This window comes from Blastocystis hominis (assembly GCF_000151665.1).
Source record: "Blastocystis hominis, Singapore isolate B (sub-type 7) whole genome shotgun sequence assembly, scaffold_4".
NCBI lineage: Eukaryota > Bigyra > Opalinata > Blastocystidae > Blastocystis > Blastocystis hominis.
In genome coordinates this window covers 499,034-557,586 of record NW_013171849.1, presented here as the reverse complement: position 1 = coordinate 557,586, position 58,553 = coordinate 499,034, and the positions used below count along the sequence as shown (strand labels likewise).

Sequence of the window (58,553 nt, the reverse complement as noted above, 5' to 3'; positions counted from 1 at the left end):
GGACATTAGGGTCAATTGGGTCATTAGGGCCCCTTCGCTCGGCCGGGTCCAAGGGACTGAGCATCCCGCAGAGTTCCGTGCCCAGCGCGGCGGCAGCGTCCGCTCGCTCGCAGCCGGACGGCGGCTCGCGTCCCTTCCAGGGCGTCGATGCGTCGCATCCCTCCGCCAGTGCGCCGGTTTCCGCGGTTGTGAGCGAGATCGCGTCGATGTTTCTGCAGAAGGACGGCGTGGTGAACAATCTCCTCGCCGAGGTGCTCGACTCGCAGCCCTCCTCGGAGCCCTCCAGTCCGCAGCCCATGGGCAAGGGCGCGTTCTATTCTCCCAGCCAGGTCGAGGCTCTGACCAAAGAAGTCTCCGCTGCTGGCTTCGAAACCTCCGAGTCGGCCGCGCCGATGGGCTTTCTGCGCACCTGCTCGACGCCCTCGCTGATCGCCGCCAAGAAAATGATTTCGCACGCTCGATCGACCTCAACGCGCCCAGCAGCCTCTCGTGGACGAGGCCGGGCGCGCACTCGGGGGCGTCCCCGCGGTTCTCGCGGCGGCGTGCGGTCGCGGCGGCGCGGGAAGGGCGGCGTGCTGCTGTCTCCGATCGGGAGCGAGGAGGAAGCGCCCGCTGGGGGGCCGGAGAAGGCGGTGCCGTCGGAGGAAACGGTGAAGAAAACGCGGGAGGAGCTGCTGCTGTCGCTGCGCGTGCTGTCGGGAACGCAGGATATGTCGACGCCGCCGAGCGTAACGCGGATGTTGAACGATTATAACAGCATGCTGACGCAGGAGATGAACCAGCTGATGATCATTAATCGGCTGGAGTCGCGGGGATTGAAGCGAAGCGCGCCGGGACCGTACCCGAACAATCTGAACGACGAGGACGTGCTGGAGCTGCGGCAGTTCGTGAGTGAGAACGGAGGAAACATCAAGAAGCTGCAGCAGATCATGTCGTTTCTGGAGGAGATCGATAAGCTGGGAAAGAAAGCGGTGGATCGGATTTTCCCGGAGGGCGAAAAGGGCGGCTGCGCGTCGCAGGGGATCCAAATCACGAAGGAATCGCTGCGGCAGTCCATCTACGCGGTGTTGTAGGCGATGTTCTCGCGCTGGAGAGTAGTTATGTGCGTCGCGATCAGGCCGAAGCGCGTCCCTCGTCCTCACCAATCCATCTGGATTTCTGCAAAGTGCTCGGAGAGCAGGAAGTCGATTCCATCCAAACCGACTTCTCCTTCAGGTCTCCGCTCGCTTCCGTTCTTTTAGAGCTTCGAGACTCGCTGCAAAGTCGACTCACTGCATCGCACGTACTTCCATTCTCCCTTCTTCCCTTCGCAGAAAATCCTCGCCGCTGCTTCTTCGCTCGCCCCCGTTCATTTCATTCCCACACAGCAACTCAAGCTTTTTCTCAGCGGATCCGATCTCATTCGCGCTTCTCTCAACACCATTCAGGCCCACTCGCTTCTGGGCAATGCCTACACGCAGGCCGTCGCCAGTCCTCAGCCCTCCGCCAAGGACGCCTCGCTCGATGTCCTAATCATCCGCCACTTGATGAAGATTCTGGTGGAGCCTGGCGAAGAAGGCGGCAACACCTGCTCCCACGGCTATTTTGAACCGATCTGTACCAATTAGCGGAAATTGGGACATAGATTTTCGACGCAATTTTAAAGCGCTTCCGATCGATATTATCCAGGCGATGCAGAAAGCCGCGCCGAATATTCCCTTTCGTGTTCAATCCAAAGAAAGCGTGTATTGCAGAGAATGCGTCGAAATGTGGAATTCCAGAAATCGGTTCATTTTTAGATATCGCTATTCGATCTTATCGGCGCTTCACAACTTCGAACCGAATTGTTTAGTGCATAAAAAAATCGTTCATTACCTGAACGGAACCAGCTCGGCCTCCGATTACCGTACGTCGCAAATGCCTCGTTTTTTGTAGGTTATCAGCGCAAATATTTCGTTTCGCTTACATTCATCCGCTTGTTGCAGAATTTGGTGAAGTGCCAATACGTTTTACAGAAATACCCCGCAATGTTGGAATTCCAGAAATCGTCCCTATTTTAGGATGACCTTCGGAATGCTGAAGCAGTGTCTTCACCAGGCCCTCAACGCTTCCGGCTCCTTGCTCTGCGTATTGGAAAGAATCGATTGCAATCGTAGGAACATCGAAACCTTCGACTCGATCTTTCGGAGCAAGAAAAAGTCCTTCTCCCCGCGGAAATATGGGAGGAAGTCCACATGCTTTTCCCCGACTCGATCCCCGTTCCCCAGTTTCCCCTTTTCGTATGGAGTTCCTTGTAGAGAAACTCCCCTGTGTTCGGAGTGCCGCAAAGCGGACTTCTATTCGAACTTCTCCTCCATGGGCAACGAATCGATCAGCGAAACTTCCGCTCCCAACGCCGCCGATTCCTTTTCTCCCGCCAACGAAGACGCCACTCCCTCCAAGTTCCTCCAGAACCGCGGGAATCTCAGCGACTCCGCTTATCTTCTCTCCAAAGTCAACATGAGTGCGCTCGACGGCGACGGTTTCATCGTCTCTACCCCGGTCAATCCGGTCAACCCAGTCAACCCGGTCAATCTAGTCAACCCAGTCAACCCAGTGTCCTTCCCACCCACGTCCTCGAAAGTGTGGGATCCCACACGAGTGCAGATGACGGCGGAGGAGCTGTGGAGGCGGATTCACAGCGGATCCTTCGCGCCGAGCGAGCTGCTGACCAGCGGATTGCGCGCCTGCCAACGCCGCGAGCGTCTGCTGCTCGATCCGGAGATCCGGGATTTATGGACGCGGCCGCAGGCGTAGGAACCGCGGGGAAAGGGTCGAAAGTAGGGCGTCGATTCGGTATTTTTCGGGGGAAAGCGTGATCCGAGACGGGTGTTATTTCTTCATTCCGTCGGATTGGCTTCGGCAATGGCGGTATTGGATGCAGATTAGTCCGACAGAAGATCTGAACGAGGTGATGCGGAGCTCGGTGTATAACGAGATTCGAATCGTCCCGCGGTTACAGCTGTGTCCGCATCGCGGCTTCGTGATGCCCGGGTTTATGTACCGGTTTTTGCTGCTGTACACGTCGGTTCCGCTGCAGGTGAGCATGTCGTCGCGCAGTAATCGATAGGATTTGTGTATGGAGATGGAGCAGAAGGTGGAGCTGATCAACGAGAAGGAAATGCTGGCGTTGGTGCGCGATTTCGAGTTCGAAACGCCTCTGTTCGGGTTTTTCTTTAAGGATGGAGAAGGACATCGCATTGATATGTTCCCGGGGTATTGCAGACACTGCCAGGAAAGCGAGGTAGTGTCTTGGAGGTGGAGCCGATTGCGTGTAGTACAACGGATATCTGAGTTATGTGAGCGGGATTCCGCTGCAGCACGTGGCGATGAGTCTGAGCGACCACGTGCCTTCGATTAGCGGGGAGCGGCGATTGATGCTGACCGTCGAAGAGCAGAAAAGTGGGAGTTGGAGCTCACCATGAGGCGTAGATTGCTGGGTGGAACGATTGGATCCGTGGCTGCCGGTGTATCAGCTGAAGATGGCGATCCAGGCGAAGAAACACTGGAGAATGGAGGAGTTTCGGCTGGTGACGCGGGAACGGGAGTTGGATGAGAAGCGATCGCTGCATGAAAACGGAGTGGATGGTGAATCGATTGTGTATGTGCTGTGGAGAAAGAGTTAGAGAAGGAGTGTTTTGTACTATATTACTTTTTGTTTTTATGGACACGTGGTGAGAGTGTTTGTTACAAACAGAACACACGGCGAAATCGGCTTCATTGATGGGCTCGATGTCCATTTCGTTAGAAGTGGAGGCTTGAATGCTGTCAACTTGAAGGAGACGCGTGATGCTGGGAGGAAGAACGTAGGGCTGAAGGGATTGGTCGCCCAGAATGAGGATTTGCTGATGGAGCGGAACGAGCTGCGAGTGAATAACAGATGAAACAAAGTACTTCGTGCAAAAGAAGCAGACAAAGCTCCATTAAGCGGCTCGTACTGGCTAAGAACATGGAACAGAGGGAAACAAAGAAGCTCATGCCGATTTGATTATAATTATTCCTAAATGTGAGTCAGATCAACAGAGTCCACTGGCAACACTTCTTTCCTTGGGTTTCCACCTAAATATTCAAAAAATATGCAATACTCTACTTTATATATAAGGCAACAACACTGCAGCAACCCATCTGCCCTAGAAATTACACACTTCTCAAAACTGAACAATTTAATATATTCATAGGTATTTATATTGTCCAAAATATCCTTTGCATAGATCGATACTTTCCTGCAGTATCGGACCACCTAGTTTGTTAGACAATGGGAGAACAACGATACATTTGACATAGATTTATAGTAAACACATCCACGATGCTGATTTCGACTTACATATAGAATTCTTTCAACGATTCCAATCTCCTCCTCCAACATCTTCAAAATCTCATATCCATGCCTTGTATCGAAGTTGCAAACACGTTTTGCATTTCCTGTCCCATTTAGATGGGAGCTCCGTTTCTTATTCATTTTTAGTGATATTTCTGTAGATGGAAACGGAGTCAACTACCCCGACGAAGAGTAATAACACATCGATTTATTGATATTCCTCTAGATTCCGTCTTTCTCCAGTATTTGGATCCACAGACAATTTATCAATACCAATATGGACCCGAAGATATAGAGATGCCGTACACGGAAATATTGGTTTGTTCTGTTGTAGTCCTCGCGAATTCCTCAAGGAGGTGCAGAATTCGGCTATCGATATGGAAAAGTGGGAGAAGGAACGGAAAGGTACAGTTCTGAAATATGCATAATGCCAAGAGGAGCTTGAGAGTCGAAATCACAGCCACCACCCTTTTTTGGAGGTCCAACGCCCTCTCTCTATTCCAAAAGAAGCAGATCCAGTTCCTTTTTTAATAAGCGAAGTTGTGAAAGCACGAAGTGAAATTCGCCTCTTCCAGGACTTACTCAACAGCGTTTATTCTTCAGGCATGAATGCTTCAAATTATATGTCGCGCCTTCGCTTCTCTAGCAAAGAGCTCTCGGTAGACGAAATGAAAAAGAAGAATCGAACGCTGATCGCCAATTTGGAGTCCAGTTTTCTTCTCTTCCAAGAAGCGAGCTCCGTCTTTACGAGCGAAATCGAAGTCGTCAAGGACCTCATTCTATCGTATGCCTGCTTTCTCTTGTCTCCTGTCCAGAGAGCGGAACTTTTTCGATGATCTTTTGTTCTATCGAAGCCTCGTAAACATCGTGGTTCATCATGGAACCGACCTTTCCTACATCCGAAACGTCGATCCCATTATCGCTTTTTGTGGCTTTGAAAACAAACAAGATCTCAACGCATGTCTTCGAATCTTCCCTGGCGTTCAGGGACACGTTCAAATGAAACCACACGACGCCTCCTATTATTCCTATCTTCAGATCACCACCACACTCATCGATGATTCGCGATCCTACGACTCTGTCTTCGAGTAGACATCCACACCGAGTCTCATCTCCTCTAGTTTCCACGCAAAAAGCGTGAGCGCCTCTCCGTTCGCTTCGAAGCTTCCTTCCGAAGAAGAAGCCCAATCCAATCCACACAAACGATTGAATCTCCACATCATCAACTGCACATACCACTCCGTTCTCTGCAGACAGCTCTTCCGAATGCTCCACGACGGCTGTTTGTTGTTGTTGAAACAGGGATCGATGCCCTGCACCATCACCATGGGAAATGAAAGCGTTCTGCTCACCGTCGATAAGGTTTTTAGCATCAAAATCGAATTGAAAAACGCCGATGACGTGCTCACGAGCGAAGAAAAGCTCGAAGAGTTGCTGCGGGCGGAGTGGAATTCCAGAAAGCAGGCTGATTTTTAGAGATGAGCGAACGAGCACGTTGCTGAAAGTGTTGGAGGCGTTTAACACGCTGTTTTTGACCTCACTCCTCGAGCAATTTCACTCCGATTTGTACATCAACAAGCACCACGAGCACATTCTTCGCGTGGGCGATTACTCGTTCGATAAAAAGCGGTTGCTTCGATTGGCGACTTACGCGTGTCGCCAGTTCGTGTTCTTGTATCGCAAATTGTTTTTGAAATACTTCGTGTTCGTGCTGAGTTTGCAGTTCGAGTAGGCGATTCGTTGCGATTTCCATGGAGTTTACTGGTGTACGGGAACATCGAGCTCACGAACTCGCGTCTGGCCGTGAAGTACTCGCGTCGCAAGGATATTTTCACGATCACGGTGACGTTCAGCACGCTGGGAATCGCGAATTTCGTGTGCGTGTCGCAGGACGGCGTGACGGTGAACGGAAAGGCGTATTCGTCTCTGTTTGACTCGTTCACTGGCGTGCTCTGCTTCTTCATGCAGCATATTCGGCTTCTCTATTTGTGAGACAGGAAGGGGCGTGTGAGGCGTAGGAACTCCTGTCTGCAGCAGAAGCTGGCGATTAATATGGATGTGGGGAATGGACTGACCGTGATGAACGGGAACGGCGTGCTGACGGTGATTTCCTTCGATTACGTGGTGCCTTCGCCCATTGCTTTCTTCCATGCTTTCGTGATGTACTGCAACCAAGGCACGGTGATCAACAAGGATTCGGAATGGATCGGCATTGGGCGAACCGATAAGACATAGCCGTTCTCTTTCTAATGAAAGAAAGATCATTCTATTTTCCCTGTTTGTTCACTCAATCTCCACACATTTCTCAAACAAACAATCCATGCGTAGCAATTAAAAGCCAAATCCGGCGAAGGGATCAATCGTAGAGCTAGGAGCTCCAAAGCCGAAGTTCTGCTGCGCGGGCTGCTGCTGGGCAGGAGCTCCGAATCCAAAGTTTTGCTGGGCGGGCTGCTGAGCCGGAGCGCCGAAGCCAAAGTTCTGTTGAGCGGGCTGCTGGGGAGCTCCGAATCCAAAGTTCTGCTGCATGGGCTGCTGCTGAGCAGGGGCTCCGAATCCGAAGTTTTGATGGGCGGGCTGCTGCGCAGGGGCGCCGAAGCCAAAGTCGAACGGATTGGCCTGCGCCGGCTGCTGTTTAGGCTGCTGCATGGGCTGGGCGGGGGCGCCGAAGCCGAAATCGAAGGGATTCGCAGCGGCAGCGGGCTGCTGCTTGGGCTGCTGGACGGGCTGCGCAGGCGCGCCGAAGCCGAAATCGAAGGGATTGGCGGCGGCAGCGGGAGCGGGCTCTTGGACAGGCTCGGGCTCGGGCGTGTTGCCGAAGAACATGTTGCCGTTGCTGGACGAGAACACGTCGTACGCGTTGCTGTTGCTGCTGGGCGTCGTGGGCTGCGGCGTGCGGATGTGCGGCGACTTCGCGGGCGTGGTGACCGTCGCAGGGCCGAAGAATCCGCTCGTCGATCCGAACAGGTCCGCGGCCTTGTTGGTGCCGAACAGATCCGCCGCGCTCGGCTGTTGTTGTTGCTGCTGCTGGACGGGCTGCGCTGCGGGCTGCGCAGGCTGGGCGCCGAAGAAGCCGGTGGAGGCGGGCTGGGCCTGCTGGGCGGGAGCGGCGTCGTAGGCGGCGTAGTCGGGCTTGGCCACCTCGGGAGCGGCGTAGGCGTCGGTCTTGAGCGTGTTGGCCTCTTCCTCGCGCTCCTCCTCGGAGTCCTCGGGAGGATTGTACTCCGGAGCGCCGTTGATGCGCATCTCGTCGACGTAGGTCTGCAGGAAGGAGAGCGACTCGTCCGCGTCGAAGACGGCGTCCTCGGCGGCGGAGGGGAAGGCGACGGAGAGCAGACCCATGCCCTCCATCATGACCTTGAACATGTGGCCGCGCTGCTGGAGGTCCACGAAGCGGGACAGGCAGCACTCCTTCATCACGGCGTCCGCCTCCTCGGTCAGCGAGCCCATGCGGCCGCAGTTCTTCATGATGGCGTTGATGCAGTAGCCCTTGGTCTCCACGTCGCTCAGACGCTCGAACAGAATGCAGAGGCGGCGCACGACCTCCTCCATTCCCACCTCCGCGGTGTCTCCGTACTGGCCCAGCACGAACGCCAGCACCTGCACGAACACGGCGGGCAGCTTGGGCTCGTCCATCAGCTCCAAGTACATGGCCACGGCCTCGCCGCGCAGCTGGTAGTCGATATCGGGGTCGCCCTGGCCCTCCTCGAGCAGCTTCATGACGGTGGACGCCACGTTGTTGGGCACCATGTCGCCAGCGGCCAGGAAGAGCTGCGTGATGGTCTTGATGTACCAGGACGGGTTGGGGGCGAAGCGCTCCGCGAGGTCGTTCACGCGGTTGATCAGGAGCACCTGGAAGTACTCATCGTTGGTGGTCTTCAGGAAGTCCAGCATCTTGTCGATCACCACCTGCACGTTGTTCTCGTTGCTGATCGCGAACAGCAGGTCGATCGCCTTGCGGCGCAGCGCCTCATCGTCGCTCTGCAGGCAGTTCATCACGGCCATCTGGTGCTTGGCCGCCACCGTGGGGTTCTCCTTCACCATCTCGCCCAGAGCCATCAGACCCAGATACTTCAGGTTCGGCAGCGGGTTGTTGATGAAGAACGCAGTGGCCTTGCTCGCCGAGTCCAGCAGTTCCTGGTTCGGGTAGATGTGCACCACGCAGCGAATGCACTCGTACGTGATGGCGTGGCCGATCGCCGTGCCCGCGTCTGCAGCGGACATCGTCGACGCGATCACCTGGTACATCTTCTCCGAGTTCGTCTGGTCTCCGTAGCCCAGGTGCGACAGCAGATGCACGATCTTGATCTGCACCCACGGCGCGGGCACGTTGTGGTAGTCGTAATCGCGCGGGAGACGGTGCTCCACGATCTGCTTCAGGATGCTCACCAGCGAGGGCACCAGGTTCTTGCCGATATTGGGATCGTCCTTGCACATGTCGTCGAGCAGGACAACCGAAGCGGTCATCACCGCGGGATCCGAATCGCACAGAAGCTTGCAGATGTCGTCCGTCAGATGCGAAATGCTGTCCTTGTCCAGCTGGTAGAAGCGGTGCAGGGCAAGCAGCGCTCGCTTACGAACGAACTCTCGCTTGTGGTGGAGAAGGTTCGCCACAGGACTGATCACAGCGGGAATCATCTCCTTGGTGATGAGCATCGAGGTGGCGATCAGAGCGTTCGCGACCTCCACGTGGTCGTTCGAGGACATATCCTATCGCTCAGACGGTACGATTCCAATGGCTACCTTCTGGAGCATGTTAATGACCATGAAACGGAACTCATGCTCGGGTCCAATGCAGCAAGAAGCAGTCAGGTATCCAACCTTCTTCAGGTAGACGTTAGGATTTGCAGACAGCTACACATCGACCCCTTCTACAGAAACTACCTCAATGCACTTGATATATCCGAAGGAGCAGTCATGACCAAGCATTTCACAGTAGATCATATACAACATATTCTCCTTGGTTGTACGCTATCCATAAGTCAAATCCATTCAATCCTACGTTATCGCACTTTGTATCCATGATTCTCTTCTTCAGCTTAGACATTTCATTCACCACAATTCCATCTTCCTCTTGTTTGGACTTGCTATCTCCGATAGCTTTTACGAAATCCACAAACTCTTTTGACAAGTTGGATGGTACAGACATCGCCTATGTATAGATTTTTTGGAATAAAACATCCAAATCTGAATGGTGGTAATTTGACCCGAATGTAATATTACTATGATTGTATCTAGTATTTTTCGGTCGATTTGGGGTCATCTTTTAATTGGGTCATCTCCCGATTTCTGCATAGTGGGGCACAATGAGCGACCAAGTTCGAAACAGAAATGTTCTGTTCAGCAAGCTCGATCGAGACGAAGAGCTGAATTTGGATGGTACTATCGGTATTCCTTTTTGATCGTAGAGCAGGAAAAATTGTTAGAATATATGCGAGATGATTTAATAAAGCAAAGAACGATATGGAGAGTACGCCTTGGTTGTTTTCACTTCTTTCTTAGTATCTTTATTCTGCAATCGTTGGATTTGTCGGCATTGCATGTCTCTATGGGATTACGCAGGAGCCTTGGGGTATCATGCCGAATGTCGTACGAATCATGACGATTGGAAGATATGACCCTATGATTGCGTCTCCCCATCTCGCTCTGTGCTTTGTTGTTTGTACCCTTACTGTAAACGAGTCGTTCTTCTTGAATGTAGGTAATGTATACGCTATGGCCATGGCTTCGAATCTGTTTCTACAGCTCCGTGCTGCTTCCAGTCGCTTTCCACATATTCTGGATCTTTTTGTGCCAGTTGAGGTGGAGACAAGAGAACTTCGGCTACTCCCTGCTTCCCCATGTGTGCATTTTGTTCCCCGTCGTTGCAGACTTCATGGAGCGACGGAATCGCGCGATGTGGAGTCGTTTGGGAATGCTGGAAGAGTATCGTAACAAATTCAAAACGGTTTGTTCTGTTTTCTCACAAACAATTTGTTCACTCATTCATTCACCCATCCCTTCTCTTTAAGCATTCAGCGTCTTCAACGTGGGCTGATGTCGCTCCTCTTCCACCAAGTTCTCTGTGAGTCGTCCCTCCTCTTTGTCCGCCTTCAGTGTTCGCTGATGAATTCGCTTGCACTTCGGGCAATTCTCCATCGATGTGAAGCACTGCTTGTGGTACACGCTCTACCGCTCACTCCTCCTCCTTCGTCTCTACGTTGCAGCGTCGGCAGATCTTTGTGGTCTCAAACTGAAACGGGAAGATCTCCGGCCCCTTTCCACAGATCTCGCAGAAAAATCCCTTCGCTCGGCAGAGCTACAATAGACCTGCATTCGATTTCCTACCTCACAATCGTGTGTAATGTGTTTTGTGTAGCTCGCAATAACCGATTCCAACCAAGGAATCAGCTTGTTATTCTTCAACTAGACATCAAACCCAAATCGGCTCCTCTTACATCCTCAAAATCTTTGATAGACAGCATCTCCGTGCCCGTCATCAAGTACAATCGCGGCTCCAGCAGACGAAGCAGATCGTTCATCTGCTTGCACACTTTGATATAGTCGTACATGTAGCTCAGAACCGTCCGCAACGATCGCAAACGGGTCAGTAGAGGGTTCTTTTCGACCAACACCGGATCCAGCGCGCTGATACAAATCACTGGCTGTTCGTAGATGTTGCTTAGATAGTCAGCGCAGACATTGGCCACCGGATATTGCTTGAAGTCCCACTGACGAACCATTCGGGAAGGAATCATCATGGTTCGTTTTGTATGGCAATTCAAACAATAGTAGTAATGGCTGTACTCGCAGTATCGGTAGTCCTTCTTTAAGAAATTATCTACACTTCAAATCGATCAGTGTGGGGCACGTTTCTCGCCGATCCGCACGCCGCAGTCTGCGCAGCAGTCGTTCTGAAGCGCCAATCGGCACTCTTCGCTCATGTAGGAATTGAAAATGGTTTCGGTGAGCTCCAATTTCACGCGCACGCCGCCCTGGCGCTGTCCCAGCGGGTTGTGAATGCCGTATCCGCGCAGAACGAGCTGCAGAACGTCGGTCGTTAGCGCGACTTCCGGCTCCACCGAGCCATCGCTGAAGCAGCCGTCGATCAGGCCGCCATTTCGCAGCGTCAGCACGTTCTGGAGGTATTCATTCATAGCCGCAGCGGCTGCTTTGAGCTTCTCGGCGTTAGCGTTTCGTTTGGGAGCGGAAGGAAGCTTGGGGAGGGCGATTTTGTAGAAGTGGGCGAGGTATTCGGAGAGCGCTTTGAATCGGTTGTAGGCGATATCCACATTCCAATCCTCTACGTGGGTTTCTCCCTTCTGATTGAATTCGCGGTGGAGAGAAGTGTGGTACACAATGTCAGGCGAGGCTTCGCAGCTGCTGATTGTACTGCTCAGAATGCCCATGATCAGCATTTGCTGCGAGGGACTCAGGATCTCTTCCCCCGCAACTGGAGGCTCAGCTTCTGTGTTGATGGGGATCGCAGGAGTGGATTTCAGGAGACGGTCAAGCGCCGATCCCTCCACGATCGCTGGAACTTTCTCAGCCTCAGCTTTTTCAGCTGCAATTCTCTCAGCCTCAGCTTTCTCAGCTGCAATTCGTTCAGCTTCAGCCTTCTCAGCTGCAATTCGTTCAGCTTCAGCCTTCTCAGCCGCAATTCGCTCAGCCTCAGCTTTTTCAGCAGCAATTCGCTCAGCTTCAGCCTTCTCAGCCTCTAATCGCTCAGCTTCAGCCTTCTCAGCTGCAATTCTCTCAGCCTCTAATCGCTCAGCTTCAGCCTTCTCAGCAGCAATTCGTTCAGCCTCAGCCTTCTCAGCAGCAATTCGTTCAGCTTCAGCTTTTTCAGCAGCAATTCTCTCAGCCTCTAATCGCTCAGCTTCAGCCTTCTCAGCAGCAATTCGTTCAGCCTCAGCCTTCTCAGCAGCAATTCGTTCAGCTTCAGCTTTTTCAGCAGCAATTCTCTCAGCCTCTAATCGCTCAGCTTCAGCCTTCTCAGCAGCAATTCTCTCAGCTTCAGCCTTCTCAGCAGCAATTCTCTCAGCTTCAGCCTTCTCAGCTGCAATTCGCTCAGCCTCAGCTTTTTCAGCTGCAATTCGCTCAGCTTCTAATCGTTCAGCCTCAGCCTTCTCAGCTGCAATTCTCTCAGCCTCAGCTTTTTCAGCAGCAATTCTCTCAGCTTCAGCCTTCTCAGCAGCAATTCGCTCAGCTTCAGCCTTCTCAGCTGCAATTCTCTCAGCCTCTAATCGCTCAGCTTCAGCTTTCTCAGCTGCAATTCTCTCAGCCTCTAATCGTTCAGCCTCAGCTTTCTCAGCTGCAATTCGCTCAGCTTCTAATCGTTCAGCCTCAGCTTTTTCAGCTGCAATTCTCTCAGCCTCTAATCGCTCAGCTTCAGCCTTCTCAGCAGCAATTCGTTCAGCCTCAGCCTTCTCAGCAGCAATTCTCTCAGCTTCAGCTTTTTCAGCAGCAATTCTCTCAGCTTCTAATCTCTCGGCCTCAGCTTTTTCAGCTGCAATTCGCTCAGCTTCAGCTTTTTCAGCTGCAATTCTCTCAGCTTCTAATCGTTCAGCCTCAGCCTTCTCAGCTGCAATTCTCTCAGCTTCTAATCGCTCAGCTTCAGCTTTCTCAGCTGCAATTCGCTCAGCTTCTAATCGCTCAGCTTCAGCTTTTTCAGCAGCAATTCGTTCAGCCTCTAATCGCTCAGCTTCAGCCTTCTCAGCTGCAATTCGCTCAGCTTCTAATCTCTCAGCTTCAGCTTTTTCAGCTGCAATTCTCTCAGCTTCAGCCTTCTCAGCCGCAATTCTCTCAGCTTCAGCTTTCTCATCTACAGCCTCACTAGGTGCAGTATTTTGCAGATCATTCTCATAAATGTAATCTAAATGAGGTGGTGGAGGCGTTCCTGTAGGGTGACACTACGCTGTTAACTATCAGTATCCTACTACATTCCATCCATCTTGAGGAGGAATCTCAGATCCATTTCTAATATAGTATGAAGCTTTGGCTGAGATCTTTCCCAAGAACCATCTCCTTCCAGAACTCTTTCCTTATGGTCACTCTATTACACAAAGAAATACCCTTTCCTGGAACGTTAAAGCGGAACATCTCATAACCATTTTCACTCTCCCATCTACTTACTCCATCACTATCACATTATGCTCAACTGCAAAAAGAACAAACCGTTTTCCACTTGCAACAAATTCAGTATTAGCTTCAGTGAGTCCCGCCCCACTGATTTTAATCTTTACAACTTTATTTTCCATCCTTCTAGGCAATAAAGTGACTCGTTATTTAGAAGTTCGCTTGTATTTACAAATGATCCACTTCCACGGTTTTCCATCCAATATGGCGGCGACATTTCCTTTTGCCAGTTGTATTAAGATTAAATATCTGAATGCAACAAGCGCTTTATAGCGATATCGATAATTATTACGAGGTGTTCTGTGGAAAAGGAGACACGGTTGAGCTACAGTGCGGAACGGTTTTCGTTATTCTTTGTTATCTATTCATAGGACGAAGTAATCACTTCCACCGTTGATTTTTGTACTATTTCGCAGATCTTTTGTCTAAGCGAAAATGGTTCATTGCTGGACTTTAGCCGAAAGTCCATTCTGTCTATTGCGCATGAATGTAACAATTTAATTTTTAATTTATGTTTTAGCTCATCACAAGAATCGCATTCCTGTTATGGAAAATGATCTAGTCGCTCTTCTCAGTACTAATGGAAAGGTTTTCTTTGCTCATTATCACCTCTATTTGTAGCCAACTACGGATCTTGCCATTGTGACAAAAGTAAACAAATCGATGACAACGCTGTTCTACTTGACTGGGTCTTTTAAACTGAAAGTGCAAGATGTTTGGGTGAAATCCCTTCGTTTTATCGGACGTGGCTTTAGTATTGACAAATATTACGAGCTGAAAGAGTACAAGTTTTCTCTGGAATATAAGTCCCTTTTCACATATCTAAGCAAAAATATGATGCCTTCCCAATTTCAAGAGGAAATGGGAATTCCAAAAATAGTCTACGAAATTGGTGAACATTTTCCACTTGTAGCTTCTCTTTCAGGGAGATTCTTTGACTCCACTCCCAAGTATTCGCATGATGACTTAGAAACGATTGCACCCACTACACGCAGAAAGTCAAGATCAAAGCGGAGATTCTTTTCGTCTTCTGAAGGAACTTCTTTCTCTCTTTCTTCTCCAGAACCCTCCATGTCTCCCTTTTCCCCATCTTCGCCCTTGCCGTCGCCTAGGGAAATCCACCGTGATGACGATATGTTATCTTCCGTTATGAAGACCTACCGCACTACACGCGATCATCTCGTTCGAATGTGGCTCAACATCAACGAGAAAGTGACTCCTCGCTCCAAAAAGATGAAAGAGGACAGCAAAGTAGCTTTTTTTATCGTTTTCCCGTCTAATCCGCAGGAACGATATATCGCAGATTCGCAGCTGGAAGGAGCAGAATCAGCGGAGGAGGTTCAGCCTCCGGGTGTTTCATTTCCCGCAGATTCTACCCACTACATGAAGTTTTTGTCTGGAAACAAAAAGAGTGACCAGTATCGAAATTTGAAGAATTACCGGAAACAAATCGCAAAAACAAGCAAGCTTCACTATAGCGCTTCAGGAATACGGCTTCACCCCATTCCTCTGTGTACCGAGCAAACGAGTAGGGACAGAAAAATTCGATTCTCTGTTCATGTTTCTTGCCATGAATACCCGTCTTATTAGTCAAAGTGTTTGTTGGGAATCATTTTTGTTTCTGCTCGAAGGTGGTCCTATCCTGGGTGCTACAACATTGCACAAGCACAAAATAGGCTTCAAGTACAGCTGCATTGCTTTATGGAATCAGGAGAGTTTTACCCAATCAGAATAGCCATTTCGTTTTTCAGGATTTCAGCAGTTATTGTTTGATACATGAGTGATTCTGTTTCGGTAGCACTCCGATCTAATTCCTATCGGACAAGTCTTCAAGAAACCACACGCTTGAGTCGTAATCGTCTATCTAACAACTCGAGCGTTTCTGAACTAAGTCAACAGTTGAGAGCAGCTAACCTCTATGCAGTGGAATCTGGGTTCATTGGGACCGAGGATCGATCCAACAGTCAGATGTCTCAAGGGATCCGAAATAGTTTGAACTCGGGAACCGATCTTTCGTGTAGCCTGTCTTACGATCAAGAATTAGACGAAATTATGGAAGCAGATGATAACAGTGAAGGTCAATTAACTGATGACCAGTTCATACTGGAGTTTGCAAAGCGTTGCGCTAAATACCCTGGAAGAAAGCCTCTGCTTCTAGATATTGAGAAAGCGATTCCTCGATCACAACGAGCACGACTTCCTATTATCCTGGTATTTTAATGCTAGAATTGAATGAAGTTCAGAACCAAGCATTCGAAAAACTGAATAGTAATGACCGAACTGAGGCAAATTTGCCTCCTGCCCTCTATAACGCATTACTAAGTGGAACCTGTAAGAGTATTTTGACAGAAGGGCAATCGTAAGGCTACATTGTTTGAATCCAGCTATAGTCAACGTGGCATTACAAAAGAAAACGAGTTGGCGTTTTCGGATGATTTCAAAAATGGTTATGATTACCAAAAAGGATTTACAATTAGACGAGGCCTTTTTAAGTTTTCTCCAAACCCTTTCGTGCTTTCAAAACCTCAGTTCGTATCAAGTCAGTCAGCTGCTAAGCCTTCTTAATCCAATTCCTTTCCAAAAACACGAGTACTGTTTAAACATCGGTTTAATGTAGTATTTTAATCAAGGAGGAGGAGTTTGTGGATCGTCTCATCATTATCATTCGAGGCACCATTCAGAAAATCAAGTTTGGTACACTGGATAACCAATGTATCTCTCATTGTCCCATTTCTCATCTAGATTACCCCTATGGCTCATTGACCTCTGGATCTGTCTATGGATCCTCTTTTCTAATAGTTCCTCAGTTCGCTACTTGTTCTCTGTTCTCTCTGACCGATGGACTGGCAGTCAGCCTTTCCCAGTCAGATTACATGTCCGTCATTTCGTTGGGAAACGAAGCGGAGAACGAGCACAAGGACATTTCGCTGTTTATCTCTTCCCTGAATGTCGAAGCTCCCATGGGAGATGCGCTGTATGATATGCCGAGAAAGCCGCAAACCCTCAAACAAGTTTCAACGAATTTGACTGAGTATGCGGAGAGAGTGGAAGCAATTCGAGACCAATACATGATCTCGGCAGAGTGGTATCAGGTGAGTATCCGTGTTCTAGACGCATTGTTTGATAATCGGAGAGAACAATCGTGTACCAGCCATGTATGTAAAACGATCCTGGAAGAAATGAAGCTGGATGGAGTGAAGCTGTTTATCACGAAGGGAAATGAAGACATGGAGCAAATTGTACATTCATTGATCAGTGGTGACAAATAGTGCATGGAAGGAGCGGACATCACGGTCAATATTCGTAATCCCTTGCTCAAGGACTATTTCGTTATTATGAATGACAGTGGGGGTGAAGTCATATTTGATTGTTTGAATGTCCCGTTGTACCACTCCGAGCAACTCTTTGGAGTCCTGTATGTAACTCGCAAAACTGTATCTGCGACTGTATCTTCCTTTTCTGAAAATGAACGCAATGTGCTGAACTCCATAGGGACGTCGCTTTCGTATTTCACCCGAGTATTCTTGGATTTAGAAACTAATTTGGTAGCTGCTAGTGACTCCGCCCTCCTGTTTTATGTTCGATCTCGCAGATGAAGATCGGCTAACCTTCACGATTCAGTCCATAACTCTGTTCAAGAATGCAAACACGCAGCTTCTCTATACGCGCAATCTGATAAAGTTTGCGTCTTTCCAGAAGGAGGTTTGTACTTCCGATTATAAAGAAATACCCATTTCCAGCGGAGATTACCTGTCGATCTCAAAGAATCTCGCCGAAGTGTGCAACCGGTATCATCCATTCCATATATATGTGTGATCAAAATAGGCTTGTAACCACCAATATCCGTATCAATCGAACCAACCTCAATTCGATGCTCTATGTCAAACTTTGTATCGGCGGCTCTACTGCGATTGGTGTTATTCCAATCTACGACGAAGAGGTAAAGGAATCGTTTTGGGTCAAGCAAAGGGCTATTTGATTGAAGGACAGCAAGAAATTATCCTCTTTGAAGAGAGCCAATTCAATTGGAACATTCCATCCTTTTATGAGCACGCAGATTCCATTGGATCGGTCATTATCGAGATGAAAAGACGCGAAAAACGAGTTCGATATGCCTATTTGCTGCGTGAGCCAGAAAAGAGCGTGGAGAAATCGAGCGATCTGCAAGCACTGGAACGAATCGCAAAATATCCGATTCAGTAGGCAAGGTATGAATTCATTTCATGTAGGTCTTCACTCTCCGATGGAGAGAAATCGCTGCTGATCAAGTATGGAGCCTTCTGCAAAAGTCCCTATCTATCGCTATTCCTTTGTCAATCGATCGATGTACATTCTCTGCAACACTCCTTTTTTTATCTTCTAGTATCTGAACCCTTCCTCTCTGAATCGCATCTATTCATTCTTCCCTCAAACTCTCACTTCGCAATACCAAAATTCCATCAACGAATTGGAAGAAGGAAATCTGCATCACCACCAAGTCGTCGGCCATCTCTTACTCCTCTTAGGAAGAACCAACTGCGATGTGATCATGCGTGAGATCGTCGTGCGAGAGTTGGACGCGATTCTCAGCCACGAGGAATACATTCTCTACGCTTCGCAGCTTCTGCAAGCTACAAAGTGGGAAGTGTTTGATAACAACGCGTTGATACGGCTTCTCCTTCGCCAGGCGATCGAATTTGAAGATTTTGCTTATGTTCTCTATTGGCAACTGCAAGTACACAATTGATTGAAGGCTTTGAGTTCTAGTCGAATAGTGCCTATCCGTGGTTTCAACAGAGATTCCAGAAATACCTTCAAATTCTATTATCCGTAACCAAAACACTCAAAATCAAAGTCGGTTCGGAGTACTTGTTGGTGAAACAACTGATGAGCATTGCTGAGCAAGTGAAGCTAATCAGCAATGCGAAGGACCGCAACGTAGCAATCCATTCACTCCTCAATCGCAGACTTCGCTCCTTTCTCAACTCCATTCCGTCGTTTTATCCGTTCCTTTCTCGCTTCCACTCTACTCCAAACTCGAATTGGCTGCCATTAATTGGACCAAATGCCGAGTGATGGGGAGCAAAAAGCTTCCTCTCAGTCTATCGTTTGTGGTGAATCAGCACCAGCAGTTAAGCAGTATCATTGGTGGAACGATGTGTGGACGATCATTCTACTCTCATATGTAGGGTGTCTGGGTTGGGCGAAATGAGCGTTCTGGTGAAGAAGGGCGATGATCTGCGAAAAGACCAGCTCATCATGGGCGTGATGAAGATCTTAGGAAGGCTTCTGGAGGAGAATGGACTTCGAAACCTCTTTCAATGCTACGCCTGTTTGAGTACCAGCGAAGACGAAGGTCTGATCGAAATCGTTCCGAACTCGATTACGATCGGTGATGTGTACAACGACGCGAATAGTATCGCGGCGTCGGCGATGAATGAGGAGATCAGTGCGTGTTGGTTGTTCCTTTTCTCTCTCTAGAAACGCACAGGCTGCTGAATAAAATCAATACAGCGAAGCGCGTTCTGCTTCACAACTTCGCGATTCAAGAATATCTCATCACCAACTCCGCAGTGAGGAATCAATCTCTTCAGCTTGAACGAGAACGACAAGAACAACTGCTCCGCCTCGATACACCGCGCATTCTCAAAGCGAAGAAGCGAAACGAATCTCTGCGAGACAGTATTGAAGAGATGAGCGAGCGGTTCGCTGCTTCGCTGGGGCAGTACATGATGTTCGTGTATCTCGCAGGGATTGGGGATCGACATAACGACAATATCATGCTGAATCAGAACGGATATTTCCATATCGATTTCGGACATATTCTGGGACATTACAAGTCGAAGATGGGCATTAAGAGAGAAACGCATTCCTTCCTCTTTACCAAGGCGTATTTCAATGTGCTAGGAGGTGAAACGCACCCAAACTTCAAGTGCTTCTTGGAAAACGCGCTCGGATGCTATCGCGTTATTCGGAGAAACCACACGCTGTTCTATGCGTTGTTTGAGCTGCTACGAGACAGTGGAATTGATGAGATTGACTCCGACCAAGATACGCAGTTCTTCTTAGATTCATGCCACTTGGAAAGTAGAGAATTTCGAATTCCGCTAAATTTGTAGTGAGTGAGGAGGAGGCAGAACAGTGGATTGAGAAGGAAATTCGCAAAGCAGTGAACAGCAAACTTCCCGTGATCAACGACTTCTTCCACGTTTTGCGTCATGCCTGCATTGTTTGTTCTACACGCCCGTTAGAATGGACACACAGAAACTCCAACAGAGAGAGCTCAGTTGAGTAAGGAACAATCATCTCTGGGAGCGCTCCGCTCACCGTCTCATATCCTCTACTTTCGTCCTTGCATCTCAAAGAAAGAGTATCAGAAACAAACCTGGACAAAACCGAATAAAGGCAAAAAGGAAAGATTTTCTAATTTGCTACAATCTTATTGAATCTGAACCATGGAAGTGCTAATTGATTATTTTGGAGATGAGTATCCAGTTCTAATTCGGCCTGATAAGACGGTGAAGGAAAACAAAAAGGAAATTGCTGTTTGGCACAGTGGAGTGGTCTTTTGGCGTAGAACAATCTGTCGATCGAAGAAGAATACATCCAGCTGTACATTGGAGAGGAAGAGTTAGTCGATGACCAAACTCTTCTTTCTTATTCTGTAACGTATCACTCTCACATCACTCTCTACTACGACAATCCGAACATCATGATAATTGTTACCTGCGAAGAGGAGCAGCATGAAATTGTTGTCGATTACCGCAAGGAAGCAGAGGAAATTATCCGCAAATACAAGGAGGTATTGCAAATGCTATTCGACATGACGGGCAGGTTTGTAGTGAGTCGTTCAAAGAGATTGATAATGCGCGCTTTGAAATTCATATTGCTGGAAACGTTGTTGACCCTTCGAGCATCATTTCGGACTGCGGCATCTCGCACAACGACGCCGTCTCTCTGGAGCTCATTCCCGATCCCAACGAAGCGGCCAACGCGAAGCTCCAAGAAGCCACCGCCCAGCTCCAGAAGCTCTCCGAGTCTCTCGAGAAGGAGCGTGCGCTCTCCGCGGAGTTGCAGCAGCAGCTGGCCGCGAAAGACGCGCTGATTGCGCAGCAGCAAAGCGAACTTCAGCAGCAAACCGAGACGATCGCGCAGCTCCAGCAGCAGCTCGAAGAGTTTTCGGAGCTGCGCGCGCGTCGCCAAGCGCGCATCGACGCCATGCAGCAGCGCCGAGCAGCTCTGCAAGCGGCAGCGGAGCAGAAAGCGAAGGAGAGAGCGGCGATGGCATCGAAAAGCGCGGAGAAATCGCCGACGCCGTCGAAGTCGCGAAGTCGAGCGCACAGACATCGTCGAGCGGAAGAACCGAGCGAGCCGGTGGACCAGGAGTGGCAGATGACGATGGAGGACGAGAAGGAATTCACACGGCTGTATTACGAGCTGGGCGACGTGGATTTGGAGACGCTGCGCGCGGAAATGGCGGATTGGGGCGCGGACGACGCGTCGATTGACGTGATGTTTGAGTGAATGGAGGGCGAAATGGATCGTAGATTGCACATGGTGCCCATTGAAAACGAATCGAAGGTGAAAGGAGTCGAGTTCTGTGTGGCGATGTTTCTTTGTAAGAAGGTCGTGAATGGCCGACTGCTTCCTCAGGAACTCCCTGCCGTTCTGCAAGACCAAATCGATCGCTTCTACGAATTTTCTTCTTCGTCTTCTTCTTCGTCTTCGTCTTCAGAGAGTGAATCGTCGAGCGATTATAGCTCGCGATCTGAGCGAGCGAGCGACTACAGCGATTACAGCGAATCGGCTTCGAGTGACTACAGCGATTACAGTGATTACAACGACTACAGCGAATCTTCTTCTTCTTCTTCCTCCAGCGAGTCGGATGGATTGGGAAGTCCCAAACCCGCTCTCATGGCCAACGCCTTCGCGCGCAAAGGCCGCACCACCACGTCCATCGCCGAGAAAACGTCCTCGAAAGCCAAGAAATCGCCGAAGGAGAAATCGCCGAAGGAGAAATCGCCGCAGAGCGCAGGACCTGCGAGACCCAGCTGGAAAATGCCCGAAGAGACGCGGCGGAAACTGGAGACCGAGGTATTCCCGCGGTATGCGGGAGAGGCGAAGGAGATGAGCGTGTCGACGCTGCGAGAGACGTTCCGAAACGCGGGAGTGAGCGACGAGACGGTGCAGCAAGTGTAGGCAGAGGGAAGAAAGAGCGTGACGCGCAGAATCGACTTGGTTTGTCCGGGAATGACGTCGATTTCCTTCCCGTTCTTCGCGGTCAGCATGTTCATTCTCCAGAAATTCCAGCAGGGCATTCCGTTGCCCAAGCGTCTGCCGCATCCCCTCAAAGTCATGCTGCCCGCCGCGCCGGTGCGAAGCGTCTGGGAGCTGAACGAGAAGAAAATCGACGAGTTGGAATCGATCTGGAGCAGCGTCAGCGCGGGGGAAGCCAAAATCCCCGCCAAAACGGGCCGCGAAGCCATCCAGAAAGTGTGTAAGAAGCCGGCGGTGGCTCGACAGATGTAAAAACCGAAGAGAGAAGAGTGAGAATGTAGAACGAAACTGGTGATCGGTGAAACGTCCGAGTTCTCGAAGAAGCAATTGATGGTGGGCGTATTTATGGCGCAGGTGGCCGCGAAGGGCGGATTTGAGGCATAGAAATACAACAAGGGAGCCAACATTTCCACCTTCCTCCCTGCAGAACTTCGCGAATTCCTCAAAGACCCCGAGCCCACCGAATCTCCTGAAACGCCCACCGAATCTCCTGAAACGCCCATCGAAACCCCTGAAACGCCCACCGAAACCCCTGAAACGCCCACCGAAACCCCTGAAACGCCCACCGAAACCCCTGAAACGTCGTCGGATTCGTCCTCCGATTCGTCGGATGCGATCAGTATTTCGTCGTTGGAGGAGCCGAGCCGGAATTGGGAGATGGCGCAGAGCGATTTGGAGACGGGGAAGCGCGTGTTCGCGAGCCAGGCGCGCGAGAACGCGACGCTGAGCGAGGTGAGCACGAAGGCGTTTTTCCGGTCGATCAGTCTGCGCGATGGAGAGATCGAGCAGATGTAAACGTGGAAACGTGGAATGACGGGTAGCGTGAGACTGGTGACGAAGGGCGCGATGTACCCGGTCAACGCGAATCAGTTCGCCGTGGCGTTCTTCATGGCGCAAGTGCGTGTGGAGAGAGAGAGTGAGCGTGTAGAAGGTGAAGCAGGGGATCCAAGTACCGGCGAAGCTTCCCGTTTCATTGCAAGGCTATCTGTGGTGTGTTTGTTCTCAAACAGAAGCGTTGGTTATTCATTGAAGATCTCTTGGAGATCCAAATACTCGGTGGCAGATTCGTCGTCTTCCTCTTTTGCTTCTTGGATCTGACGAATCTGCTCGGCGCGAGTCAGATGATCGCTCTTCGCCTTGATTTGCTTGTATTTGTTTACTAGAAACATGTTCCAATCCCTACCTCGCAGCTTTCCCCTTCGGCTTACGTCCAATACGGATTGTTCTCATCGAAGTCGAAGTCGGCCACCAGCTCGCGATGCTCGAACTCCAGATATTTCACCGTGTTCACGAACAAATTCAGCGCCACCACCTGGAAAACGACGGGCAGTCGGATTTCCCACTCGGACGGCACAAAATCGGCGAACGAAAATCGCATTTCCTGCGTCCCCAGCAAGTTTTGTCTACACTCAACACCTCTCCAATGCATCGCACAGCGTCTGCAGATAGAGCGGAAAGGGAAGAGAGGGAATGCCATACTCCTCCAACCGCGATTTCTAGCAAGAAACAAAACGCTGATTCGACTACTTGCGAAGCATAGAACGCGTAAATCGTGCTTAACGAGATTTCTCCGGAGAATTCAAGATCCAAAATATTGAACCAGTAGCGCACTGCTTCCGGACTTCGTTTGTTTTCATCAGCAAGCACCAAATCTGCATCTCAGTTCCTCATTATTTCATTCTACAGACGAACTCCTCATACCCGATTTCTTCGCGATCCTTGCAGAACTTCCCTCGACCCCGTCCCTCCATCACACAATCCAGCGTCAACTCGCTACTCGCTCGACTATCGAACACAAAGCCTACGTGAGACACACATCTCCATAGTGCCGTAAGTCGTTTTTGTTTAATAACCCGTCATTGTCGCTATCCAACTCGCAGAACAACCGCCACAACACGAAGGCGCTTTCGAAACTAAACCAACGATACCCCTGCGATTGATTTGTTCAAAAAAACAGAAAACAGGCTCGGCTTCGCTCTGCTCGTTTTGCTCAGCCACAAGAAAAAGTTGCCGCGAAAAATCGCTTGCTTTCATTTCCGCCCGCGAAATCCGGCATATTCCCGCGGAGCCCATCTAGATGAGACGCAAAGGGGAAGCGAACGCGGAAGAAAAGAAGCGGAACGATGGTGTTTGCGTAGATTTGGTGTGAAAGAAGGGAGGAAACGCGCTGATTTAACGGAGAAACGTAGGAAAGAACGTCTTCATTCGAAATGGATGTGAAAAGAGGAACGATCAACTAAGCGATAGAGGTGTTCTGAAGTGATGAATTGCGTGTTTTCAGCGATCTGTGTGGAAAGGAAAGTGAAATAGCACATAGTCAAAGATGATGTCAGAGGGTTCGCGATACTCGATATGATCTAAGTAATAACTATGTGAGATGGGAAAAAGCTGGAAAATACTGAATATAGTCAGATGAAGAGAGTAATGAGGTGTTGTCTGTAAATCGTCAGAAAAATAAAAAGACAAATACGATCCTTATTTACTGATAAGGCAACAGAACGAACGAAATAGGGAAAAAGCACAGCGGGGAGCTGCAAACACTCCGTTGTGATCCTTTCACCAATACGATTGTTCATCGTAGAAATGTCTTCTGTGTTCATGTTTTCTTCATTGAACACGTTTTGAATCGAATTCTACACACTATTATCTCTCTTCACAATTTTAAAATACGACTACCGAAAACGACTCCACAGCACTGTATTCAGACTATATTATAACCATTCAATCCCAAAGAACATACGGGTGAAGCGGGCTCAGAGAGAATGATCAATTGTTCTTCGGGATACACATCCTCTGTATTTGTTCTACCCGATAAGATGATGGAAACACCCAAACTCGACTTTTCCTTCTACAGACGATGAATCCGGTTTTGGTATATCAGAAAGAGAGAAGGTCTCGATCGGCTCCATTTTCGTAGAGTAAAGCTGCTTTAGACCATCTTCACACAAAAGCCAATGAACAAGGTAGTTCCTTTGCCGAATCGTCTCCATTTTAGTAGAGTAGCAGGCAAACTTAAAACAGACACCACTTGATTTGGAAAATGGATCACTTCAAACCCCGAACACTCAGAGTATTATCCAAAATGGGTCGAATTGTGAAAGTCATATCGAAGGAAGGGCAAGCGATCGAGATCGATGAAGATGTCGCCGTCACATCCAAGTATCTACAGACTGTGCTGAAGGAAGATCCCAATTGTGAAAGTATCCAAACAAATATCCCCTACGAGTCTCTCGAGATTGCAAAGAGATTCTGTGAGCCATTTTGCGAAAACTAACGCGTAGTGGAGTACCATGTGAATAAGCCCATGGATCCTATCCCAAAGCCACTCGCAGATACGCAAAACTTCGCCAACAATGTCAAGGATCAATTTGATGCGAACCTTGTGATTAACCTGAATCGCGACCAGATTTTCCGTCTTCTGTATGCCGCTCAGACTCTACAGAACGACTCTCTCATTTCGCTTTGGTAAATGGACAGGGTGTGTCAACTGATGTGTAGTGCTGCATACATGGCGAGTATGATTAACGGAAAGAATGTGAACGAGTTGCGAGATTTTTTCCAGGTACTAGATGACTTAACGGAGGAAGAGAAGTTGCAGATTGAAAAGGAGAACTCTTGCTTCCGTTTGTAACGATTTGATTGTTTTCAACAAACACACGATTGATTCGCTTCCAAGCTAAGACCGCTGTCATCCCAGTCTACACCCTAATGTTTCCCTCCATTCTCCTACAACACAAAAAATCTGCATTCTTCAAGGAGGCCCATGGATAGTCCTTTCTTGAGATATGCTTGTTGTACCAAAAGTCCTTGTATCCGATAGGCTTCTTCAGGGACTTTTTCCAGTAGGTGTCTGTTCCCATGTGAATTCCATGCACTGTGCTTCAACAATAGACTCAAAAAGGTACCTGCTTTGGTTGTGTCTATCAAATAGCCGTTATGCAGACGAATCATTCCCATGATCCAGTTATCAATGTAATATCGACCCAAAACAACCTTCTCGTAATTCTCGGTTTTACTACTCATCAATTTACCGGAATAGATGAAGTAATCCTAAATACAAGGAGCGAAATTAGGTGTACAGCTGAAAAGGGATTCCTTGTTTTCCCTTGAGCATAGCTCTCCTCAAAAGAGCGATTGAACCCATCCAGCGATAGGAAATCGATATTGAACTCGGGCACTTCATTCACTCGCCCTGCCATTAAAAACGGTTTGGTATCAAATATCTGCTTCCGAGTATCTGCAAGAATGGAAAGGAGCGGGAAAAGAGTGGTCGATAACAAAATATCTCCGTTGACATACCCATAGAAAGAAGCATGAAACAGTTGTTCCGTTATTTTCATTATAAACGGAAAAACAGGCTTGCCATACTCGTTATATCGAAATAAAACGCGAAATCCATAAAACATACTTGACTGTTGGAATAATGGTAAGATTGGCCTTCTTACAAAGGTCCTGGATAATGGGGCAATCGCTGAAAACAACCATACGGAAATGAAAATGACGCTGAAGAAGCGCATAGCTTCGAACGAATACCACATGATCATACTCGAGCTTCTATCACAGTCACACACCACAAAAAAGCAAACTTTAGCGTAGAGGGTTGTGCACAGGACGACTGAAGAGGATGGAGAGTGGATGGAGATGCTCTGATCACTAGCCATCATGTTTCACAAATAGATCGAACGGCAGCAAAGTAATGTAGTGATGGACGTTCATAGAGTGTTCGTTTGAATCGATAATCTTGGAATAGATAGTATGGTACATTTCTATATAGAGGGAATGGTACAGCAACGAATTTATCAGAAATAGCTAAAAATAAGCGAGGAAAACGAGACATACGAGAAACATGCAGACAGGCAAGGAATGCTTCTCAAAAAACGACTCTTTCTGCTGATTCGGGTCTTCATTTTTCATTTCATGCATTGATAAAACAAACAATAGGAAAAAATAAGAGGACGCCCCATCACGATTTAAAACACGATTTGGCCAGAAATCTCGGTCGATGAAGGGATAAACCACAAATCGTCCTACAATTCACAAGTTGTCAATTTGCACACAAGACGATATTTGAGCTGATATGCGATGTAAATGAGAAGCAATTCAAAGAAAAAGTGCACAAAATAGATCGGGGTGGGAGACAAGGGAAACAAAATCACAGACACGCCCAAGTTCACTGAGGTATATCTAAATTCGATTTCGCTCCTATCTAAAAAAAACATTGTCAAGTGGTTTAACGACTGCTGCTGCATCGCGTACGACCCGTAGATCGTTAGAAGCAACGATACGATCACGATGAAGTACGAGACATTGCGCTGGTAGCTCGAATATTCACGGTTAACAGTCGCTGAAACAAGCAGACCCACAAGAGTGCCGACATTGACGAATGCCAAACTTAGAAACGTGTACACGAGTATTTTGCGTGATACTTTGGTCTGAGACGGTTGACCACGACTATACAAACATTTCTAGACAAGAACAAAGACAAACAGAGTACATCTTGTAATCGAAACTCATCCTCATCCTGCTCGTTAAACCGAGGATTGATTCCAATTTGGGCTTCCCCCAAAGGCGTGATAAACTCTACAAATGCTCGTTTGATCAAATAATCCTTTCTATTGATTAATTATTCTCTTTTCGTGTACAGAATTGGATCAGAAATATGTTTACGTTGAAATAGCCACATCTTTGGATATTCTCGTTCTTGAGGGTCCTAATGCATAAGATCGTCAGTAGCCATTCAATACCATCGTTGTGACTATAATACGTGAATACACAAAAATCTATTTGGTCGTCGTTGGATGAGATATGGTGGACACGAGCAGCGATCGTCATCGCCACCGTCATCGTCATCGCCATCATCATTCTAGAGTATAATTTGGGAGAAGTGTTTATAAGATAGAATCATAGCGATGAGGGAAAAGATCTACTCTCAAAGCACCGAAAACTAATGAAGGAATATGCAGAAATGAAGCGGCAGCTCAATCCGAAAAATGTGACAGGTCCGATTACGGACAGTGACGCTATTGCGCGTAACTATAACTTTATAATGGAATCCGACGCATCAAAAGCACAAAAGTAGAGAAGGTGTGGTTTTGTGAGGAATAGCTGGGAGCAGCGACTCGCTATCCGTTATTACAATCGATTATACAAGGAGTATGCGCTTGTCGACCTCACCTATTACGAGATCAACAAGATCGGCATGCGTTGGCGAACAGAACGCGAAGTCATCGATGGAAAGGGTCAATTTTCGTGTGGCAACCTCCACTGTGACAATACCAACACGCACGAATTATGTTCTTATGAAGTTCCGTTTCGCTACAAGGATTTGGAGGGAAAAGTTGTTTCGACGCTCGTGAAAGTCCGGCTCTGCGGCCCGTGCGCGTATTCTAATGAGAGGCAAGTTACAATTAGATTGAAGCTTTTCCACAGAAAAATCCGGGAGACAGAATCGGAGCATCCTGAATTGCGGAAGAAACGCAAAGCTTGTGAGACTTCGCAGGACGTTTTTGATTATATTACATCGATTCTAAAGGAGGAAGGACAAGTAGAAGCGAGTTCCGCAACGCCACTTGCTCCTTCCAAGGACATTGTACAGAATGCGTCTAGAGAGATTTTGGTTTCCCAAACATCGGTGAAGCGAGATGAAAATCCGATCAAGGAGACGCAGAAGAAGCAGAAGAAGCAGAAGAAGCAGAAGAAACCAAAAACTGTCAATGGACATGTTCACTACAGTTCAAGCTCAGATTCAAGTTCGGAAAGCGATTCAGAATCCGATTCTGCCGAAGCTAGTGCAAATAGAATGGGAAATGAGCAGAAGAAGGAGATTGATGCCGACGGAAATGAGGTGATATCCACGTCCAACGACGTCTGGAAGACAAGTGTGGAAGTGGAGCACACAGAGAACGAGAATATGGACGATTTCATCAATCAGTTGTTTTTATAATCTGTTTATTTTTAAAAACGAGAGTACAGACGATTTGTAAAGTGTGGAGGCAAAGAGCCGAAAATAACGTTTTTTCGGTTTTTAGTCGAATGGTTTCTTATCTTGTTCTCTTCAAAACATATGAGCAATCGGCAGAATTTGAAGAGTTTACAAACGGTCACAACACACTTAGCCGTTCTATTTGTTCACTACGATCAATCTATCTATTTTTGAAAGAGAAAAAAGGATCCTGGCTATAACAAACAAATTCTTCGGACTTTGCTTTAAAGACTTTTTCATAAAGTATGTCTACTGCACTACCTTATCGTGGAAGACCAGTGAAAGTCAATGTAACTCTGTGAAGTGGTGTTTGCTGAGAACTAGGTGTATGATCTAATTGAAAGGAACGATTTGCTCTACGGTAGCTGCAAACACTGTTTGTAACATCTAGGTATAGGGATGGGCATTTTACATACGGGAGTTGTTGTGGATGGTATCTCGTGAAACAGCCGTATGACCCTTAGGAAGGGAGTACTCCTATGGAGAAGGCGGTGGTATCATTTCGTCTCTCCCTCGTAACGTGCTCGGAGTCAAGTATCGAGAAACCATCGATATGGGCGAGACTTTTTTATCTCCGGCACAAATCAAAGACGTAATTCGAAACATGCGTTTGACTTATCGAGGTGATAATTATAATCTTATTTCAAAGTGCGGAGTGCGCTTACTAGAATCAGCTGTAGAAATTGCAACAACTTTTCGAACGAGTTGTGTACGATCATTGTAGGTAAAGGAATTCCTGCTTATATCAATCGTTGCGCCAGTGTAGCCAACTGGATGAGTAAGAAACATAACCAGTTGAAAGGATTTGTCGACAAACTGGAAATCAAGTCTCCCACGTTAAAGTCGGCTTCCACTCCGGAAGCGGGAGTTTGTAGTGATAATTCGGTAAAAGAAACACCGAAGTGAGATTTGTTTGAGAGAACAAGCACGATGAAGGTAGATTGTTACAACTATTCTTTTAAATTGTCTCTCCTGTTCAATCACTTATTTACGAGGAATACATTCCCTCCTAACTCTTTTTAAATTGGCGAATCCACTCAACAAGAACGACAAACTTTTGGTAATCTTCCTGTTTCAACTTGGATGTCAATTCCTCCGGGCTCAATTTCAACGAATCCTTCAAATAATTCGATAGAACCATAGAAAGTTCCTGTACAAACGACATTCGCTTTTCCACCAACTCCAATTGACCAAAACTAAGGATGAAGTCTCGTTTTGATAAATTACTCTAACTTCAAACCATTGTCCCGTTTCTGGACCAGATTATCCACCTGACTAAGCTGCTTTCGCAATTCACGAATCTTCTTGATGCATTCCTCTTCGGAGAGCGACGCTTTTTTCCTATCTCCAGCTCTTGATACTTCTCTGGACACAGGCTTCTCAGGAATAGGCTCGCTGATTGTCTCAGAAACAGAATTGCTGTCCGATTTGCGCTATTATTAAGCAACCGAACAAGAACGAACCGATTCCACTGCGACATTTGGCTTTGGAGACACTTTGCGATTCGGAGCAGGTTCTTTACTTGAAGCTGCAGCCTTCAATCGTTCACGCATCTAGGGAGACACACAAGACTCGAACTTACAGCGATCATCGGAGGTCGATACACTTTTCTCTCTTCGATTGGGACATACCCCGATTTCACACGACGAGCAGGTCTCCATGTACCATCCGCTCGCTAAAATCGAGTCACCAAGAAAAGTAATACCTGGGTGCTTGGAATCCACTCGTTCCCTTCATCATCATAATATTTTCCGTCTCTCTCGTTCAAATCTTCCTTTCGGTACATTTCAAAAAGGAAAGAATACAAAGTGAAAAAGGATGAATAAAGGGTGATCGCAAAAATGTTGGAGATAGTAAATAGATGCGAGATGGTTATAGGGAGAAAATGGAGAGAAGAATCAGGAAAAGAAAGATTTCAAATTACTGTCAACGAACAAAAAATTCGAAATGGAAACTATAGTGGGCTTGACAGAGCCGGGTTGTCAAAAACATCCTAATGATGCGAGAAACTCGGTCGCATCCTTCCAGTAGCGAGAAAAGAAGGAGAGCCACCCATGCCTCCCATAAGAGAGCCTCTCCTGGTTGACCAAAAAAAATCTGATGGATAACACACGTCCTCCTACTGACGTCAATAGTCTCTTCTCCGTTCGTATTGACAATCTTCCGAACGATGCTACGTACGATTTATGGTTCGTTATCTTAATCTCTAGGAAGGAGGATCTGAACAACCATTTCGAAAAATATGGAAAGATTGCTGATATCTATATTCCTCGAAATACTCATGATGGTGGAAACAGAGGTTTTGGTTTTGTTCGCTACGTCAACGAGGACGAGGCACGGAAGGCCTTGGACGAGAATGGCGAGGAGCTGAACGGCCAAACGATGCGCGTCTCGATGGCTGATGCGCGCCCTCCCAGAAGAGAGTAGGTACCTTCCAGTAACGTTGATTTCAGGCCACGCGATCGCAGCCGTAGCTATGATCGTCACCGCAGACATCGTAGCCGCAGTTACAGCCATGGTCGTAGACATCACAGCCGATCGCGCAGCCGATCGCGCAGCCGCAGCTACGGCCACTCTTACCGCTCTTCCAGCCGTCGAGACCGCAGTGGACGTCGTGATGCGAGCCGTTCAGGTTCTCGCAGCCGTTCTGGAAGCAGACGTCGTTCGGATTCTAGAAGTCATTGAATTGTTTGTTAGAAAAGTAATTTTAGAGAAGTAGACACATGGTACCAGATGTGTGGAAGGGGTGATAGATAGTCGAGTGTGATCGAAATTGAGGTTGAATTCGACTCTATTATTGGTAGGCGTGCGATGGAGAGGAATGAACTCCAGATTGGTGCAGAAGTCGGAGGAAGCTTCCAGAAGACTGGTAGTGTTACGAAAAGTGCGAGCTGAGCGAGTAGGAGCAAGAAGCTTCAAGACGTGAATTTGAGTGTTCAGGAGATGAATAAAGTGATGGAAGAGAATGGGTTAAGCGCGTTGCGTATGATAAGTGGTGTGTGAGTAATGATGTAGCGGACGACTATTTTGAAATCAAAAAATCGTTTGAGGAACTCTGTTCAAAGCGAAAGGCCACAAAAACCTTGTTAGGATCTGTATGTTGTTTGACATCGTTGCTCTCTCTAGTATACAGACCCTGTGCTCGCTTCTATTTCTTCAGTGATCACAAAATACGAATCGAACAACCTTTATCTAGCCGATGTGGCTCTTCGACTAAAACAAATTGTGAATCACGAGCTGTATGAAATAGGCTGGTTGCCTTCATTCCAAATAGTCCTTCCATCACTCGTCAAACCAAGGAAGACGAACGAGTGTGTGAATCGCTTACTCTTCGAATTAATGTGAATATTCTTAGCGAAATTCTCACGATAGGAACAAAAACGAAGCATTGAACGTAAGGAGGACGCCATTAGCGCCTATCGCAAAGAATGGCATATTGAAGTATTTTTTATTCTTTTTATTTGTCGACCCCATAGACGAACGAAATGACCGAAGCTTCGATTCTTTCGGATTTACAGCAGAATGCGAGCGAATTGAACACCGCAGTCTCAAAAGTGATTTCCACGGTTTTATCGTCCGAGTTTTCATGGCTTCTGAGGTATTTCGCGTCTTTTTCGGCATATTTGCAGTCGAAAGAATCCGCCACGCCGCTCTGCGATTGTTTTCCTTGTCTTTGTTGTATCCAACAACTCGATTTCACAAAGCAGCAGACTCGAAACGAGCTGCTGGACGATTTGTTTTGTTTGTTGACATTCCTTCAGGAGCGACTCCGCGAATGGAAGCAGAGCGCTGACGAACACTTTCTAGCGATTGGCTGCAATGCAGAGATCGCACGTACTTGATACAAAGAGATAGACTCATGCACAGAAGCGGTTGAATCGGTGTCGATGGGGCAGATTGAGGAGGGAATTGAGCGGGTTGAGAGCGTGATTGGGGAGATGGAGGGAACAGTGGCTACGCTAGCGCGATTAGCGATGGATGAAAGCTTCCGCAAAGTAGTGGCGGGCGATTTGATGAGTGAAGTGAGGAGTGAGGGAAAAGGGGTGAAGCGTAGTATAAACGAAGAGAGGCGATGAAGCAGGCAGTAGAGACGATGGAGGAGAAGAAGCGGAATGTGCAATCGGAGATTCAGAGAGCGATGAAGCGACGCGCGGAGTTGCGGAGACAAGCGATCGGTCTTCAGAAACGAGCAGAGAAAACACTGAATGGGTTGTTTGCCAATACACACATCGTGTTGACTGGATCCATTCAAACTCTCTAGTTCAGTGATCCATTCTTTCTTGATTGTTTATTCAAGCAAATAATGTAAGTATATAATATTTGGTTAATGAACGAAATGTAACAAAAGAAGTGCATAAACCAAAATGGATAAATTCACCGAGTGCCTGAAAACCAGTTGTTTTGTATTTCGGCTTTTTAAGTACTCAATACACGTTCTATTATTTTAAAATAATGTAATATCGTTAATCTCTTCTATACTCTTGTTTTTTTACTTGAGATTTGATACAAATCATTTATCTATAGTTCGCTTATTATCGGAGTTATACTAGTATACATAATGAAAAGAGTAGCATATGTATATGACACAAATTTGTCAATGTAATCGCAAATGTATGTATATTATATGTGTTATCATGTTTCATTCTCAATAGTTTACGTTCATCACCATTATTTAATATCCATTTTCTATGGTTGGAATATCTCTTCTATCTCTTTTCATTTCAATCGATTTTGTACTTTCTTATCTTATTAAGCCAGGATTCACCAGATATCCAGCCATTATTAATCACGAGTGATGAATAAATATTGATACACTTTTTGTCATCTTTAGGAATAACTAGTTATATCAAAACCACATTTTTATCATCATCTCTTTATTCAGAAGAATAGAGTTTATATAGGATAATTCTCATTAGGGAAGACAAGGCAATAATACATTATTCTTATTCATATATATTCGGTTCTTGTTAATGCTAATTGATATAATGCATCCAATCCCTCTTCAATCGATTGTAAAAAACGATGATACGTATTTTCAACAAACGATTCATTCTATAGTATTACCCTATACTAGAACTCCGATAATAATAGTATTCAAAATGTCATAAAACATAGAACTTAATTGTTTTAAATTTACTGAATTCTTCACTGATTATACTTTTTCACAGTCACTGAAACTATATTTTCCAATTTGAACTCATTCCAATGATTCACAATTCACGATGTGGAATGATGTTGATTCATTTTGTAGTTTCATTAATTCGTTAAACTGTGTACCACAATCATTTTCTTAGATATTGTATAGTATAGGAAACATTAAAGCGTAATCACAGTACCTATTGAATTGAGAAATGAGCAATCAATTAAAAATTGAAACAATTAGAAGTTATTAATACAATTTTCATAGTAGTTCATTACTAAATCAAGATTTTGAAATGATATTGAAAATGAATTGCTCATATATTTCACATTAGTATTGCATTACATTTCCTGATTTTGTATTCTGTAAAGAGACTATGGTGATCATTATTAAAATTAAATCTATAGTCAAATAATGACATTGCAGGAGTTTTATCAAATGAAAATGGTCAACAATGCGATGAGCCTATAGAGCCATTTATCTGTCTATCTATCTATATCTATATCCATATCTATATATCATGCTTCTGGTTAAATAAAGATGATCATGTTCTCCAATGGAAAAGTAGACTATTTCTCCTTTGCTGTCTGTATGGATTGCGAGGCGAATAAACCAAAAACAAGGGTTGATTAATGAACAGATAATCAAATCGAATGTGAATCTTACTTGCCTAGTGATGTGTATTTTGGTCTTTAACCATATAAGGTATGTTTGTTCTGTACTTTCCTATCGCAGACTTTATCTTCCTCAAATGTACCCTTGTGTAGACCTAAGGGTTTACTGCATTCCCTACACTTAAACAATAATATGAAAAAAAGCTCTGATTTACTTTAGCAATAATTGTCTCGTATGTACTTCATTCTGTAGTGAGTTCACTTTGAACAGCTACTTCGGTTGGTAAAATTTAAATGATTCTTATACTTATCTTTCTCTTTTACTCATAAAACTTAACATGTGTACTTATTGGGCGATCCTTCTTTTCTTTTTTTCATTCATCTGAAGGGAACAGAGTGCCTCCACAGATGATTGAGCGGCACAACGCATGTGCCAATTCACCACTTATGGTTCTCTTGGAATAATTGTAATCACTTTGAATCTTCTTCATGATCGGTATACATCCCCACAAATCCATGACTGGCTTATCGAACATATAGAAGGGCAAATCAGAGTTACTGGTAATTACCGTGTTCTTATTTGTGGGCAATTCGTTTTATTTCATCTTGATGTTCTGGAAATCGTTTTTATAAGCTTCTGACTCTTTACGATATTATACAATACGTGAAAACACAGAGAGAATGCGGAATAGTAGAATCGAATCGGAGATTCGGATCATGGTTGCTTTTGTTTGGTCCAAAGGCAAGGGGAACATACAAGCAAACATTCATCGGATTGATTATGGGAATTGTGACATTTCGGATTGCTAGGATACGTCGAATGAAGTGGGGATGGAGAAGCATTATGGCGCTTGGCCATCTGATTGCAAATAGCAGACCTACACAGAATTCATTTGTAAAATGCCCACTAGAAAGCGGTTTGAGGATATTTATGACTTTACATTCTTGTTTTTTATTGTTTGCTCAAATAATACGTTCTATGGACATTGAAAATGCCGATAACGAAATCGATAGGTTTGATGGATGATAAAAAATGGATTGAGGGTGTAAATGAGTCTAACTTTACAGATCTTTCCGAAAGTGAGTTTATCGGTATTATATTATCGTGTCCAGATAGTATTGGCGTTTGAGTGAATTTCGTGCCAAGATATGATTAGGTCATTGACGACCTCAGTTTAAACATGAAACAGAAAATAATTGAGATTGTTGATACGGTCGCAAGCAGCGACGTACATTGTTGTTCGATGTGAATTAAAATAAGATTGTGCCGAAAAGCATGAAAACCTAAAAGTAAACTGTGATCATTTCAATCGATTGTTTTGTTTAATGATACTATGATTCCTATTCACCATTTCAATCTATGAACCACATTCCTTTCTCTGCAATATCATTCTTTGTACTCAATATGGATGGTCATTGTGACAGAAGAGAATCGAAGTATCAACAGAGAATCAATACAATAATCCACTTGTCAAATAGAAATGATGGATTTTGCATTCTACATACTACTGCCATACTCTCTATTACGAATCTAACCATTCCAACAGTATTCACTATTGTGAGTTCGATTGTTGCAAAACAAGATTAACTACCACATAATTGATATATTTTGAAGAACATATATCCATTCTAGACTTAATAGAACAGCCATTCTAACAGGAGAGTAAAGGTGATCAAAATGCGTAATATTTTACAATTATAGCTATAAGTATCTGAAAATAACACAAAAATATATGAATAGATGGAAATGCACCGAAATAAAGAAAAATAGAAATGGGTGGAGAAAATGAGGTTTTATTTTATGTATTCTAGTTTGTAACACACCAGCATATCAAATCCATACACAATAATCCATGACGTGTGTTCTATCGAGAAATAATGAAACAGATCTTGTTTCCAAAATAACCGTTTTACCATATTTCTTTTCATTTCCATGCAAAACATTGCTGATTTTGTCAATTCTGCTATTAATAACTATCATATTGATAGTTCCATTATTCAAAGTGTGCAGGGATGCTTGGGTAAAGAAATGAAACCAAATGGCTGGATTTCACTCATATTGAGTAATGGAGAATGTGTAGTATTGCAATCCAATAATGGAGTATTCATGAATCAAGGATTTGTGGTCCATGAGCAGAAAGTGTTGAAAGTGTTTGGAAATCATCAAATTGGTGCTATTTCATATAACGAAGAACAATCCATAGAAGCAGTAGTAGAAGGAATCGTGGATTTGGATCAACACCGAATGCCTTCAGTGTTATAATGCGGAAGTGCTCGAATGCATCGGCCATGAGAGTCACATCAAGTACATTGTACAACTCGTAGTATTCACCCTATGTCTTGATATCGAATGTCTTCCACAGCTTCACCATGTGATCATATTCATCCTTGTAGCATCATCTCTTTCTTCATATCATCAATGCATTGTTCGCGAGAAGGAATGACGGTATTATTCAATGACTCGTATGATTTGATGAGACTGTAGAACATAAGTTCCTTCCGTGTCAACAGATCGATGTACTCGTCACTCCACTCCTTGTTACGAGACTCGTAGTACTTGCATAGTTGCTGTTTGGTGTGCACGTACAAATCGAGGTTTCCACCAAGTGTCTGAGCCACATGGAACGCAGTGGACTGCTGATGAGTTTCAACGAGTCCTTAAATTGAATGCCATTGTACTCAATTTGCATTTCCTTGTCCTCGGTGGTTGGAATGACTTAAATCTCCAGGCATTGCGGTGATAAGCTTCATGATGAAGATGAAATCGTAAGGCGACCCATTGTGAAAGTAGACTGGCAAACGATAGTTCTTCTTGTTGAACGAGCAATGGAGATTGCACTTGGTACAACAGGTGCCAATGTATTGCCCTGCCTCGTAGAAACGAGTCTCGGTGTCATTCGAATACTCACATGCCACATGTGCATGATGTCTCAGTTTGTCGTCCTCCAGTTTCTTGCGACAGAATGGACATACAGACGTTCACTGATAATCTCTCTCGATCTCGGGAGTGTTCTCGAGGAGTAAATCATCAAAGAGATACTCCTTCACGTTTTCTTGTAATCGAATCAAATTATTTATGAAAGGACCAAGGTTGCTCTTGTCCTCATGTGGTGCGTGGAAGACTTGCAGTTGAGTCTGGATGGCTGGAATGCGAGATAAGCCCAAACAAGACAACATGATAGGCTTGTGTCTATTCTTGTCATCACTAGCTGACTCGAAGTCAACATACACAACTACTGGTACCGGCATTTCAAATCGTTGATTTGTAAATCGCAGACGTGTTTCTTCACTCGACATCTCGATTTCTTGGTTTGTATTTGTCAATTTAGTATAAACGTTTGCCAACAATTTCATCATCACAGGATAACCCTTTTTCTCATTTTGTAAGAAATTGATTCGTTCTGTTACATAAGCTATTGCATTATAGATATTGCCAAGGTTCACTTGGATATCAAAGCTGTTCATCACAGTAATCACTTCATCCAATTTGTTGATAATAGTTGTCACAATTATCTCTTGGTGGATCTCCTGAGTTACATTCACAGGTTGTACTTCGGGTTTGACCATCCATCGTCCACGTTCAACATAGCTTGTAGATACCAAATCATTATATGTTTAACTACATCGTTTCACTTTGTTTGTCTTTCCACGAACATATACCGTACTATTGTCGTAATTCCATAATAGATATGTTCGCTCTGGATCACCATGTTAACTCACATCTTCTCACAAGCCAGCAAAATCAAGGTAAATCGCTGCATTCTGTTGAGTAAATGTGTTGATACTATCTCCCATTCGTTGAGCTGCATTCGATATGGCTTCAGCAGTATTCTTCAGTACATTGATGTTCGCTCCAAGATCACCAGGTAGATTCACGATTTGTGCATTGCCAACCTGTGCTCTCTGGTAGTGGATACGATAGGGTGATACTGGCTCATATCCAAATGGATTATCAAACACAGCTCGTTTCTCCATATCAGATAACTTGTGATTCACAGACTGAACAATGATCTTGTTGAATTGTTTGTCAATTTTAGAATTGTAGACCACATTGTCCTCGAATGAATACAACAGCTCGTTCTCATTATCAATTCGCTGCATTTGATATCCACGCATGTCGGAGACGGATACACGACGACGTTCAGCAGGTGATAGATTCATGTACGAATCAAACAAGGTTCGCTTCTGTCGCCATTGTTCACTCCTCATTCGTTGTTGATTGAATTCACTTTCAACGACTTTATCGAAATATCGATTCAACATTTTGTCCATCATGTTTCTCGATTTCACTTTGTGTGGTTTGAATCGAATGATTGGAATTGTAGCAAGTAGTAGGGGAATGGCGTAAAACACGCGGAAATCCATTTCCTACCAAATAACCGCGGAAATCAATTTTCGACCATTTTCGACCATTTTTGCCATTTTTTGCCATTGTCTTCCTGACCACCTCGATAGCCATGGCGTAAAACACGCGGAAATCCATTTCCTACCAAATAACCGCGGTGAACTTTTTTTCTGCCATTGCCTGCCTGGCTACCGTATTGTCCATAACAAGAAACGCGCGAAAACCCATGACTGCCAATTTCGGCCAATGTTAACCTGACTTCCATTGTAGGCCATGGTATCCATGGGTGTGATGGGGCAACTACGTTGCCCCGGGAGGAATCGAAGATTCCTCCCCATTGTCTTGTTGACTAAGGTAAAGAGAGAAAGACCATGCACTACTCCATGCTTATTCAAGGCTCACCTACCAATGGCTCATTTACATGGGTTAATCCGTACAAGTACAAGAATCCCTATATCACTTCCATGACTGTGTTGTTTCATCCTAATGGTTCGATGTTCAACAACGTGGACACGACCAATGTGGTTACTAACAGCAATGACGAGACTGTGACAATCCCTGCTGGTTACTACACGATCAGTGAGATCATTGCCTTGCTCAATATGATGACTGACACTACATTCTCCATATCGACGAATGCCTCGTCGTTCGGTTGTATCTGGATTCAGTCCCCACACACCATTGATTTCACAGATGCACCTGATATTCGTGAGATCCTCGGCTTCGATGGACGAACGGTCATTCTACCTGCTTCGTTCAGTGGATCGAACGTGATTGATATCACTCGAAATCGCCAAGTGATCCAGGTCTACTCGACGATCGTGCGATCATCGGACCTGAAGATTGCCAACCAGAACAACAACCTGCTCACCACGATGATCATTGACGATCCAACGGCTGACTACGTGCGAACTGTGGAAGACGTGTGCATTCCAATGATCACTCGGTTTGATCAATTGATGTTCGTGTTCCGCGATATGGATGGCAAGATGCTACGACTGAACGGCGAATTCGAACTCCAGTTGACGATTGAGGATGTGTACGAGCAAAGTGAAAATAGCGTCACTTCCGCTAATCAGTTCTCCATGATCGAAGTGTTCGGTAATACCACCAAGAAGGAAGTGAAGCTGGACAATCCTCTCTCGTTCGACCAGTGCTACATCTCGTCTGTGTCGTTGTATACGGACTTCGTGTTGCACAACGTGCCGACTGATCAAATGGTGCTAATCAATGCTGGCGCTACGATTCAAGAGATCACGATACCACGCGGTGCATACGACATCGAAACGATCATTGCAAAGCTGAATGCAAGTGATGCCCTGTTCGAATTGGTGTATAGCGGTGAGAATGCGTTCCACATCACTGTAGATCACTTCTACATGATTGATTTCACGAATGCACCAGAGATCAGGTCGATCCTTGGTTTCGAATCTGACATCTTGGTGAAAGGAGTGGATAACCCGAAGCGCTACTACCTGTCTTCCTCATGTAATCACGTGGTTGTTACTGACAGCAGGGAATCGCACATGTTGACAATGCCTGTCGGTTACTACACGTTCAGCGAGTTCATCGAGGCTGTCGGTGCTGAAATGGTGAAAGTGCTTCCACTCACATCCATGACGATCGAGGATGATCATGTTCGCTTCAATGTCCAAGCAGACGGATGGTATTTCGATCGATCCAGTGTTGACACGACGATCAATGGTTTTGGTTGGACTCCATGGTTCAAACTGTCTCCATCTGTGCAGAACCTGTGCATCGAACGACCAGTGGAAACTTCGTTCAACCCTGAAAGCGATTCTCCACCTGATATGACGAATGATCAAGGTATTGGTGGTCATGCGTATATAGGATCAAACACCTTCATTGCGTATGACTGGAAAATGCGTACGAATGATAATCGGTTCCTGCTAAAGCCTCTCGCGACATACACAATGCGCCTAGCTGATGGCTCAGTACTCGATAGTGGTGAATTCTACATAACGGAAGATACGTCTACCCCGATCAAGATGAATACTCTTACAACCACATGTTTTAATGAGCTCAATGCTCGATATGCGAGTGCTATGGAACTACCTCCATCTCACCAGAATGCGATTGCGTGGACGGTGAATGACAATAGAGAAAGCATGTCATGGACTGCGAAGGACTATGCACCAGAATTGGAATTGCATATCACATCGGAAAATACAGGTGACTTGGTGTCATCGAATGGTTCTTCGATCGGACCTTGGTATTCCAAGGATAGTATATATCACACGAAAGTGTTTATCGATACGACGAATTTTATACTTGGAATACGTGGATATGGCGAAAGACCTCTCACAATCCAACGAGGTCATTATAGCGCTATTGATATCGTGAATATGATCGCTAATGTGATCAATAAGATATATGTAGATGCATCTCTCGGAGGGTACTTGGTATATGTCATTGCAGATAATGGTGGTCGAGTACGAATGGGATGTCGAAATGGTACAGAACCACGATTCATATTGTTTTGTGATAATCCATGTTTCAAGATTATACCCGGACCATACGCTGAACCAGGTGGTGTGTATTTGTCTTGTTATTTCGAGTTTTATCGCAATTACTACATCAGGATGCCCGAGTTGACATCACCTTACGAGTTTGCGATGGCAAACATCGATGGACTGAATGTGACGAATATGATCAAAGGTAGTACGTATTCCGATCGTGCTGTGTCGATCGAATTCATACAACCGACACGTGTTACGTATGTGGGGAAGCAAAGCTTCCCCGGGGCAGCTTCGCTGCCCCACTATGTGAGGAATGATGAAGTTGTTGTTCCATCATTGGCTACCTTCGTTGACTGGGAACAATCTGAGTCGTACACGGCTAACACGACGATTCGCTTCCCGTACGGAATGATGACACTGGACGAAGAGGGAAGCAGTGCTTCCCCCGAGACTGATATCACGTACACAGATGACGTTCAGACATTCACGTGGACCATACCATCACGATTGACACAGGCTGACATGATATGGCACATGAACCAGTGTTTTGACTCGGCTGCACTGAACATACGATGGAAAGCTGAGACAGATGGGTACTACATTCACGCTGACTACGTGTTCTCGTTGAGTGGTAACCTGGGAACCATCGTTCCCGCTTCAGGATCGCAATCGCATACATGGCGTATCCCTTTCGACGATGGTGTGTACTATGCCAACTAGGTCCGATGGTTGCCGAGTATCCTGTCGATATCACGAACGGTCTATCGAACATACAGCTGTATTGCAACATCGTGAAAAGCAAGACGATACCACTGCTTGTGAATGTCCCGATGGACAGCTTGTACAAGAATTACTTCTACAAGAATCGCATGTTGGTACCATGTTCTGAATTGCTTGATCGCATCGTGTACGAATTGAAGGATGAAAATGGTGACCCGCTATCGTTCATTGGGAACGTGTACCTGCTAATCGGATTCACCGTTTCAGGAGGAAATAATAAATGAATCTAGTGTTCAATATTGCTCGAACGTACGAACATGAATTCACAAGTAACAATCTCATCAAAAGCGACATGGTAATCGACAGAGTGACTATGAAGGGAGAATCGCCTGGCACCTGCCTTGTCCTTGATCGAGTGAACAACATGCAAGAACGACGACAGTCTCCGTTGGTTGTATTGAACGAGGAGTTTACGGAGAATGCACACATGAACGTCGTGGTACCCAAAAGTCGCAAATGGTCATTCTCGTTGACCGATAAGACCGGTGCAACGATTGCCCTGCCAATGCCGATTACAGTGTGCATTCACTTCTACACAATAAATGAGTCATAATCGTGCACTACCGGTGAGTGTGATTAACCACAATACAGTAATTCCGAAGAACAACGAACGATACCATGAAACGTTCAACACAGTGATCATGCCTCGTGACCTTGTGTACAAGATCACTTCGATTACATGCAAGATCGATACCACTTCTCTCTGGAACATTCGTGCAATGAATGTGGTGAAGGTTCAAATGCTGTCAGGGTTTGAAATGGTGTACAACGTCGGTCCTGGCTACTACTCGATTACCGAGTTATGCCGTGCGATAGCCGATTCCATCCAGGTAGACGATGTTAACCGAGCATACTTGAACAGTGATGTGGCGACCGCTGTTGACCTTAGTGGCGCACCTGATTACACGAGTATCCTCAAGTTGGAAGGTATCGTTGAGGCAGGCATGGTAGCGAGTGAACCCTACGACATCACGAATGGCATGAGTGTGATCCGAGTCTACAGTAGTATCAATGCTCAAACATTCGGTCTGAAGAGTCCGCTGATCGATAACCTGATTCATGTATCGATGGGACTGAACAACATGATCACCTGGGACAACCTATCGATCGATGTGATTGAACAATCGAACCTGGACTACATTGATTGGGTACTGACAGACGCGAATGACCGTCCGATCTCCTTGAATTCGAATGTGTACATCTCATTCACGATATCTTGTTACACCAAAGTAAAGTAGGGGAGACCGTTGGGGAGAGGCAACTTCGTTGCCCTCCCGGGGAAGCTTCGCTTCCCCACGTTGGTCTCCCCGGGAGGAACAAAGTTCCTCCCATAGTAAATGGATGAATACGTTGCTACAATTCCCATCATTCGATTCAAACCACACAAAGTGAAGTCGAGAAACATGATGGACAAAATGTTGAATCGATATTTCGATAAAGTCGTTGAAAGTGAATTCAATCAACAGCGAATGAGGAGCGAACAATGGCGACAGAAGCGAACCTTGTTTGATTCGTACATGAATCTCTCACCTGCTGAACGTCGCCGTGTATCCGTCTCTGACATGCGTGGATATCAAATGCAGCGAATTGATGATGAGAACGTACTGTTGTACTCATTCGAGGACAATGTGGTCTACAATGCTAAAATTGAGAGACAATTCAACAAGATCGTTGTCCAATCTGTGAATCACGAGTTGTCTGATATGGAGAAACGAGCTATCTTTGATAATCCATTTGGATACGAACCAGTATCACCCTATCGTATCATCTTCCCGACAGCACCGGCTGGCGAATTACAAATCGTGAATTTGCCTGGTGATCTTGGAGCCAGCATCAACGAAATGAAGAATGCTGCGGACAACATAACGAATGCAGCTCAACAGATGGGAGAAAGCATCAACACATTTGCTCAACAGAGTGCAATAATTCATAATGATTTTTCTGGCTTGCGAGATAATGTGACAGCACAAGGTGATCCAGAGCGAACATTCCTGTTGTGGAATGATGATAATACTACGGTATATGTTCGTGGTGTGACAAAGAAAGTGAAACGAGGTACTCAGGCATACGAGGATTTGGTATCTGCAGGCCGTGTTGAACGTGGTCGATGGATGGTCAAACCCGAAGTACAACCTGTGAATGTGACGAATCAGATCGTACAACAGATGGATGTGACGTCCATTATCAACAAGTTGGATGAAGTGATTACTGTGATGAACAGCTTTGATATCCAGGTGAACCTTGGCAATATTTATAATGCAATAGCTTATGTAGCACAACGAATCAATTTCCTGGAAGATAAGGACAAGGGTTATCCTAAGATGTTAGAATTGTTGGAAGGTGTACAAACAAAATTGACAAATACGAACGATGGAATCAAGTCGTTGAGTGATAAGTATGCTGAAGTGGCAACAAGCATTGCAACAGGAGATGACAATTTGATCCAGAAAATTGGTGACTTGGTAAATCAACAGAAGGCTGTGATTGAGGAGAGTAATAGATATCTGCAAGGAGTCGAAGCTCGTCTCCAAGGAATTGAAAACAAACCTGATCCTCCTGCAATTGCTGATATCCAAGCATTGATTCCAACCCAAAGTGAAATACGAATCGATGGATTGACAGAGTTCATGAAGGCGCAGTACAATGATTTCTTGAAACAATGGCTAGAGCGAAACAGCTTCATTCAGCAATTCGTATCTGCTGAGTTGGCAAAAGCATATGATGAAATCAACAAACGGTTGGTTGAATCATTCAATACATTCACACCTTTGATTCAAAACGTGTCCAATGAATTGCAGACTACGAATCAGAATCTGCTAGCTCTTGGTAATGCGGTTGCAGAAGAGGGAAAGGCAACTAGGAAACAACTATTGGATGGTACGAATGCTCTGGGCAACCAATATGAACAAGGACAAGCTCAAACAACCAAGTTAATCAAAGATTCTACGGGTGCAATTGTTGATCAACTTGCTGACAATCAGACTAAAACTGGTAACCTGTTGACAAATGGATTCACTACCATGGGTAATCAACTTACTGATAATCAGACTCAAACTAACAACCTGTTGACAGATGTTGGTAATGCAGTTGTTGATGGACATGCTCAAACTGGTCAGCTGCTTACTACAATGAGTAATCATTTTGCTGATACTCAGCTGTCCCGGGAACAATTATATCAACAATTGTATCAGCAGAATATGAGAGGAATCCAGAACTTAATGGATGCCATTTGGCAATCATATGAATATTTCCGGAATCAGCCACAAATTCAACCTGTGATTGTACTGAACGACCGTCAATCTGAAAGTGTAAATGCTAGTTTCACACCTCAAGCAATCGATCAAGTGAATCGAGCTGCAGCCTTGATTGACGCGTATGAAAGTAAAGATTCTAATTCCACCAAGGAAGGTTGGGAAAGCGATGATACTCGCGACGATTTCATTGCTTTCTCAAGTTTGCTTGCTCGCAATTTCAACAATCCTGTTTTCGCTCAATTCGCAAATGACCTTGGATTCTCACGTCTCTTCAGGGCTTATCGTGATCGAAATGAAGACCCCGAACTGATGAGTTTCTTCATACGAGTAGCTAATAGTAAGGACCTAACTCATGATTATTTGGACTACATGAAAAACAAGATCAAACGGTTTGCTGTCAATGTAGATCAACAATTCGAGCAATATCTGCAAAATACGTACAACACGATCAAGGATATGTTCATTACACAGGGTTTCAATGGCTAATGAATATATCTTTGATCTTCTTTTCACTTTGTACGAATGGGGAAGCGCTGCTTCCCCGGGGAGAATGAAATTCTCCCCATTCATAGGGGCGACTTCGTCGCCCCGGGGAAATCTACGATTTCCCCCATACATAAATGGCAATTCCATTCACTGTTGATATATCTGCCTTCTATGGCGAACCCGATTTTCGAGAACAGGATAGTGGAACGATCGTGGATCGACGCAAGACATTGAATCTTCACAAGGAACTCGAAACACCAGTAAACAACACACCAAAGAGAGCCAAGAAACGAGGGGCGACGAAGCGAGCTCCAGCGAAAAGTGCTGGAGCTATTGCTTTCAATGGGGCGACCAACGGTCGCCCGGGAGGCAACAGCGTTGCCTCCCCCAAGGACACCGGTGGAGCCATTGCTTTTAACGACGTTAACTCAGGAGGAGGTTGTAAATCTAATGCTTCTGGTGGTGCCATTGGCTTCTCTTCGGACACAGGTGGCGCACTGGCATTCAATGAAGCGCAATTGATGAACGAACTGACTGGTCTCAAGAAGGGCGGAGCACTTGGTACTCTCGCTGCCACGATCATCCCAGCACTCATTCAGATGGCTCCACAGATCATCTCAAGCCTCAAAAGTTTGATTAGTGGTAAGGAGGGAGGTGCACTCAAATTCGGCGGAGCTTCTGCTGTGTTCCTCAATGGAATCAACCCTGGCGATTACGACGACGTGTTGAAGACCATGAAAGCCATCGAACGACAAAGTAAAAACATCGAAGTCCGAGGTGGAGCAATGTACGCCGGTTCAAGTCGTGTTGGCACGTTCTTCAAGAATGCTTGGAACAAGATCAAAGGTTGGTACGACAACAATGCCGAGAAGTTGAAACCCATCACCGATATCCTGGTGAATGCTGGCACGAATGCTGCGAATAACGCGATCAACAAGGGTGTGAACTATGTATCCCAGAAGACAGGATCGGACACCGTGAAGCAGCTCGCGAACGTTGTGGGTGACATGGCAAAGGGTACAGTGAGCGATGTGGCAAACCAGATTCAGGGAAAGGAAAGCAAAGCCGGCACTGGCTACGACATTTCGGACCTTTCGGACGAGGTGAACGCAATGGCAGTCCCGGCGAAAAAAAAGAATCGCATCCTCACAGCCCTTCCACAGAACGAGAACAAGATAGAGAAGTCAGTGATCCGAAGGAGAGTGTACTGAAGAAGCTCTACACCCACGGCTACATGAATGTGGATGCTGAACCAATGACTTTCGATGAAGTCCGTTCCTTGGCCAAGCAACTCGAGATACCCGACTTCGATGTGATGGAATTGGACAAGTACAAGTCCTTGGCAAAGAAGTACAAAGAACCGGCGAATTGCATCATCTGGATACCCTTTGAAAACAATGGCAACCTTGGTCATTTCGTGTCTTGCTTCCGCGAACCCGATGGCACGCTGAACTACCAGGACAGCTTTGGTGAGATGAATGACTTCCCGCTGGCAGGTACGAACCGTGTATTCCGTGTGAACAAAGTGAAATACCAGTCGATCTTTGCCAACAACTGTGGCTACCTGGCACTCCTTCACTTGTATACGCACGACGCTGTTGACCCGGCGATCCAGAGGGTGTGAGGGGAAGCTTGGGAGGCAAAGCCTCCCGGCGGAACTTCGTTCCGCCAAGCTTCGACTCCCCGGGGGCACTACGTGTCCCCTTCTGTAACTATTGTACTTAAAAGAGTTCAATACATAAATACAAATAGAAATGAAATTCGAAGAGATTGACTTCTATGATTACAAGATCCGCATGTGTCTTGATAATGGTATTCGAATGTACCTTGTCTCTGATCTGTTGAGACAGTACAACGAGAAGCACGGTACAAACAAGCGATTCAAACATTACCTTGAGAATAAGCAAACCCAAGAACTGATCGAACATATGGCAAAAAGCGTAGGCTGGAATTCCAGCCTACGGTCTGAAGGTGAAAATAGTGCCAAAAACAGTCATTCTACAGTAGGTCGGAATTCCGACCTACCGTCAAATGGCACCCAAAACGACAAGTTTGATATTTGCGACGTGATTCAGTATGTTACAACCCCTGAATTCAATGGTACAAACAAGGGTTACATAGTATGCGAGGAACTGCTCCATGCTTGCCTTATGTGGGCAGATCCTGCATTTGCCTGCGATGTGCTTAGATTCCTAACACGTCTTCGACAGGAGGACAATGACTACCTTCGAAAGGCAAACGAAGAGCTGAGACGTGCGAATGAAGAGCTGACCCATGAGAACAAGGAATTGAAGGATCGCCGTGTGCCAAATAAAGTAGGTCAACAATGGTACTTTTTCATAACGTACATTATCGTTGAAAATGATGATAATGTGCACATCTATTCACAACATGTTAAATCAGATAAATGGAAGAGTACATGTTCCAAAATGGATAGAGAGGGACGTGTATGTGTGTATAGAGTGAAAGACATACCAAATGGTTTCACGTTCAAAGACGAGATCGATAAAATCCTTTTAGACTTGTGTAAGAAGTATGGTGGGAAAAAGGTACGTAAGACTCATTATACGATTCCAATGGATGTATGGGAAAAAGAGAGATTTGACATTATTCCAGAAATAGAGAAAGAAGCAAAGCAGGCTCGTGTTGGCCTTGGTTGGCGAAGTGACTTGGATGGTTAGCCCAAAGTAAACATGGCGACCTTTTTTACTTTGGGGAGACCATCGGTCTCCCGGGAGAGAAACATAGTTTCGCCCCTCTTTGGCTATGCCAGTCCATACCTCGATCGTAGTCCTTTCTTTTTACTTTGTCGTACATTGCTATCTTTAGGTTGATCCACGTTTGCCATGCCATCACGTGGCTTCTGTACGAACTGGAATTCCTTGGTGTTGATGGATTTGCTGTAGTCCTGTGGTTTGATTTCAACGGCTTCTTTGATGTCCAAGAGATTGTACGTGCGACTCTTGTCTCTCTTGTTTCTCTTGTCCTCACTTCTCGCTATACCCTTGCCTAGTTCCTCTTCGAGTTGTTGCACCTGTCGTTGCTTCTCTTCCACTTCTTTGCGTTTTCGTTCATCAGTCTCAATGCCTTCGGTAACTTCGATCGCATCTTGTTGATCGCCTGTTGTTTGCTACTCAGTTCGTATGGGACGTACTCAACCAGTGAATCGTCATCCAAGTAGTACCATCGTGTGTGCATGCCCATCTGGATATCACGAAGTACCTCGCTCAAATTGGACGGTGGTGGTATCTTCATTTTGCGCCACAAATCCTCGCGTCCAAGGATGTCATAGTACAAGAAGATTCGAGTGGCGTTATCGATGATCTTGTTGCTCAATCGAGAGAATCCTTGGAAGGCAATGAAGCAACTCGTCTTCCGATGTCGACTCATGCAAGCCATGGTGTCCATGAAGTTCACTACCCAGTGATCGTTCGGCTTCGTGTACAAGTCGTCGAAGATGTAGATGGAGGGGTATGTGGTGTCGTTGTAGATCGCCACACTTGATCCATCGTCATTCAATTGTTTGTACGCGACGTCCTCGCTATCCGTGAACGGGGGAATCTCCGATCCCCCTCCGTCCGTGTTGATCCATTGTGTCTTGATGCCTGCTTTGTTGGCGACATGTTTGAGCACTTGTGGACACTTGTTTTCATAGCTGACCTTTCCCATGAAGAAACAGATCTTGTCGAACGAGTGAGGTATCTCGTAGCACAACTGATTGATGAGGAACGACTTGCCCGACTTGGAAGGAGCAATGATGAGCGTGAATTGATTGAGGAATGTGTCCTGGCAATCAAGTTCCCAATCGAACTTCATAATACCCATGCTTTCCTTGTTCTGTCGAAGATCCTGCAATTGCTCATCAATGGTTTGCTCTGGTTGGATGTAGTCGGCTAATTCTTTCAGTATTTTGGCATATTGCTTGCTCTTCTCTTCATCGGTTTCATTCTCCATCCGTTGTTTGATGGTATCCTGCATTACTTCGGCTTGATTGAGCGTATTTTCTGTTCTTCTCGTCAATCGTTTGTTGTTGTACGGACATCGATGGTTAAATCGTCTTATTCGGTTCTTGATCGAGAGTAGTGTAGTGTCTATGTTGGGAATGTACGGACTATCTTCCATTTATTAGGGAGGAACTTCGTGGGAAGCCGAAGGCTTCCCGGGGCAACTGCGTTGCCCCTATTTACTTTGGTTATCACGACATCCGCGATGCCCAAAGTGAAAAAGGAATCTATCACACATACCTCTTACAAGAAATCGCAATCGAAGACACTATTCATACTCTTGATCTTGATTTGAGTTGCCGTGAGTGATATGTACGAAAACAGACGGGGGGAGGCTTTGCCTTCCCCCGGGGCAACTTCGTTGCCCCTCGTATCACCATTTTTGCCCTCAAATTCATTGCTCGTACCAGTTACTACGATATCGATCGTTGCGTCCTTGTATTCACGAAGATCAGTACAGGGTACATTTCGTAGATCGATCTTAATGGGCTTCTTGTCGTTATTCACGATCTTCGTGCTCGGACTCAATTTCACTTTGAACTGGATCTCACCTTCGTATTCACTGTACGATCGACTATCTCTCTTCGTCTCATCAAGAATTCTTTTGAACTCTTCCGATTGCTCCTTGGGCAGTGTGATGGAGAAAGTGTTGAACAGTTTCTTCTTGTCTGTTTCGAACTTCGAGTTGTCACCCACGAAAACAATGGTAGCATCGGTGATCTTGCAAACATACTTAGCCGATTCGCCTTCTTTCTTGAATCCAGTGGAAGTGAGAGAAATGTTAGAAGTGTTGGAAAGATCGAAAACCTGAATCTTGTTGCTCATATCTATTTATATTTATTTATTGAAATCTTTAAGTGATATTAGTTAGGCGGAACGAAGTTCCGCCGGGAGGCTTTGCCTCCCAAGTTACCATACAAACCTGCGGCTCCCCTACGCTCCCACAGTGTTGGCACGGATCATGATGAGGTGCATCTGGATCGTCGCTGCAACATCCTCTTCCAACTCGATTTCGAACTGGATCTGATTCGATGCTCGCATCGGGAACCACTCGGCCAACGGGAGGGCGAAGATGCGGAACTGATTCAACCACGTCTTGTACGTCAACAGCGTGTCGTACTCGTCGGAACGACTATTGCAAAGATAGTCCATCCATTCGAAGAAAGTGTGATCAATGCCGTCGGGTGTGTTCGTGTTGTCCACATTGATGATACGCTTCTGTTCACCAGCGATGTTCAAGGAGATACGTTTGAATCGCACATCAAGGAGTTCCGAGAAATCACCATCGTCGTCCGTGAACATCATGAACATCATCTTGACGGGGAAGTTAACCAACACACGATCATCGATGAATCCCTGTCCACTTGGAATACGGAACGTCTTGGTCATGATCTGGTTCTTCACCAACTGAGTGTCTTCAGGATCGAAGGTCGAATCATCACTCGTCTTGTAACTGTGATACCAAAGCGTGCATGTATCGAAGTACACTCCGGTGAAAGCCGTGGCTGATGGAACAGCGTCCGGACTTGTAGCGGTATTGATTTTGCCAGCATCGATGTAGAAGTATGCATCGTCGTTCGTGGGATAGATCTGAGCATCCATCTGTGTGAGATTGATGAATCGTTCCTGAGAACAACCTTCGAAGATGTCTGCAAAGTTCACATTGATCGTCGTGTACGCCGTGGTCGAATTGTTGGGCTGTACGAACTTGAGCATGTTGTAGAATAACTTCCCACCATAAGGTCGACCCATGTTAACCGCAGCTCTCTCGGTTTTATCGTCATCACCATCGTAGTCACGACCATCGTAGTAGATATAGGACAGTTCCTTCAATCCTTCATTCACCACATTGTTGTGCTTGTTGTCCGTGAGCGCATTCAAGAGTGACCGAATCTGACCGATGTTTTCATTGTCTGCACTCAGAGGCAAGGACGCCAGGTTCTCACCATTCCAATAGGTGTACGTGACCTTCGTGTTGTTCACGATGCCCGACATGTTCTTCTTCACCGGAACATAGAATACCTTGGGTGAACCTGTTGCGTTATTTGCCAACCCGGTGATCTTGAGCTTGAACGTCATTCGAGACTTGTAGAGATTGAAGTACACGTCATCACCGGATGGAGCGATCGTCCAATTGATCACATCGGTCGACTTGATGTTATTGGACTGATTGCTGAACACAATCTGCGATTCGTAGTTATGCACAGGAGGAATTGTAGTTGCCATTTATTACTACGAGGAAAAAACTGTTTTCTCTCCTCCCTAGTATAAATGTCAAGCACAGCAGAGAAACTTGTATATCTCCAGAATGGAGTGTTCAAACGCAAGGAGATGACGAATGGTCTCCAGTACTACCATAATGGAGCATTCAAGACCTTCTCACTACCAAGTGGGAATGGCACCTTCGTGCTCAGCAATTACAACAACGACTTCACATGGGTTGATTCGGGTGCCGTAGTACCTGAGCAGCCTGAAGAGTTCACCACGCTCGACAATTCGTACTTCAAAGGCAGTGACAACCAGGCGATTACCATTGATTCCAAAGGCACGATTCCGTACTTTACCAGCAATAGCACCTTCAGGTTGTAGCTCGATCTGCCTAGTAGCGGCAAGTACGTGCTGAACATGGACGAAGATGGCAATCCTTCGTTCCTGTTATTCAGTGCGACTACGATCAACACGGCTATCGGTCTCGGTACCACATCGAACAAGTACGCGATTGCCAACTGGAACTCGACAACGAGCACTCGTACAAATCTGTTCCTGCCAGATCAGTCCGGGACGTACATCCTGAAAGGAGTAGAGGCTGGGGCTTTCGGAATTCAGTACACATTCGAGACAATGAACGCCTCAACTCTATTCCACGATTGCCTCGGCGTGCAGTCGACGAACCTGTGTCTCATTGCTTACAAGGGCAATAGTGCATTCGGTGTGAACGTGCCTGCGATGAATAACTCTTCTGGCTACTTCGTCTTCAAGAACGAGACAAATACTGAAGTACCCACAACGAGCATCCTTGACTCCAATGTAATCTATAAAGATATTCTTGGATGTACGAATGAAGAACAATGTATCGTGATCAATTATGGAACGGGTGTGAGCAAATTGACCATCCCGTCCAACTCAGGATCGTACTTGCTGAACGTGACTAGCAGTGGAATATCCTTCGAGCCACAGCCTGCCAAGTTCTCCAAGACGTTCACGTACTCTTGGTCTGGTAGTGGTCACACCGTCGTATCCGAGATACTCGGATCAGACAATTCGAACTTGACGGAAGATCTCACGTTATCTTCGAACAGCAAGTATCTGGTCACGATCGATTTGAGTCTCAAGTGTGGTAACTACGAGCAGGCATTCGTAGGCTTTACAGACACGCCGACCTTGGTAATCACTACGTCTCAAGCAACGTTGCTGAAGACAACACTTGACAGCCCAACCCCAACAATGAACGTCTCTGGCACATCTATATTTTCACCGTTAAAAGAGGGTGGATTACAACTCGTTGTGACACGCGGTGGTGATACAACTATCTCGCACTTATACTCGAACTTCCAAGTCACGATTGTAGAACTTTAAGGGACTTCGTCCCTACTGTGACAGCCAAAGTGAAAAAGGCCGTCCCAATTTACTTTGGCGGCAACTGAATTAGAAACTTGTTAGTCTTGGTGTCCTTGGTGTCCTTGGTGTCCTTTGTCTCCCCAAGCCTTCTCAATCGATCGCATTCGAGTTGATCAAATGCAACACCATCGATATCAATGATAATTATATCACCACCTAATGTCATCACACGATGACCTTCGATATCATAGATATTCTCATTGAAAGCACGGAGTTCAGCAATGTTTCGGGGAAGCTTCGCTTCCCCGGCGGGACTTTGTCCCGCAAGTCCTCCTACTTCGTGGGGAGGCTTCGCCTCCCCGGGGCGACTTTGTCGCCCCACTTCACCCCACTTCACTATGTATTTATCATCATTACATGATTTCACAAGAAGATGTTGAAGATCAGGTGAATTTATCAATATATATGGAGGATTATACTCATTATGATAATTTGTACCTTTGGGATCATCAACAAATGAATTAATCATATCATGCACATATTTACGTGTGATATCAAGACGTTCATCATTCATCCAACAGTTCATTTGTATTTCTATTTATGTTTACATTATTTAAATGTTTTACCTCATGGGGAGGCTATGCCTCGCCCCGGGAAGTCTTCGGCTTCCCCCTACCTTACCTTGATATCCGTCTCACCCAATGTAGGCGAGTGTACAGATATATCACTCCCACTGTCGTCATCGGATCCATTCTTCTCATTGTACACGCACAGGCAGTGACATCTGTCCTTGCATTTCGAGTCCACCACCAGTTTGTGGTTCTTCCTTCCACTCATCCATTTCCATGCACTTTTCAGCCATTGAATAAAGCGGTTCATTTATGAATGAAATCAAGGAACTACGGAAACCAGCCAAGCGAAAAGGTGCAACTCGAGTGATCATCAGTTCATTCAAGAGAAACATATACTTCATCGATCTCATCGATTTCTCTTCCAAACAAGACAAATGGATTCAGGAAGTGTTGGGCAGACAGAAGAGTACAGGATTCCACAAGAATCGTGGATACAAGTATGTCCTTGTATGCATTGATGGATATTCGAAATACTTGATGGCTCGGCGACTGAAAAGCAAGAGTGCCACAGAAGTCACGCATGCGATGAAGGATATCATTCAAACATACGGTGCACCAAAGCATATTTGCTCTGATCGAGGTACCGAGTTCACCAATGCCATCTTTCGTACCAACATCTTGGACAAGTACGACATCACCATGTATCACATGGATTCAGCGAATAAAGCAGTACTAGCCGAACGAGCAATTCGAGATATCAAGGAAGACATCATGGTTCCATTCAATCAATCGAAAGGTGTGTGGTTCGACTTGATCGATGGTGCCGTTCGTAGACACAATGCAAGGAAGAACAGAGACACCGGATATGCACCCACTGACATTTGGAACAACAACATCTTGTACACGGAGAAGACAGAACCATCCAACATGACAGCGAAGGACACAACACCTCAATTCGATGTGGGTGATTATGTTCGAGTGACACGAAGACCTCGCGTTCTGGAAAAGCGATCATTGACGAGCAAATGGTCTCAGGACTTGTATGAAGTTGTTGACATTGACGATCGATTCATGCCATTGATGTACGAAGTGAAGAATATGGAAAGCGGTAGCAAGCAGAAGTGCTATCACTGGGAACTCCTGGCAAGCAAATGCAAACCACAGCCAGCACCTCCAGTCACTCGATCCAAGAGTCGAAAGGAACCCAATGCATTGAGAGATGCAGCAAGGTCACATCGACCCATTACGAGGAGTCAGAATGGGACGACGAAGTGGGGCGACAAAGTCGCCCCGGGAAGCCTTCGCCTTCCCACGAAGTCGTCCCGGCGGAACTTTGTTCCGCCACAGAAACAACGTCGCCTAAATGTTCGAAAACGATCGTGATGCTCTTCACACCACCTAGAAGCATGAGAGGAAGATTCGAATACGTACGAAGGACAGGAGAGTTGTAGGGGGAAGCGTTGCTTCCCCCAATATTCACAACAGCATAACCAGTATGAGACACAAGACTATTCAATGTATCGATGTACGGTCTGTCTAGGATAGGCGTGTTGTCAAACGTGACTAGCACTCGATAACCCTTTTCAACCACGGATTCGATTGACGTGCAATCGTTGAACATGTCGTCAGGAAGGTACGTTATGACAGTCGTGGTTATCAGGTACGATCCGGACGGCATAGGCGGCATACCATCACCACCCCATTCGCTATTGAATGATTCGGTAGCTTCTGGCGTGTACTCGAAGACAAATGCTTCGTTCGCTTTCACAATGTAGGAAGGAGTACTACCCCACGAGTACTGAGGAACACCATCCACTGTCTCTCGAATTAGCACATGATGACCGTCCTTCTCTGGCATGTTGATGAGCATGTTGTCGAGCTTCTTGAACGTGTAGTTGTTTCCATTGCTGCTGAAAATGTACGACATTTACTTTTTTATTTACTTTGTCTTTGATATGCACGAACGTACACACCCTTCAAACACGCGCCATCATCGATGAACAGATCGGACAACTCGGGAGGCACTTCATCATCCACCACCTTGAAGACCACGCGTACATAGTAGTTGGAGAAGAAGTAAACAGCACGATTCTCAGTCATTACACCGATGATGTGAGGAGGCAGTGAGTTGCCCCTCCAAAACACGTTCAGAGGCACACCGAGCAGACCGTTGGATTTCAATTGAGGCAATAGATACTCCCATTCATCCTCGGTAAACAAGGGTGGACGAGTTTCATCCAACGTCATCTCGATGCAATCATAGTCGTGCAAGATCAAACCACAGTTCACATTTGCTTGCGGAGTGCAAACACTGAAACCGAATAGACGCTCGGAATTGATCGGATACTTGGTGTGAATGATGATGTCGGCGAGTTCGATATTCTCGTCCTCACAAGTGCGTACCAGGGAAGACCATGTGTTGTTTTCTGTTTTCTTGTACTTCATTTAGGGAAGCATCTAGGGTTAAAAGAGAAAATATAAATATATAAATATATAAATGAATAGACCTACTCACACTTTGAACCCCAACACAGGACGAGAAATTCAAATCAACGGAGTTCGCTTCTGGAACCTTCTCAAGCGTGGATACAAGTACGACGAGAAATTGAATCGCTTGTACGACAAACCATTACCACCAGATACGACGAAATATGTTCCCAAGTCGAGAATACTTTCTCCCAGCAATCGCTCCATGATTATTGGTGGCACAGCATACTACGAGTTACTCCATGACAACTACAGACGCGTAAAAGGACAATGGGTGAAAATGACCAAAGAAGAAGCTGAGGCATACGATAATGATCCAGACATTAGCATTGCATTCGCTGACCCCAATTCTAGTGATTCTGATTCATCGGAATCCGAGTTCTACGACATCGATGAATTCGAGTACGATGCGGATGGTCATGCCATTTTTCCATTCTAGGGGACCAACATGGGGAAGCGTAGCTTCCCCGGGAGACGACTTCGTCGTCTCCCCAACAGTCTCCTAACTTTTTCACTTTGGTCACGCGTGTATCATCACTTAAAAACTTTGTGACCCTTATATAAATGGATTCACAACGCGAAGGATATACTATCAACCCTGAAACAGGAAAACAAATCAAGATCGGTGGGCCGACCTGGAAGCGATTGGCCGCCACGTACTACAGGGTCGGTGATACGTTCACCGATCAGACCATGCCTGACACGAGAGCTTATGTGTCGAACAAGATATTCGGGATGAAACTAGCAACACCAAAAAGACAAGTGACACATAGACGCGTCAGTGATCCCAAAGGTGAGCGCAGGTATCTCGTCGTGGGAAGCGAGGCGTGGAACGAGCGGTACCTCGAGTACGAGTGGAACGGCCATGAGTTCGGTGAGAAGCGACAACGTCACTTACCCGGTTACCTGAACACCGTGGAGAAGAGACGTGAAATGAGACGCAATAAGGCATTCGAACGCTTCGATCGCAAGGTCTCACAAGGACGATTGAGTGATGTGATCGATTCAACTCTCGGGTATGCACTCACGTATTATCACACCGTGCAAGGAGACATGTACAAGGAATGGGTGAAAGAGAAACGAACCAAGAAGGACTTCCGTCTCAACAACGATTTTGACAACAGGTTGTGGGTTCGACTACCGGGTGAGAAGAGCGATGAGGAAGTGGAACCGATCAATCTCATATTCGATGAGACAAATGAATTCAATGAGGTCCTGAAGAAGTTCATCCTCAATGGTATGCGTGAATACAATCAGTGTTTCATCACCATCATGGGGTACAACCTCATGTTGACACATGACGGAGATCCCAAGATCCTCAACCTCACCGATGATCGATTGGGACACCTCCGCATCGTTCGACGAGATCGCATCGATGAATGGATCGAGGAGTACCTGAAATGGTACCGAAACGGTGTAGAGGAACAGGAGACAGAGGGAAGTGGGTTCGTGTACCATGGTTGGATCGGCTTCCACATTGAGATGTTCCCACTACGCTCATTCGTGGGGTACAAGCAGCACACACCGTACGTCATCGGACGCACAGCGCTCAACCCGGATTTCGATGACAACCGGTGCCTGCAGCGGTGTCTCATTCTGGCCAGTGAAGGTGGGCACAAGATCGTCGCGAATTGCAAGATTGGCGATGCAACCGTGTACAACAAGTGGTGGAAGCACCCTGAGAAGAACAAGGTGTTCGGAGTGACAATTCACGAGGTAGAGGAGGCGATGGGCATTCGCGACAACGTCCCATTCGATGCGAGTGAAGAGAAATTCGCCGCATTGGAGGCATTGTTGAAAGTATCGCTCAATGTATTCGAGGTCACACTCTTGCCTGGATACACCGATAAGACGAAGGAACAATTCGACTTATTCACATGCGATGTGGTGTACAAAGGTAAGGAGAAATCACGTTCCCCTCTCTCCCTCTGCATCTTGAACGACTTGAATCTACCTGAGGGCACTCCAAAGCACTTCTTGTACATCAAGGACTTGAACGACTTCAAGCATCGTATGATGCGACGAAGTGATGCGAAGAATTGTCATACATCGAGAAACGCAAAGTGCAGGTTCTGTAACGACTTCTTCGGGTCTCGCAAAGACGTTCATGCTCATGAAGTACAGGTGCACCGAGAACTCGTTGAT

The 58,553-nt window shown here is 46.0% G+C and overlaps 12 protein-coding genes; 7 read left to right on the top strand and 5 right to left on the bottom strand.

The window, feature by feature from the left end:
* Positions 1-6,667: 6,667 nt before the first annotated feature.
* GSBLH_T00003777001 (uncharacterized protein) lies at positions 6,668-9,482 on the bottom strand (the record flags this gene model as incomplete). Its single annotated transcript, XM_013042568.1, has 4 exons — positions 6,668-9,043; positions 9,077-9,187; positions 9,218-9,304; positions 9,336-9,482. 4 exons carry the CDS (start codon positions 9,480-9,482, stop codon positions 6,668-6,670), a joined length of 2,721 nt encoding a protein of 906 aa, XP_012898022.1.
* A 1,252-nt stretch (positions 9,483-10,734) lies between these two features.
* Positions 10,735-13,172, bottom strand: GSBLH_T00003776001 (uncharacterized protein; the record flags this gene model as incomplete). Its single annotated transcript, XM_013042567.1, has 3 exons — positions 10,735-11,153; positions 11,184-13,116; positions 13,149-13,172. The coding sequence occupies 3 exons, from the start codon at positions 13,170-13,172 to the stop codon at positions 10,735-10,737; spliced, it is 2,376 nt and encodes a 791-aa protein (XP_012898021.1).
* Positions 13,173-14,862: 1,690 nt separating this feature from the next.
* Positions 14,863-15,145, bottom strand: GSBLH_T00003775001 (uncharacterized protein; the record flags this gene model as incomplete). XM_013042566.1 has 1 exon in its annotated part: positions 14,863-15,145. The coding sequence occupies one exon, from the start codon at positions 15,143-15,145 to the stop codon at positions 15,041-15,043; it is 105 nt and encodes a 34-aa protein (XP_012898020.1). The 3' UTR covers positions 14,863-15,040.
* Positions 15,146-18,637: 3,492 nt separating this feature from the next.
* Positions 18,638-19,724, top strand: GSBLH_T00003774001 (uncharacterized protein; the record flags this gene model as incomplete). The annotated part of the gene is made up of 3 exons (XM_013042565.1): positions 18,638-18,884; positions 19,082-19,516; positions 19,549-19,724. The coding sequence occupies 3 exons, from the start codon at positions 18,638-18,640 to the stop codon at positions 19,722-19,724; spliced, it is 858 nt and encodes a 285-aa protein (XP_012898019.1).
* Positions 19,725-20,647: 923 nt separating this feature from the next.
* Positions 20,648-21,628, top strand: GSBLH_T00003773001 (uncharacterized protein; the record flags this gene model as incomplete). The annotated part of the gene is made up of 2 exons (XM_013042564.1): positions 20,648-20,943; positions 20,977-21,628. 2 exons carry the CDS (start codon positions 20,648-20,650, stop codon positions 21,626-21,628), a joined length of 948 nt encoding a protein of 315 aa, XP_012898018.1.
* A 1,097-nt stretch (positions 21,629-22,725) lies between these two features.
* Positions 22,726-23,524, bottom strand: GSBLH_T00007155001 (uncharacterized protein; the record flags this gene model as incomplete). The annotated part of the gene is given in 7 exon segments (XM_013042563.1): positions 22,726-22,865; positions 22,890-22,903; positions 22,924-23,109; positions 23,123-23,202; positions 23,234-23,358; positions 23,391-23,507; positions 23,512-23,524. Coding segments are annotated over 7 exon segments (675 nt in total).
* A 1,264-nt stretch (positions 23,525-24,788) lies between these two features.
* On the top strand, positions 24,789-25,337 carry GSBLH_T00007154001 (uncharacterized protein; the record flags this gene model as incomplete). Its single annotated transcript, XM_013042562.1, has 4 exons — positions 24,789-24,957; positions 24,988-25,171; positions 25,205-25,241; positions 25,269-25,337. 4 exons carry the CDS (start codon positions 24,789-24,791, stop codon positions 25,335-25,337), a joined length of 459 nt encoding a protein of 152 aa, XP_012898016.1.
* A 1,396-nt stretch (positions 25,338-26,733) lies between these two features.
* On the bottom strand, positions 26,734-27,389 carry GSBLH_T00003772001 (uncharacterized protein; the record flags this gene model as incomplete). Its single annotated transcript, XM_013042561.1, has 3 exons — positions 26,734-27,171; positions 27,201-27,318; positions 27,349-27,389. 3 exons carry the CDS (start codon positions 27,387-27,389, stop codon positions 26,734-26,736), a joined length of 597 nt encoding a protein of 198 aa, XP_012898015.1.
* Positions 27,390-27,653: 264 nt separating this feature from the next.
* Positions 27,654-28,649, top strand: GSBLH_T00003771001 (uncharacterized protein; the record flags this gene model as incomplete). The annotated part of the gene is made up of 2 exons (XM_013042560.1): positions 27,654-27,781; positions 27,806-28,649. 2 exons carry the CDS (start codon positions 27,654-27,656, stop codon positions 28,647-28,649), a joined length of 972 nt encoding a protein of 323 aa, XP_012898014.1.
* A 370-nt stretch (positions 28,650-29,019) lies between these two features.
* Positions 29,020-31,373, top strand: GSBLH_T00003770001 (uncharacterized protein; the record flags this gene model as incomplete). XM_013042559.1 has 6 exons in its annotated part: positions 29,020-29,049; positions 29,080-29,121; positions 29,153-29,336; positions 29,369-30,865; positions 30,899-31,111; positions 31,142-31,373. Exons 4-6 carry the CDS (start codon positions 30,789-30,791, stop codon positions 31,371-31,373), a joined length of 522 nt encoding a protein of 173 aa, XP_012898013.1. The 5' UTR covers positions 29,020-29,049; positions 29,080-29,121; positions 29,153-29,336; positions 29,369-30,788.
* A 10,571-nt stretch (positions 31,374-41,944) lies between these two features.
* GSBLH_T00003769001 (uncharacterized protein) lies at positions 41,945-42,271 on the top strand (the record flags this gene model as incomplete). Its single annotated transcript, XM_013042558.1, has 1 exon — positions 41,945-42,271. One exon carries the CDS (start codon positions 41,945-41,947, stop codon positions 42,269-42,271), a length of 327 nt encoding a protein of 108 aa, XP_012898012.1.
* Positions 42,272-42,339: 68 nt separating this feature from the next.
* GSBLH_T00003768001 (uncharacterized protein) lies at positions 42,340-42,600 on the top strand (the record flags this gene model as incomplete). The annotated part of the gene is made up of 1 exon (XM_013042557.1): positions 42,340-42,600. One exon carries the CDS (start codon positions 42,340-42,342, stop codon positions 42,598-42,600), a length of 261 nt encoding a protein of 86 aa, XP_012898011.1.
* Between the last annotated feature and the right edge of the window lie 15,953 nt (positions 42,601-58,553).